Source organism: Schistocerca piceifrons, chromosome 8, assembly GCF_021461385.2.
Source record: "Schistocerca piceifrons isolate TAMUIC-IGC-003096 chromosome 8, iqSchPice1.1, whole genome shotgun sequence".
NCBI classification, from domain to species: domain Eukaryota; kingdom Metazoa; phylum Arthropoda; class Insecta; order Orthoptera; family Acrididae; genus Schistocerca; species Schistocerca piceifrons.
The window spans coordinates 209,866,847-209,929,441 of record NC_060145.1 but is presented as its reverse complement, the minus strand read 5'-3'; the positions used below and the strand labels follow the sequence as shown (position 1 = coordinate 209,929,441).

Here is a 62,595-nt window from a genome sequence, read left to right as displayed (position 1 = left end):
GCGTGTGCCCCAGGAGTGTGTTTGGACCCTTGCTGTTCATGTTGTATATTAATGACCTTGCAGGCAATATTAACATTAGAATCAAACTTTTTGCAGATGATGCTGTTATCTATATTGAAGTATTGTCTTAAAGAAGCTGTATTAACATTCAGTCAGATCTTGATAAGATTTCAAAGTGTTGCAAAGATTAGCAACTTGCTTTGAATGTTCAAAACTGCAAAAATGTACACTTCACAAAATGAAAAAAAAAACATGGCATCCTATGACTATAATATCAATGAGTCATTGTTGGAATCAGCCAAATCATTCAAATACCTGGGTGTAACACTTTGTAGGGATATGAAATGGAATTATCACATAGGTTCAGTCATTAATAAATAAGGTGGTAGACTTCAGTATATTGGTAGAGTACTGGGGAAGTGAAGTCAATCTACAATGGGGATTGTTTGGAAATCAGTCGTGCAACCAGTTCTAGAATATTGCTTAAGCTTGTGGGACCCATAACAATTAGGAGCAACAGTCGGTATTGAACGTATACAGAGGAGTGCAGCACCAACTGTCAAAGGTTCCTGTAATCCATGTGGGAGCATCACAGAGATAGTGAAGAAAGTGAACTGCAAGACCCTTGCAGACAGGTGTAAACCATTCTAAGAAAGCCTATAAACAAAGTTTCAAGAATCAGCTTTAAAGATTACTCTAGCAGTTGGATTCAAGACTTTCTTGCAGATAGAACTCAACACGCTGTTCTTAGTGGAACTAAATGGACATATGTAAAGATAATATCCGGAGTACCACAGGGAAGTGTGATAGGACCGTTGCTGTTAACAATATATATATATGTATATATATAAATGATCATGCAGAAAGCGTTGGATGCTCTTTATGGCTATTTGTAGACGATGCAGTTGTTTATACCAAAGTAGCAACGCCAGAAGATAGTACGAATTTGCATAACGACCTGCAGAGAATTGATGAATAGTGCAGACTCTGGCAGTTGGCCCTGAACATAGATAAATGTAACATATTGCGCATACATAGGAAGAAGGATCCTTTATTGTATGATTATATGATAGCGGAACAAACACTGGTAGCAGTTACTTCTGTAAAATATCTGGGAGTATGCGTGCGGAACGATTTGAAGTGGAATGATCATATAAAATTAATTGTTGGTAAGGCGGGTACCAGGTTGAGATTCATTGGGAGAGTCCTTAGAAAATGTAGTCCATCAACAAAGGAGGTGGCTTACAAAACACTCGTTCGACCTATACTTGAGTATTGCTCATCAGTGTGGGATCCGTACCAGATCGGGTTGACGGAGGAGATAGAGAAGATCCAAAGAAGAGCGGCGCGTTTCGTCACAGGGTTATTTGGTAACCGTGATAGCGTTACGGAGATGTTTAACAAACTCAAATGGCAGACTGCAAGAGAGGCGCTCTGCATCGCGGTGTAGCTTCGCCAGGTTTCGAGAGGGTGCATTTCTGGATGAGGTATCGAATATATTGCTTCCCCCTACTTATACCTCCTGAGGAGATCACGAATGTAAAATTAGAGAGATTAGAGCGCGCACAGAGGCTTTCAGACAGTCGTTCTTCCCGCGAACCATACGCGACTGGAACAGGAAAGGGAGGTAATGACAGTGGCACGTAAAGTGCCCTCCGCCACACACCGTTGGGTGGCTTGCGGAGTATAAATGTAGATGTAGAAAGAAATCCACTACTGTACAGCCACACTACTGATGAGAAACAGCTGCAGACAGCGTCTGCCATAAAATATCTAGGCATAATTATCCAGAGCGACCTGATGTGGAAGGGCCACATAAAACAGATAATGGGAAAAGCATACACCAGACTCAGATTCATTGGAAGAATCTCAAGGAAATGTTACTCATCCACAAAAAAGTGGCTTATAAGGCGCTTGTTCGCTCGATTCTTGAGTATTGTCCATCTATCTGGGATCCCTATCAGGTAGGACTGATAGAGGAGATAGAGAAGACACAACGAAGAGCAGCGCATTTCGTCACAGGATCGTTTAGCTGGCGAGAGAGAGTTACGGAGATGCTAAACAAACTCCACTGGCAGACATTACAAGAGAGACTTTGTGCATCATGGAGAGATTTACTATTGAAATTTCAGGACAGCACTTTTCAGGAGGAGTCAGACAACATATTACTTACCCCCACATACATCTCGCATATTTACCATGAGGAGAAAATTCAAGAAATTAGAGTCAATACAGTTGCTTACGACAATCATTTTTCCCAAGCACTATTTGCGAGTGGAACAGGGTTGGAGGGATAAATTAGTAATACCGAAAGTACGCTCCGCCACACACCATTAGTTAACTTGCGGAGTATGATATAGAAGTAAATACGATAACCTCCGACATATTGAAGATAAGAAAGAATGAAGCTGCGGGATATTCTCATATTTATCTAAAACATGATCTAATCTGCCATGACTTACTGCTTATGAAACTAGAATTTTATGGTATCTGGGGACTTGCCTTCAAATGGTTCAAGTCTTATCTCTCTGACAGACAACAGAAAGTACAAATATGTCATGAAGGCAAAAAGTATCTTCCAGATAATAATAATAATAATAATAATAATAATAATAATAAAACTAGCTATGGTGTGCCCCAGGGTTCTGTGTTAGGCCCTCTGTTGTTCATGGTGTACATAAACGATTTGCCAAACCATCTGACAGTTGTAGAAACGGTGATGTTCGCTAATAACACTAGCATTTTTATGAAAGTATACACGGAGGATAATCTACAGCAGAGTCTCTCTAGGACAATAAATGAGACACGAAAATGGTCTAGCGATAATGCTTTGATCATAAATAAGGATAAAACGGTATTGACGAATTTCAGTACTATTAAAAGTAAAGCTTGCAGAAGAGCAAAAGCTGACTTAGGGAACTATGTTATTGCACAAGCTCCATATAGAAAATTCCTAGGTATATGGGTGGGTGAGCACTTGAGATGGGAAAAGCATCTAGAAGTTTTGTGTAAAAAATAAAGTAAATGCTGCTATGTGCTAATAATGTTTCAGGAACGTTGCAACACTGAACCATTTCTGTGTGCCTATTCTGCTTATATGAAAAGTTTGCTTAGATGTGGTGTGATCTTTTGGGGAAATACAGATATGGCAGAACAAGCTTTCAAACTTCAAAAAAGTAATATTAGAATAATGAAAGGGATTCCTGCAGAGTGTCATGCAGGGAAATATTTAAAGAATTTAAAATAATGACTCTTCCTAGCTTATACATCTATGACTGTGTATCCTTTCTGAAAACTCACCAGGAATTTTCAACATTAAATAATCAGGTTCATAACCATGAAACAAGGAACAGAGATGATTTTCACAGACACACCCACAAAGGAGCACTCTACCAAAAAAGTGTAAACTACCAGCCCAAAATACTTTTTCGTGTATTGCAATCTACAATAAAGAAAATTAAAGAATTTCATAAATTCAACGTAGATCTTAAACAATTTTCACTAACACATAGTTTTTATAATATTGAAGAATATCTGAATATGTAAAAGTAATATTATTTATATATACTGATATAAAATATTTGTATTTATTATCCAAGTTTTTGAAACAAATTAAATATTAGAATATTGTAATTGACTACATCTATACAATGTATAGTGTTAACGGATGAATAAAGGGATTGAATTGAATTAGAATAATTACTGCGCGCACGGAGGCATTCAAACAATCATTCCTCACGAGCTCGATACGTCAATGGAAGAGAAAAAAAACAATGGGACGTACCATCTGTCATGCACCTCATGGTGGTTTACAGAATACAGATGCAGATGTAGAAATGTGTCGCGGGATACGGTACTACAAATTAGATAGCTAGCTGCAGCAAAGTCAAATAATGATTCTTTATCGGACGTGAAGATTAGATAAATGTGCAAAGGTAGCAATGTAATCATCCAGAGTTCTAGATACAATTTTTTATTACTTCTTAACGTAAAAATATTGTATGCTTTGCAAACTTAACTTTCCAAGCCAAAGATCTCTATCATGGTGTGTAGTTGTAACTTTGCCCTGCGACGTACGAATCATTTCATTTATATACAAACATGTTTTATATGTGAATGATGTTGGATATTAAGCGTAAAAAATGTCAAAACGGAAATCTGCGGTGACTCTAAGTAATGTTGTTGGTGTCGTAAAAGAGGTTCACTACCCGGGAAAAGCGATAGTAACGTTTCGGTTTGATGGGCAAGAAGAACGCGCGCTTCTTTACGGCGAGAAATTGCTTGTAGATGGCAAAAGTGAATCTGATAGGCAAACACTGTACGAATTCGTTGCGCAAGGGTCTGTGCTGAAGTTCACATGTCATTCGTTCAGTAATAATGGTGAAGATCGTTGTAACTGGTTTATAACGTGTGCTTGGCGCCTGCATACTTACGACCTGGGTAGTCCTGCTGGTACGACTTCAGTGAATGTGATATTCGGATTGAACAGTACATTGGGTACTGTTGTTGAAGTGACTGCGAGACATTGTGTACTTTCGTTCATCAATTATAAAGGTGAGTACTTTGACTGACAGCTCGCGTGGTTCTTGGTTGATATTGTATACATTATGAATGAAAACACTGGCGACATTGGTGTAATATTGAACGACATTTATCATTTGTTACATGAACCGGTTTTCCGCTGTTAGTCCAACGAAAGTACTGTGTTCTTTCATTCATAACGAAGGTGAGCTATCGTATATGCATCTAATGTAATATATTGTAATGCTGTACCACAGTAGTGTTGGTTATGGACTGTTGGATTATATCGTTGTTTGTAAAGCTTAATCTGTCGTCCACTAAGCAGTATTAAAATGATATTGAAATATTGCTTTAGTGGTGGATAAGTGTTGCACTGGATGTTTCAAAATGAATATCGATGTTTTAAGGCTTAGTAGCATTTATAATATCCAACTTAATATAATAAATAATAGCTGTATCAAATGAACGAGCAACTCAATTTTGTTTGTATACGTGTTACAAGTTCCGAAGCGTACAGACTACGATTTTCGTAATCGACATGTCACGTAAGGGGAAATATAAACGCACTTATTGGTGGCATCCGGGCGTCAGCAAAAACTCACGAGATGGTACTGTTGCGAAACACCCGTGAACTGAATGTTCTTTGTGCCATATGCGGGAGGAAAGTTTATGGGCCATTCTTTTTGCGAAGGTAACCTGGGTTGCCAGGTGTTCAGTTTCTTCCCAAACTTTTCCGTATTTCAGGCCCGCGTTCGATACCGACTTCCGTCAGGAATTATTTGTGGTCTGATGCTAAAAGCAAATTGGTGTCGATGGGGTAGAACCAGAATTATGCAGTCGTTGTAATTTAAAATTTGCTACATTCAGCGACTATTACCAAAAACTTAAAGGCAAAAGAAAAAGAAGAAAGAGATGATAATAACATTGCAGAAGCGTCCGATTCCACAGTCTGCCTTTTTTTTACCCATGACGCCATCAGTATGGCGGATCCGGTTACTTCCAGCGTATACAGTGTGGCGACAATGACACATTGGATTCACACACCAACAAAAGCGGCCAAAAATAAAAAGACACATAACGTCTCACTCCATAAATAAAGTGAAACTAACGGGACAGACATTAAAAGTTTAGGATTTACGACGGGGCAAGCTAAATATACAACAATAAAAACACACCGCACCGTCCCAAAACAAATAATATGAAAAAATTAAATTACTCTATTCTGTAGAATTATCGGAACACATGAGGCAATACTGACCCTACGACTTATCTTAGAAGCTAGATTAAGGGAAGGCAAACGTACGTTTCTAGCATTTGTAGACTTAGAGAAAGCTTTTGACAATGTTGACTTGAATACTCTCTTTCAAATTCTGAAGGTGGCAGGTGTGAAATACAGGGAGCGAAAGGCTATTTACAATTTGTACAGAAACCAGATGGCAGTTACTAGAGTCTAGGGACATGTAAGGGAAGCAGTGGTTGGGAAAGGAGTGAGACAGGGTTGTAGTCTCTCCCCGATGTTATTCAATCTGTATATTGAGCAAGCAGTAAAGGAAACAAAAGAAAAATTCGGAGTAAGTATTAAAATCCATGGAGAAGAAATAAAAACTTTTAGGTTCGCTGATTACATTGTAATTCTGTCAGAGACAGCGAAGGACGTGGAAGACCAGTTGAACGGAACGGGTACTGTCTTGAAAGGAGGATATAAGATGAACATCAACAAAAGCAAAATGAGGATAACGGAATGTAGTCGAATTAAGTCGGGTGATGCTGAGGGAATTAGATTAGGAAATGAGACACTTAAAGTAGTAAAAGCATTTTGCTGTTTGGGGAGCAAAATAACACATGATGGTCGAAGTAGAGAAGATATAAAATGTAGACCCAATGGGAAGGAAAGCGTTTCTGAAGAAAAGAATTTGTTAACATCGAGTATAGATTTAAGTGTCAGGAAGTCGTTTCTGAAAGTATTTGTATGGAGTGTAGCCATGTATGGAAGTGAAACATGCACGATAAATAGTTTGGACAAGAAGAGAATAGAAGCTTTCAAAATGTGGTGCTACAGTAGAATGCTGAAGATTAGATGGGTAGATCACATAACTAATGAGGAGGTATTGAACAGGATTGAGGAGAAGAGAAGTTTGTGGCACAATTTGACAAGAAGAAGGGATCGGTTCGTAGGACATGTTCTGAGGCATCAAGGGGTCACCAATTTAGTACTGAAGGGCAGGGTGGAGGGTAAAAATTGTGGTGGGAGACCAAGAGATGAATACACTAAGCAGATTCAGAAGGATGTAGGTTGCAGTAGGTACTGGGAGATGAAGAAGCTTGCACAGGATAGAGTAGCATGGAGAGCAGCATCAAATCAGTCACAGGACTGAAGACCACAACTGCACCACACCAACAAAACCAAAGGGATCGGACATTTCCTTTGATCTCATCCGCAGCTATCACCTACAGCTTGAAAATTGGAATTGGATATTTCCTTTGGCTGTAGCTCAGCCAAAGCCATCAATACCAAAAACAACAACATTCAAAAACACAACTGTCCCATCATGAATGTATAACAGATCAAATATCACAATTAGGGTGAAGGCTCTAGTTTTGGCCACTACCCCACTTATGGCCACCTTGATGTCGAAAGTTAATTTTGAAGCTTCTCTGGAATACCAGCCAGTTCTACTATAGATTATTATAAACTTTGTGAAAGGTTCTCTTCATTTGTCTACATAATCATTCTTTTGTCTGTTTTTGTTTGGAGACACCATTTTGTGAAATGATCAGTGTTGCAGAAGCTGGGTTTTGCAGAAGTTTTCTTTAAGCAACACATGATCTGTTTTTTTTTGTATTTTACTTGTTTAAATAAAACATCAGAAGAAACTTAATCTGTTCAGAGGTAAGATAAGACATTATATTTTCATTTCTTTTAAGTTTTATATCGCTCAGCCTAAAAACATGTTATCAAAAGTATGTGGCCATTAACAGATCCATATTTAGCCCTGGTTCCGTGTTATGGCCATGCATGTGGCCATAAGTGGAGACATATATGTATCCTGTTTTGGCCACTTCTAAAAACTGATACAAAAACATCAATATTAGTGTTCTGTCCTACATTACACTAGGCTAATTTTATTTAAATAGCTTTATTAAAATATTTTTGGTATTTTTATATCAATATATACCTCATTGTTAGTATAGTCTTGGCATATCATACTAATTTACGTATGCTTGTAAGATAAAAAATATGCAATAGGCACTATTCGGAAATACAGAAGCGTCCGATCTTACCCGTCGGCTTTGACCCATGACGTCACAAATATGGCGGAAACGACCATAAACGACAATTCCAATATGGCGGATATAAAAACATCGCATACGTATCATAAACACTGAAATAAACAGGTTTCACAAAAAGCCTAATGACTCTAACGGGACAAGCGTGGGAAATTGGGGGTTTTTGGGTGGGGAGATACTAAATATACACAAATGTAGCCACCGACCGCCATACAAAACCACGCAAAACGACGAAAAAAATCAACATCACGAAACAAACCAAATACCAAAAAACACATTCTTATCCAGAATCAGACACTTCCGTTGACCTACATAGATCTACAGTAACTCCCGATCCCATAAATTGGGATCGAACACTTCCGTTGACCTATATAGCTCAACAGCAACTCCCGATCCCATCTCCAATTACAAAAATCGACATACTCCACCAAACATTGAGATTAACACTTCCCTCCAGCTATATAGCTCAACACCAGTTACCAATCCCATATCGACCACTACCCATGACATATGATCTCAAACACATCTTCCAATACATATACCAATACCAACCTTCACAGCCACAAATCTCAATGAAACACTTCCCTATACCCAATACACAACACATACACCAAAAACAAAAAAAAAAATGGAACTTACCACAAAAAAGTTCCAGCCCCACAACCTAGATTGGCCACCACAATCACACACACACGCGCACACACACACACACACACACACACACACACACACACACACACACACACACACACACACACACACACACCAACGAAAAAATACTGAACTAAAATAAAAAAAACATCAACCCCCTCCCCCACAACCCCAAAATAAAAAACCCACAAACATAAACCAAATACAACATAAAAAACATCTCAATCACACACTACAACTCAACAAAAACTTCAACAAAATAGATCCTCCACAACAAAAAGAGAACACACACACACTCCCCCTCCCCCCCCCCCCACCTTAACAAACACTATACAACAAAATAAACCACCCACCCCACCCTGAACCACAGCCACCCACCCACCTACCCAGCCCACCCTAACTAACCACTTTCGGCCTATACATTTTACCCACAGCCCTTAAAAAAACACGAACAATGCAATAGCCCTCTGGGACACTCTTCCGCCAACAGTACTCATCTAAATGAGACTGAAGGTTGGAAGAGCACCTCTTCCCCCTCCCAAGAACTGACTTAACCGCCCCCCACATCCCCTCAATTGTGTTAGTGCAAGCCCCTGTATCATAATTCTTAAACTCTAAACTGTGGTTCACTACTAAATGATTAAATCCCCTCTCACCCAACCCCCTATAAGAAGAAAAAGCATCGGAAACTACTGTGGACCACGGCTCTACATACTCCTCAATTAACCCCACTACTTCAGCCTTCGACCTCCCCTCCACTACCCTAAAAACACATTCGGAACCCCCACCCCCCGGAACAACAGCCCCCCACACCCAAAGACCAGCCACAGACTTCCCCCTCCCATACTTCCTTTTCCCAAACTGCGACTCGTCCATCTCCACAACCACCCCATGTCCCCCCCAACTTACCCCTGTACTTAATAAATTCCGAACACACTTCACGACAAAAAGAATACCAGTCTAAAACAGTCCTCTCACTCACACCAGTCTCAAACGCGCAAAAACTCTGTGGCGATCTATAACAAAAATAATACGTAACGAGCACAATCTCACGCATGCCCAATCTAGACTTCTCGAACCAGGTACCGCGCCTTATGGAACGCCATACGCCATCTTTCCTGCAGCACCACATGTACCCGTCCCTGGTCCGAGAGGCCGGAACTTTAACCAATTTCATCGCCTCACGGCAAAGAGAGCACTTTACAACTTCGGCAATTAATCCGAATAGCTGTAGAAACTTGATGAGCTCTAACGGTGTCTCGCCCATCATCGCCCTCAACCGAACACTATTCATGCGGTCTTTCATATCCATTCCTGAACAAAAAACCACAACCAAATACACTCAATAACAAACTCACCCGACGTACAGCAATTACCATTACATTAACCATCACACAAAACCGTTAACTCACTAATACAAATTCCGCTTCAAAACCACGAACACAGCACTCACCACTGAGCAACATCAAACTGACTCCAACAAACCAAACAAACGTAAACCATGAACACACCACCAGAGGGCACGACAAACACCCCCACGACATCTACAAACACGCCACAATCACAAACCAAACTCCGCGCCGTAATGACGTCACACACCACAACACGCTTACGTCACGGGTCAAAGCCGACGAGTAAGATCGGAGGTTTCTGTTGACCCCACTATTCAAATATGCAACAGTCTTTAACTAAATCTTTGTGCATTATTTATAGGAAAAATGAGTCAACCAAAGAATAAGAAGTTTCAGTATTCTCCCAGCAAAGTTAAAGACGCTCTAAAGGCTATTGATGAGGGAATGAAGGTTGCTACTGCAAGCAAGTTGTACAAAGTTCCAAGGACAACATTAAGAAACAAAATTTCTGGTGTATCTCCAAAAGAATCTACAGGGCACTGTGGTCCACGTTCTGTCTTAGGAGAACAAATTGAAAAAAAAATTGGTGGACTGGGTTTTGGACTGTTCTAGCATGGGATTTCCAGTTACTAAAGAAAATCTCTGTGAATCTGTGCAAAAACTTATTGAGAATGCAGATATGGAAAGTTGTAAGGCTACATTTACTAACAATCGACCTGGAAAAAAAGTGGTATTATGGATTTCTTAAGAGACACAAGGTTCTGTCACAAAAACATGCAGAATATGTCAATAGGGCTAGAGCTTCTGTTACAGAAGAGAAAATAAGAAACTGGTTTCACAAAGTATCCATCACTTTAAATGATATGGATGTGTTAAATGACCCAAATAGAATTTTTAATGTGGATGAAACTTCTTTTTTTCGGCTCCTAAAGGGGAATTAATCATAGGTCCTCGTGGCCATCATGTTTATGATGAGTCATGTAACTCTGACAAAGATAACGTTACTACATTGTTTGCAGTGAATGCTGCTGGAAAATTTGCTCCTCCCTTAACACTGTTCAAATATGCAAAAATTCCAGCAACATTGGTGAAAGCAGCTCCTCCAAACTGGGGCATTGGAAAAACAGAAAATGGGTGGATGACAGGTGAAAGTTTTTTTGAGTACATAACAAATGTACTTGATCTGTTCTTGAAGGAAGCTGAAATTCCCTGGCCTGTAGTAATATTTTTAGATGGGCACTGCTCTCATTTGACGCTTCATTCGAGCAGATATTGTAGGGAAAATCAGATCATTCTAGTTGCTCTCCATCCCAATTCTACACACATCTTGCAACCATTAGATGTAGCTGTTTTTGGACCTATGAAAAAAATGTGGAAGAAGATTGTTCAGAAACGGCATTTTGAAAATAATGGCACTGAAATTTCAAAATCTGATGTACCTTCTGTTCTGTCACAAATTATTACAGAACCTAAAATGGTGGCAAATATTCATGCTGGTTTCAGGGCCACTGGTCTGTTTCCATTTAATGTGAACAATGTAGATTACAGCAAGATAGTTGTTCGTAGTATACCAGCCTCAACCACAGTTCAGACAAATGAGGAACTTCTGAGACATTTCTCATACATAGAAAAGCAAATTGATCCTGTCCTTCTAGATGAGTTCTGAGCAACCAAGAGAAGCAATCATGAGTGGGAAGGAAATCAAGAAGCATTATTACTTTTCAAGTTCTGGAGAAAAATAGCTGATGAGGTTGAAATGCATGGTGCTAGTGGTAATACTGATTACATTCTGACAGATAGCATAGCGCCTCCCTCTGAAGATAATCAAACAGAGAATGTTTCACAAAACACAGACAGACTTAATCAAAATGTTGATAATATTGACATATTTTCAACATGCAATTAAGATATTCCTTCAACACCCACCAACAGTCCTGCAGATATATCAACAACCCCCAACAGTATTTCACATAATTCAGGTACTCCAATATCCAACCATAGTCCATCTTCAGTGCGTATCCAAGTGACACCACCAAAATCATTAGCAACCGTTTTTGAAAGTGTCATCACTTGGCCAGAACCCAAACAATGAGGCACAAAGAGAAAGCATGAACATACACCCACTGTTGTGACTAGTAACAAGTGGGTGGAATATCATGAACTGAAGGAAAAAGAGAAGCAGGAGAAAGGAAAAAGAGAAGCAGGAAAAAAGGAAGAGAAAAGCTATGAAGGAGTTAAAGTCCAAAGAGCAGCACTTGGCATTATTTCATGTAAAAAAGGGGAAAACAAGAAACCGACAAGAGTTAAGTGATAGGCCAACAAGTTCTTCTGAGGAACGAGAATGGACAGACAATGGAAGCGGTTTTGATGACTACATAGAAGGAGATGAAGATGAAATACAGAAAATGTGAAACTATCTTCGAGTGAGAATTTGAAAGTAGGGGACTTTATTTTGGTAAAATTTAGTTTAACAGGAAATAGAAGAACAAGACCTGTAATTTTTAAGTATGTATCTGTAATTTTGAAAGTGCTTTCTGACTCTGGTTCCATTGATACTCGTGAGAAATAAACTTGTGTGGAAGTTGATTTAAGTAATTACTGGGGCAATACTTTGCCTAACGATTTTTTTTTTTCTGTTCATTCAGTTTCTGTACCTTTTACCTATTTGATGTATGTTTGTTGTCTGTTGTCTTATATACTTGTATAAAGCACAAATTACTTTCTGGCACATGGATTGACAATTATTTTAGCCATAGTTTTATTATAATATGAAGTGGCCATAAGTGGGGAAACAACTGGCCATAGGTAGGGTTAACATGGCCAAAATTGGGGAAATGCGCCATTTATTTTTCAATATTTTTTTCTGCTTTTGTTAAATAACTTACAATATTTGTTTTTACGTGGTTGTAATGTGTAGACTTTGAAGCAATTGATACGATTTTTCAAAGTAATTTGTATACTTTCTTCCTATACTAAAAATGTGGTGTATCTCGAATTGCCCTTAATGTGGCCATAACTGGGGCCTCGACCCTACTGTAGAATAAAAATTCCTACAACACCCACAACTTGCAACTCACAAACCAACCCCAATTCACTCAATATTACCCCTGAAAAAAGACCACCAACAAAGAAAAGCCACAAGGTAGACCAAACCAATCATTCCTTACTTTGTTAGTGATTTATTGTAGTGTCAGTAATTATTGTCTATGGATTTCTTATGATCTCTGGAATTGTTAGTTTAGTGTGTTGGTAATGCTTGGAAATTTAATTTTTGCTTTGCATATCTGATGGATATGAAGAGAAAATTGACTAATAGGTTGTTGCATGCCCAGAGGGTGATGGTGTGATCACAACAATAAGTTCCTTCAGTGTTTTGATGTTTCTTTTATTGTAAGAAGTATGGTATGTGTGTTTAATTTATCACAACAACAAGTTCCTTCAGTGTTTTTATGTTTCTTTTATTGTAAGAAGTATGGTATGTGTGTTTAATTTATGACTGTAATAAACCTCTATATATACAATGTCTTAATCTTTACGAAGAAGAACCTACAAGATGTGAAACGTAGAGAAAATGTACATTGTTACAACACAAGAAGCATCAAACACATATACACGCCTTACCACAGACTATCAAAATCAATAAATAGCTATGAAGTCACAGGGCACAAGCTATTTAATAAGCTGCCACATGCCATACAGGATCTTCCTGAACATACATTCAAAGAAAGACTGCATGAATGGTTTATTGCCCACCCATTCTATGATATCAATGAATTCTTCAACTGTAAAATGCAGTAATCTGACAGATGACCCACTGTACATTGATTGTAATATAAGCTAAAATATTTCAGTAGTCAATACCTTATCACACTGTATTATAAATTGTAACTTCATTTGACGTTGTCAATTGCTGTAATGGCCTAAAGACAATAAAATTATTATTATTATTATTATTATTATTATTATTATTATTATTATCATGATTGATTGCATTTTAATTGTGTACTGAAATTGGTATTAAATTTTTTTAATGAATTTGTGGGTTGTTTTATTAGTTGCAGTTAATAATGATTCAGTTAAGATTGGTGGATCATGGTGTTTGTTCTGTCTATTTTGTCCGGGTTAAGTTTTCGATAATAGTTACATTAGCGAGGTTTGGTTTCATAGAATTTGTTCTGGCTGGTTTGCTTAAGTGAGATCTTCGATAATACTGCAATGAGGGAAATACGGAAGCGTCTGATCCCGCCCGCCTGCTTTGACCCATGACGTCACAAATATGGCGGAAACAAAAACAAACAGACACACTTTCCACAACAAGCCTAATGACACTAACGAGACAAGTGCGGGAAATGGGGTGTTTTGGGTGGGGGGCAAACTAAATATAAACAAATTTAGACGCCTTGCGTAGCTACAACGTGTAAGTGAAGACAGCCATGCATGAATACCCACCCACCTCCCCAGAGGTCGTAACCCCTGCAACCCATTGAAGATAAAGATGCTTCAGTTGCTGATTAGTGTTTTTTGTCTTTTTAAAAAAAAAAATCTCACGGGATAGAACGAACAGATCAGAAAGATAAATATAATAAACTAAAACAGAAATTGGAGGAAACAGATAATTAAAATAAGTAATAAGTGTTTTTAAATTAAAAAAAAAAAAATCTCACGAGATAGAATGAACAGATCAGAAAAGTTAATAAAATAAGATAAAACAGAACTGGAGACAGCCACACTCAAACCAAACTCCGCGCCGTCATGACGTCACACACGACAACACCCTTACGTCACGGGTCAAAGCCGACGCGTTGGATCGGACGCTTCTGTCGACCCACAATGAGTTGTGGCTTTATCATATTGTGGTGTTTGTTCTAGTTAAGTGATGTTGTCAGCTCAAGTTCTTGGATGAGTTGTGGTTTTGTGGTATTTTCAATAACAGCATTTGGAGTGAGTTGAGGTTTTGTGGTATCGTGGACTTCATTTTAACTATATAGATCGAGTGAAGTTTCTGGATCAATCTGTGTGTACAACACCACTAGACAACTTTGACTAATGACGTTGTCTGCACCACAAGACACAATGCACACTTTTTTAAAATGACGAGCAATACTTGTAAACATTTCCATGCTGCCCAAATATAATCATAAAGTATGCAAATTCTTAATAATAAATAATGAAAGTAATGGAACAACCACAGGAAAGTTGGGGTTTGGGCAGGAGGACGCTGCCATCTAATATAACAACTGCAGAATCATTTTACTACCAAAATAACAAAATGCAACAATAGAAACATGATAAACCAATAATTAAATAGAAAAACACTATAAGAGGAAAAAACCAATAAATCATATAGAAAACATCAGTTCAACTATATAGTTGATGTTCGAAGACCAATACTAATAAAGAAATCCTGAAAGAAATCACACTACACACATAGTGCAAAACCACAAAAATAACAAAACTTGATATCGAGAAAATGAGTTGAGCTATATAGTTCAATTTGAATCCCCGATACCAATAAACGAAACCTAAAAGAAATTTCACAAAACAAATATCGATAACCATGAAAATTAACAGGGTGTGGAATCAGCAACATGAGTTGAACTATGGGGTATAACTTAAAACAGGAATCCCTGTGAATAGAATGCCATATTGTCCCACTGATGCTGTCACATATACTGGTCTCTGGTCCAAGGTACAGCAACTTTAGTCGATCTCATATCTTCTTTACAGTGCCTGGCAGTTAAACCAAAGAACAAGAGGAATGTAATCGTACTCTTGATTTCACCCCCATCGTAACATGAAGGGACTTACTTGTGCAATTTTTTGTCACTCACAGAAGTAACGAAAAATAAATCTCTACTACCAATAAACAAAACACCACACTAATCATTCCAGTCCTGAAATTGAAATATTTCCCATAAGTGTCAGCATCAAATTAACTCGCTAACAAGCTGCCACAAACTCTTCCAGTGTTATCACAAACAGCCCTCACGGAGTCCAATATTACTAAAAACACTCACAAATAATTTACAGGCATAAACATCCCACTCTAAGGTGAACCTCTGCATACTCCAACATGCTCTCTGCAAACACAATACATTTCAAATATGTTGTCCACCATGACGTCACTCAACACTGTACAGTTATGGCACAGGTTAGAGAAGACGAGCAATATCGAGCACTTAAGTTGACCCAAATTTCTGGTATCACTTTCTTGTAGATTTATTTACATGTTGGTTTAGTAGAGTTTTGTTTATGTATTTAGATTGTTTGATGTTAGTGACAAACATTTTGTGGATTTTGTGTAATGTTGGCATACTGGAATTTTGCAAAACTTTTTGTGTGGATATACATTTTGTATTAGGAGTGGTAGTGTGGCTTCAGCTGCCAGGGACTGTGGTCATGTGTGTGAAAGTTGCGACCTTTTTTTTTTTTTTTCTTTACAAAGGCCTGCGGCCCAGCATCTCTGCTGTATGGTGACTAGCAACTATCATTTTCATAATATTGTTATATTAGGAATATTGTTTATTTTATATGCCCCCTTCCCAAAAGTTCATAATTTCCATGGCTGCCCCATTAGTGTCATGTTGTTATTCGAATTATTTTGATTATGTTTTGTATAATGGGATTATTTTTGTTTGTTCTCATCTGGGATGTTTGTCTTGATGGCTGCCATATTGCCTAAGGGTGAAATGATGTTATGGATCAGAGCTGACAGCCATATCTGCATGTTTTGTTATTTCCAAAAATCTCTTTTTTTCTACTTTGGTATGATAGTTTCAAGTTTTTAATATGTTTCAAATTGTTAAAAACAAAACAGCCCTGTTACCTTTTGTTTTTTGCTTTGCTAAAGTTTTCAAGTAGTTATTGATGTCATCTATTTATCATTTCTTGAGATTCATATCTCTGCCATGTTAAGGAGGTCATCTGTCTGTTGCTACAGCATCATGTTATTTATTAATCCAAGTCAACAAATGTAATACACACTCAAAAAGTAAGAGAGACTTCTCTTTTTTTCCAGGCGAAGAGGAAAATGTCCTTGCATTGGCAAGCAGAATTTTTGTGGGAGGTCATCGAGTGAGCTCCAAGCAAAGCCTGCAGTCTGTTTTGCATGTGGATGATGCAGTCACATTTGATGCAACTCCCTGTGAACCAGAAGAAATTCCAAGCAATTGCAAGTGGTTTGCAACAGTGATGTGGCGTGGGCGTAGGCCTTTGCAGGACTATGACAGTGCTTTGGAAATACCTCAGCACTTGAATCTAAGTAATCTACTTGGCTTTATAAAGCAGGTACCAGTATATCTATTGTGATGGTAATGTAGCTGGAAATCTCTCTCTCTCTCTCTCTCTCTCTCTCTCTCTCTCTCTCTCTCTCTCTCTCTCTCTCTCTCTCTCTTTTTCCCCCCCTCAACCCCCATTGCAGGCTTCCTCCTCTCCTACTCTGTTTTTCTCCTATTTATGATCTCCATCCCTCCCTTGCCTCACCTCCCCACTCCTGTCCATATCTTTCAAATGAATAATGTTCCTGACAAGCAAAGACACTAAAAACTTTCTCCTGGCAATTAATAGTCTATGTTTGTGGTCCCCACATTCAGCTCTTTGCTTTAAGAATATCTTAGGCTTCATTGCTGTAATTGAAAGCACTAATTATGATGAGGGGCCCTGTTCTTCAGCTTAAATCAGCCAAGCGAATATGCGAGGGTAAGTCCATTACTATCCACAAAGTAGTTATAAAATTTTATCCTAACCAAATAGGAAACTTACAAGAACATCATTTTTCGACGTAGTCTTTTTGCGTTTCAATGCACTTGGTCCATTGATGTGCAAGCTTCCTGATGCCCTCATAAAAGAAGGTTCTCTGTTGAGCTGCAAGCCAGGAATGCACCGCTTCTTTCACTGCTTCATCCGAGGCCCCCTTTATGCCTGTTTCAGTGGACCAAACAAGTGATAGGCAGAAGGTCAGTATGTGGACAGGCATTGTCGTGCAACAATACAACACCTTTTGACAGCAATCCTCGGTGTTTGCTTCGAATTGAAGGCTTTAGCCTGGCAGTAAGCATCTCACTGTAACATACACTGTTTATTGTTGTGCCCCTTTCCCCCTAATGTTCCGGTACTGGACCTTGTGCATCACAAAAAACTGAAAGCATGTTTTCCTGTGGACAGTTGGGTTTTGAACTTTTTCTTGCATGGCGAATTTGGGTGTTTCCATTCCCTACTCTGCCATTTACTCTCTGGCTCGTAATGATGGATCCATGTTTCATCACCAGTAATGATCATGTCTAAGAAGTTGTCCCCTTTGTTACCATAGTGATCCAAATTTTTTTTGCATATGTCCAAGTGCATTTGTTTATGCAACTGTGTGAGTTGTTTTGGGACCCATCTTGCACAAACTGTGTGAAACCCACGTCTGTTGTGGATGATTTCGTAGGCAGAACCATGAATAATTTGCAGATGATGTGCCACTTCATCAATAGTTAATCGTCTGTCTATGAGAATCATTTCATGTCAACACTCAATGGTTTCTTCTTTTGTCGCGGTAAACAGTCATCTGGCTCCTTCATCGTGCGTAACACTTGTGCGACCATACCAGAATTTTTCAATCCATTTGTAGACAGTCCATTGTGGCAAAACACTGTTCCCGTACTGTACTGAAAGTCTTTGATGAATTTTGGCCTGTGATACGCTTTCCAACCACAAAAAACGGATCATTGAACGATGCTCTCCTTTGGTTCAAATAGACAGCGGAGCAGCCATGATTAACAGCATGGCAGTGATAACGAAACTAACCTAGCAGCTTGAAAATTGCAAAGATATAACAATAAATGAACAAAGCATGTGTCATCAATGAAAAACGACAGTACTACCAAAATAAACAAAAATATAACTAGATTGCGGATAATAATTGACTTACCCTCATATTTACTTGTAATGTAACAACACAGGCCTTTCTCTGGAAAAACACACACACAAAAAGATTCTTACGTTCCATCATTCCTATATATATATTGTGTTGTTGGCTTTATTGATTGTGATAATGTCGTGTCATTGTTGATGTGTTATGCTTATGTGATGAATCAGTGTGATTTGGTGTTTGCTAATTAAAAAGGTGGGTCATTCCTTGTCAATAACACCAATTTGAGAAAATGTTCCAGCTGATACTCTCAGATTTTAGCACACCAATGCTACCAAGTGTGGAACACTCATTCACAAAATTTTAAGTTCCCCTGCCAATTAGTTCCAGAATTATGGCTTGTGAAAGAAGGTGTCATGACCCGGAAATTGCAACCCGCATCTGGCAATCTATCTTCAGACCCACCTTCAGTTCTTAATAACTTTGGAACTATTCCGCACAGTCCAGTGAAATTTTTACAACCCAGTAACATCCATTTAGAGAACACACTCTATGAATCAAAACACCAACAACATATTTCTGAGGGAAAATAAAAAAATTCCAAAATATGATTTAAAAAATGTAATATGTTAAAAGGTACATATTGTAGGTTCCCTCTATGCTAAATATAATTCACTCAAAAAGGGTACAAATTTTTTGTGTGGTAAGCTTAATGTGGCCTAAACACACACAGAACTCATCTTGCCCATATTAGTCACGAAAACTGAGTTACAGGCACACGAAAATACAAAAATTTGAAAAATTACCTGAAAAACATGGATTTTTTAAGTGTGGTACAACACAAAAGAGACAAGTGATATCCAAGCCAAATTTCAAACAGTGCATAAGTAGACCATAATATAATATGTGACAAAATTTCAACTTGTTATTGCAAGGAATTTGTGTACCAGGCAGCTTGTTTTAGATAAAGCTGCAGCAATTGTTGGAAACGATTAGGCAACAGAAAGTTAAACATTGGTAGTTTTCAGGGACAGAGTGAGTCATAATTAGGCAGGAACAACAAAGGAAACAAGCAACAATTACAGGTTACACATGTTTTTAAGAATCCAGTTCAGACTGGTCAGTACTGTTGTGGAAAGTCAGTATCGAGGCAGAAGAGTGTGCTAGTGGTGCTTTTGTTCAAACAAGTTGCAGTGTTGGTAGAGCACAAGTGTCTGATTGTCATAAAACAACATATGGAACAAAATGTGGCATTCGCTTTGTATTGTATGATCTGGATGAATCGGACCAAGATTTGTCACTGTGGAGGTCCTGGATACACCCTGTGTGCACAAGAAGTACAGTTCCAGGAAACTTTAGTGTTTGTTATCATCATATGAAAGTGTTTCTGCATAAGTATTCTTTCCTACAAAGAAGTTGTTTTGATTCATTTCGGATTCATAAGAAGACGGTGAAGTGTAGCCTCAGAGAAATTGAAATAAAATCAGGATTGAAAGTGAATCAGTGCATGGGACTTAACATGAAACCAGGACAAAAGTTATGTTCCAGGTGTGTTACACTGCTAAAAAATGAAGAATATTCTGATAATTTGCATGACAGTGACGAAGAGTACAGCCACCTACAACCACAGCGGATGAGCAATTAAATACTTCAGTGACTGCTCTTGGTTAGTCTTCCATGAAGACACACAAAGTTGGGAAGAGACAGGCCCAGCTATCGTAGAAGAAAACTACAAGAAGCTCAAATGGAATTAAAACACAAAATAGCTGACACACTAATGGTGGAAGAGGAAGAACTATCTGCTCCAAAGTGACAGAAACCATGCCAGAAATGCTCTGATTTGGACAAAATTGTGCATGATTTGAAAGAAAAATGTGCCATATCCACACACCAGAAAAAAGTAGCTATTCTTACCCTTGCACCTTCCAGCTGGTCTATTGCCTACACTGCAAAGGAATTCAAAGTTTCTACATATATGGTAAAGCAAGCTAGGAAAATAAAAGCAACCCAAGGAGTGCTTCCACAACTTCAGCAGGCTCAAGGTAAGCAATTGAGTTCAGAAATAAAGATGCTAGTGTCGGAGTTTTATGAAAATAATGACTACAGCCGAATAATGCCTGGAAAAAAGACTATGTAACGGTGAAAATGGGAAATGTGCATGTACAGATACAAGAAAGACTGTTGCTATGAAACATATCAGAACTATATGTAGAATTCAAGGAAAAGTATCCCAATACCAAAGTAGGTTTATCATCTTTTTTCAATCTTCGGCCAAAATGGGTTGTGCCTGTAAGTGCAAGGGGCACACACAATGTTTGTGTATGTGAGACCCATCAAAATGCTAAGCTGATGTTTGCTGCTATAAAGGATTCTGGTCTGGATTACAAAGGTGCAATGAAGCTGCTAGTGTGTGATATCAGTTCTTACCAGTGCATGATACACAGGTGTGAAAAGTGTCCTGGTCAGGTAAATCTTGCAAAACACATGAATAACAAACTGTATGGTGAACTCCTTATGGATGACGATGATCTTGTTTCTTATAAACAATGGACACACATGGTTCGCACAAGTCTTGAAGCAAAGCAAAGTACAGTGGAAGATTTTGTTGAAATGTGTTGTCAAAAAATGGACAAACTGACCACACACAGCTTCACAGCAACAGCACAATCGGCTTATCTCCAGTTTTGTAAGGATAATTTGAAACAAGATGAAATTATAGTAATACAAGACTTTTCTGAAAATTATGCATTTATAGTTCAAGATGCCATCCAAGAATATCATTGGGACAACAGTCAAGCAATTCCCCAGCCATTTGCGATTTACTATAGAGGTGAATCACGTGATTTGTCTGTCGTGAACCTGTGTGTTTTTAGTGACTGTTTAATTCATGATGCCATTGCAGTTCATGCCCACGTTTGCACTGTCATGGCATATGTGAAAAACAAGCTGCCTCACATACGTTTTGCGAAATACTTCAGTGATGGGGCAGTGAGTCAGTACAAAAACTGTAAAAATCTCAAAAATTTATGCTTGCATTACCATGATTTTCAGATTCCCGCAGAATGGAATTTTTTCACAGCAAGTCATGGTAAAAATGTATGTGATGGTATTGGTGGTACCATTAAGCTTATGGCATCACGAGCTAGTCTGCAGCACCCTACAGAAGGTTACATTCTAACACCTCTTCAATTATTACCTGGGTACAGAAAAATATCTCTGGCATACAATCATTCTATGTTTCGAAAGATGAGGTGAAATCAGTCGAAGAGTTGCTAAAAAGCAGACTAGAACACGTTAAAACAGTTGCAGGCACAAGGAGCCATCATCACTTCTCTCCAGTGGACTCTGACAATGTGCAGATGAGCAGACTGTCCGGTTACAACTATAGGTTCATGCACAACATGTGTCTTCACAGTGTGTCTGACTCAGGATTCAGAAGCAAAAGCAGCAACTTACAACCAGGTTGCTATGTTATTGCTGTTTATGATGACAAATGGTACTTAGGATGTGTTGCAGAGTGCTGTGAAGAAGAAGGTGGTGTATTTGTGAACTTCATGGCACCAGCAGGACCAGCAAGACATTTTATTGGCCACGTTTGGCAGACAGGTGTTGGATTCCTTTTGAACACATCTTATGACAGTTCCAGTTCCTACCACAGTGTGAAGAAGACAGGACAATTTGCCACTCAATGTACAGAATACAGTAGCTAAAGTGTGGGAGAACTTCCATTCGAAGCACAATCGACTGGTTTTTAGCAGTTAATGTGCAGTAAACATTAATGATAGGTTGTGTTAATCTGTCTATATGTTGTTGCTTGTGATTAAACAGTTGTGAGAGAGGATAAGAAGAGGCAGAACAGTTTACGATATGTTTTTACAAAATTGTGTTGTGGCACAATGACCACATCACCAAATACATATGTCAACTTCCATTGTACACAAATGTCTTGCAATAACATGCTGAAGTTTTGAGATATTTATCATTATGGTCTACTTATGCAGTGTGTGAAATTTGGATTGGATACCACTTGTCCCTTTTGTGCTACCACACTTTGAAAATCCATGTTTTTCAGGTAATTTTTCAAATTTTTGTATTTTCGTGTGCATGTAACTCAGTTTTTGTGACTGATATGGGCATGATGAGTTGCGTGTGTGTTTAGGCCACATTAAGTTTACGACAAAAAAATTATACCCTTTTTGAGTGAATTATATTTGGCATAGAGGGCACCTACAATATGTACCTTTTAACGTATTACATTTTTTAAATCACATTTTGGAATTTTTTATTTTCCCTCAGAAATATGTTGTTGGTGTTTTGATTCATAGAGTGTGTTCTCTAAATGGATGTTACTGGGTTATCAAAATTTCACTGGACTGTGCAGAATAGTTCCAAAGTTATTAAGACCTGAAGGTGGGTCTGAAGATAGATTGCCAGATGCGGGTTGCAATTTCCGGGTCACGCCACCTTCTTTCACAAGTCATAATTCTGGAACTAATTGGCAGGGGAAACTAATACTTTGTACACAACTGTTCCATGCATGGTAGAATTAGTGTACTGAATTTCAGTTAAATATGAGACTGAGCTGGAGCCCCTGGTTGAACTGACATGGAATGACTCAGGTGTCAGGTATATCAGCCAAGAGATGGAATAAAATTTTTACTCTACAGCGGAGTGTGTGCCGATATGAAACTTCCTGGCAGATTAAAACTGTGTGTTGGACTGAGATTTGAAATCGGAACCTTTGCCTTTTGCAGGCAAGTGCTTAACTGACTGAGCTATCCAAGCATGACTCATAACCTGTCGTCAGATTTATTTCCGCCAGTACTGCATCTCCTATCTTCCAAATGTCATGAAAGTTTTCCTGCTAATCTTGCAGGCTAGCACTCATGGAAAAAGGATATTGCAGAGAGATGGCTTAGCCACAGCATGAAGTGTTTCTAGAATGAAATTTTCTCTCTGCAGTAGTGTGTGCACTGATGTGAACTTGCTTGTAGATTAAAACTGTACATACAATATGCCTTCACAGCTTTACTTCCACCAGTTGTGCAGGAGAATTTCTGTGAAGTTCGGAAGGTAGGAGCTGAGGTACCAGCTGAAGTAAAGCTGTGAGGAGGCATGTTGAGTTGTGCTTGGGTAGCTCAGCTGGTAGAGCACGTGGCTGTGAAAGGCAAAGGCCCCGAGTTCAAGCCTCAGTCTGGCACACAGTTTTAGTCTGTCAGTAAGTTTCAACCATGAGATAATTACTATCAATTATTTTTTTAATTTGGTTTAATTTCCAAGTTTGTTAAGAGCATGTAGTAACATTGTTCCAAAATTGCAAGTGTACGTTTGCGATGAATTGATATTTCCACCGTGAAACTGTAAGTAAACAACTCTTTGAATTCAGTGACTTAAATTTATGTATTTTTTGCATATATTTTGTTCTTCTGTATTTCAGCCTGTGGGCATGTAATTAATGCAGTGCAAGTTCTGTGGATTTGTTGATTTAAATTCTACATATTATCTGTGTAACTGAGTATGAATTTTTAAGTAAGTATTTGTACATATGTATGTGGACATCTGCAAGAAATTTGCAGAATGGGTTGGAAGGACAGAATTTTGAAACATTGCTCTTCCTTTCCACAGCGCTATGCAGCTCTGTCTCCGAGTGTTTTAGTCATAGTAGACAGGTTACTATTATTGTTCTAAGTTTCATGTTTTCCAAGTATGCATTAAGCTTCCTGCACACCAACTTGTACATTGTGCGCTACAGTTAATCCCGGAACAGAGCATTCACTGTGGCACCATAACCATAGTACCAGACATGTAACTTACTATAATAATACCTATCAGACTCTTATGTTATATGTTACGTTTTTTAAACGTGGTAATAAATATTCCCTCCATCTGATCAGCGTAGTACTTGGATCATGTTTTGCAGTCCTCTCTATACGTGCTGGAATTGAAAGGTGGTGTAGCTATAATAGGTTTATGTTAAAAGTTCCTATTTTAAGATTTTATTAGGTTGGAAACTAATCCCTATTTTAGTTACCTTAAAAATGTTCAAAATTGTATTTGACTTAATCCCAAGGTATGGCACAATCGCAAATATCAGTTGTAGGTTGTTTACTGCTTCTGTCCAAATCATGATGCTGTATTGATTGACGCATGTTGGAATGTACCACTCTCAGAATTTTAACTGTAAAGTACACCTTGCTACATAATGCCTCTCTTGTAACACCTGCTACTGGAGGTGGAGAAGCATTTCCATGACAATTTCACAATTATTAAAAAAAACCTGTGATGGAACATGCTGTGCCCGTCTCTATTTCCACTATTAATCCTGCTACATAATGGTTCCAGACCGAGGAGCAATAGTAAAGTATTGGTCATATGAGGGTTTTGTAAGTTAACTCCTTTGGGATTGGACAACACTTCACGAAGATTCCTCCAGTAAATCTCAGTTTGGAATCTGCCATTCTTATGATTGGTTTTACCTGCTTGATTCACTTTAAATTGCTTGGTATGCATACTCCCAGGTATCTAATGGCTATGAATGCCTCCAATGATGGTTCCGGAATTTGTTTAATCATACAGTTAGCGTCTTTTGCATATTTATGTGCATTATGTCTTATGCTCCAATTGTGTTTCTGTTTGAACATATTCATCACCATTCCCAATTTAAACCAGTTTTTAATAGCTGTATTTTGTAGAAGTTTAAACCAGTTTTTAATAGCTGTATTTTATAGAAGACTTATCTCCTCATTGATCTCTTAATTCTTTAGTGAAGGGTCCAAGATGTGATGAAAGATTGCATGAAATTGTGCTTTTTTTTCTACCTTTCAGAATGACATTATTGGTTATCTACATAAATAAAAATGTAAATGTTCGTTTGTTCAAAATCTTAAATCTTCGAAAGGTCTTCACCAATCTTTTGAAATTTTGACACAGCGTTGTATTCCAATATATGCATGTTTTTCTGTGCCTACTGCACCATAATACCCATCTCCATACTAATATTATAAATTAGAAAGTGATTCTGTGTGTTATGCTTTCAAGACTAAACTGCTGAACCAATTTGGACGTAATTTGGTATGGAGATAGCTAGAAGTATGAGGAAGAACATAAGCTACTTTAAGAAAGTGTGTAGTACAAGATTTTATTGATTTGAAGAATACGGTGTGAAACATGGAACAATAATTACTCTTTGAAAAAAATTACTTAGTCTTTGATTTTTGAACTTTATCGTATATGTGAAAATGCTTTTATTATTTGATATATTCTACATTATATGATTCAATGTAATTAATACAATGCTTATACAATCCTCAGCATGTTTAATCCATTCTTCCATACTAATATTATTCACAAGATCGCCACATGCATCTCTTACAGTTTCTGAGACGTTTAAAAGCCCACAATGATGTCATTTCAATGCTGTACTACAAACAGAGAGACATCATGCTTTTATGTAGAATGTGGGAGGTTGCATTTGATTATGATAAGTGAACACAGCAAGCACTAACAGGCAGAGATGTTGGGCAGCCAATGTTATTACAAGTACAAATATCATAAAATTTGTGCTGCACTGAACTGCAAATTATTTATTTTCTTTCTTCACAAGTTTAATACTATATAATAATTTTAGAAAGTATTGCATTTTATTTTAGTACTGTCGCCATCACTCATGATAACAAAACTACCAATATGCTCAAACAGCTTGTGGACTAGTGCTTAGCATTGCTCACTATTGATCACAAGGTTACAAGTTCGATTTCTGGCTGCCTTGAATTTTCTCTGCTAAAGACTATGTATGTGTGTTGTCTTTATCATCATTATATTGTTGTCAACACACAAGTCGTCAAAGTGACATCAAATTAAGACTTGTACCATGCAACCTGGCCAATAAAGTCATACACACATTACAGTTCATTTTACTGTTATGGGCTCTCAGCCATGGTTAGCAGCTGGTTGTATATAAATACATACATAGTGTAAAAAGGGAAATGTTGTTACCAAAAATTTGAAAATTACTTGGTCAGTTTACTTTATGTTTTTACAGTACACTCTAATAAACATTCATATATTTTTTAAACAACAATGTACCAGTTTTATGTAAAAACTGGCTACAAGAAAGGAAATTCTGTGCTTTGCCCTGATGTGAATATGTTTGTTTTGTTTTCTTACTTGCAGTTAGTTTTAACTATGATAGTATGCCATTTAAACTATTATAAAAATTGTTTTCCCCACACACAATCTTTCTCAGTATATATATTTTTAAACAAAAATTGTGTACACAAGAATGTGCTGTTTTGTTTTCTTTCTCGCAACAGGTTTTTGTAGAAAACAGCGAAGTTGTATAAATAGCTTGTCAGCTTATGATTAACAACAAAATAAGGAATGGCCAAATTCCTACTCATCGTAAAGATGGTCCATTGAATTGCACACTGACACAATGAGAAGACTGTTACACATGCAGCTATTGGCCGAAGCCCCCCTCAGAAAAGAAAACATACACACATTCACACAAGCAAGCATGCTTCACATACACTTGGACACCACCAGCGGCTCTGACCGGATTCCTGTCGGAGCTGCCAGTAGTGGTGGTCGAGTGTGCTTGAGGTGGGCTTGCTTGTGTGAATGTGTGTTTGTTTTCTTTTCTGAGGAGGGCCTTGGCCTATAGCTTTATGTGCAACAGTCTTTTTGTTGAACCTGTCTGCAACTCAGTGGATCATTTTTACAGTGAGAGTAGCAATCTATCCTATTCGTTATATTGTTGTTATTCCAACCTGAAATTTCCATTGTTTGTCAGCTTATGATTAGAATACTACTACATAATCTGAATTTGCAATAAGAATAAACAAGACCCAACACCAGAGAGAGGGGGAGGAGTAGATAGACAGAGAGGGGGAGGAGTAGATGGACAGAGAAGGGGGGTTGGGAGGAAATGGATGTTGAGAGGGGCAAGGAGGTGATGGACAGAGAGGAGGGGGGAAGGGGGTTAAGAGATACGTGTAATTTCAATACATATGTAGCAATTGCAAATCATTGCTGGATTAGCTAGTGTATTATTATACTTTTTGTGTCTTCTCAGAAAGAGAATTGTTTCTAATGAATGTATGCTATCCTCATGTCTAGGAAATTGGCAGGCTGTTCTCCTAAATTAGTTTTGTGGATTTAGTTTTGCAAGTCCTCATTTTGATTAATTTTAACATAAAATAAAACAAAAATATAATCTACACACCCATAATAATAGGCAATTCTAGCTTTGATTTTTTGAGTTTTTATGTTTCTAATTTATTCATAAATATATCTGCCCTGGCGGGTAGGTAGATAGTTTTTTGTTTGTTGATGGCACATTCAGTCAGAGTGAAGGCCTGTGTGAGGCACTGAATTACTTAAAATGCAAAATTAAATTAATGAGAAAAATAACAAGATTGTAGCAGTGTTGGTAACAGGATCTCTACTGGAAAATATGTTTGTCGTTGGTTTAGAAAATGTGATTCTTTTTTCTTTTATTTTTTTCTGAAATTAATTTCCAAACAAAAAATCAACATATCTATTATCACAAGTACATAGATGACACACTTTTATTTGATGGCACAGTAAACCAAATTGAAGACATACACGACGATATGAGAAGACATACACGACGATATGAGAAGACATACACGACGATATGAGAAGACATACACGACGATATGAGAAGACACACACGACGATATGAGAAGACACACACGACGATATGAGAAGACACACACGACGATATGAGAAGACACACACGACGATATGAGAAGACACACACGACGATATGAGAAGACATACACGACGATATGAGAAGACATACACGACGATATGATATGACACACTTTTATTTGATGGCACAGTAAACCAAATTGAAGACATACACGACAATATGATCTTGGGATGGTAGTACTCTGTGTGTTTACAGAGCTTTGGTTGTCACATATCATACCTGGTACACTTATAAAAGTGAACAATATGCAATATTTCCACTGGTTTTGATAGTAATTATTATAGTAAGTAATGTGAATGTAATATGTTGAGTGGAATCAGGGCCATGTACTTTGTGCCTCAGCTAGTCACTCCCATTTCTGTTCCACTCTCAAGTGGTGCAAGGGAAAATTACTGTCTGTATGCCTCTATATAAACTCTGATTTCTCTTATCCTATCTTTGCAGTACTTGTGTGAGCCATACGTTGGTGGCGGTAGAATCGTTATGCGGTCACACACAAATACTGATCCTGTAAATTTTCTCATTAACATTTTGCAAACTGAAGATGGTCTTCACTCTAGAGATTTCCATTTTTCATGTAACTTTTATGTAATAATTGCACGTTGGTCATACCAGTCCATAACAAATCTAGCAGCTCATCTCTCAATTGCTTCAATGTCTTCCTTTAATCCAACTTTGTGGGGATCCCACATGTTTGAGCAGTACTCAAGTATGGGTCGCACAAGTGTTCTATATGTGGTCTCCTTTATATATATGAGCTACACTTCTCTAGGACACCCCAAATAAACTGAAGCGAATCGCTTGTCTTCCCTACAACCGACCTTAAGTACTCACTCCATTTCATATAACTTTGCAAAATTACGTTTAGATATTTAATTGATTCGAGTGTGTCAAGTGCCACACCACTATTTTTGTATTCAGACATTACTGTATTGTTTTTGCCGCTCAACTGCTTTAGCTTGCATTGTTCTAGATTTAGAAGAATCTGCCATCCATCATGCTAAAGATAAGTTCTGTCTGTCATTCTGTATCCAGCAATCACTGAATGACGGCACCTTCTTGTACACTACAGTATTTTTAGCATATGGTCAAATGATAATATGTCTGTACAATCTTCCTATGTGAATGATTTTAGTAAACACGAGATTTAAATTTTCAGATTTCCTTTTGCTGTCTTTTATTGCCACACCCAGCTGGTCGGTGAGTGCCTGAATAGAAGCTTTTGACCCATTTATCTACTTTACCTAGGACCAGAATGTATGGTTCTCAGCAAGATCTTGCACAATGTTTGATGGTGGAAGTTGTTGTTGTGCTTTATGCATCAATCTTTTTGTAGGTGCACAAATTTCTACTAACCTCTGCCTATTGACACTTCTATGTTTTGTTTTGATCAAGAGTGCAACTCTCTGTGTTTCTTCAGCACTTCCAGAATTTTATTACTAAACCAGGGTAGGTCTATTATGTCTTTAATCCACTTACTCGAACTTACTTCTCGAGAATGTGATTACCAGTCAGTTTAAAATTTGCCTATAATTCCTATATGTCCATCATATTAGAACTAAATTACATCCATTCAGTGTTTAAGTAGGATACTAACTACTGCTTGTCTGGTCTTTTCACATAAAAACTATTGCAGCCTTCTCAGTGAACGGATTAACAATATTAACCATCACTATGATAACATCAAAACCCCTGTTCCCTGTCTCTGTACTGACACTGTCAATAAGATCAGACCTTTTCATATGCACTAGGTCTAAAATATTTCTATTGCACATTGGTTACCAAACTAGCTACTCAAGTCAGATTCTAGAGAATGCCTTCAGAATTACTTCACAAGACTGTCTGTCTCCATTACTGCAGTGAATCCACAGACATCCCAGTCTGTAATCGGTAGCTGATGTTGCCTCCAACTAATATTGTATGAAGACACAAAGGAATCAATAACATTTGCTGCTATTGGGCATTGATTTAAATCAATGGGAAAAATTGAAAATTTGTGGAGTACTGGGATCCAAACCCAGGTCTCCTGCTTACTGCTTAGGTGCACTAACCACTGCTCCATCTAGACTCTGGTCATTGCAACAGCACATACTACTCTAGCATGCCTCTTGTCTATCCACACTCTACTGATGTAGTGCCCCTTGGCCTATTATCCTCATTACTCACGGCATTTCACCACTTCCTCTGTAGCAGCTAATGTCATTAATTCCATTATGTTTTACTTCATAGTAACTGCAGGATCAAAATGATGTTTGTTCATATGGACATGTCTGAAAGAACATAACCACATATATAATACTGCGTGATGAGTATACTTCTGCACTACTGCGCATAGATTTTCTTTGATGGTTCTACAACTGTTACAACAAAATTGGTTGGCCACTGACATAGGCTGGTTACTTGAATCCATATAACTTCGCAGTCAACCTCAATTTCAGTGTTGATGACAAATTGTGTGGCCCTGCTGTAAACTGATGCCTCCAAATGCTATGTGAAAATGAAACAAATGTTATCAACATTCTACATCTTTATTCTTCATGTCTACATATTTGCATCCCTCTGCCACTAGAGTGCTCTGAACTGTGGCATGTAAAATGCCAGTGTGTAACTATTTCAGTGTGTGAGAAACAGCTTAGTGTAATTGAGCTTTGAGTTTGAAGAGTTTGTCCACACAAGGAGCCCCCTCTCCTTCAATATGACAATGCTAGACCACACATGAGCACCGGAACAAGCTTAGAGAATACCTTCGAGGACTTCACTTTGATGTGATGAAGCGGTGCAAGCAGAGGTGATGTGGCTCCATCAACAAAGTCAAACATCGTACACTGACTGTGTCAACAAACTGGTCTCTCATTGGGAAAAATGTGTTCATTGCCAGGGCGACTATGTTGAGAAATAAATATGTAGACATGAAAAATAAACACTCCCTTTCCCTGGTATGTGTTTCATCTCGTTAAATATTTCAGAGCTTTATATTTAATGTTTCATCCATAGCTTGGTTCCAATTTTAATATGAGTGTGATAGCTATCCTGGACCCTAATGAATTCAGAACATTTTCTATGAATACTTCGACAATTTACTGTTAATATCTTGTCATTCGAAGTGTCTTTAATTTGTACACAATCTGATTCACCCTCTTCATATTGAATGGCAAGCATTCATCAGAGCATCTCAAAATGTTGCATAAGCCCAGAAAAATCTGTATAATCTCTGCAAATAATCTGCCACCCGAGTAGTAGCTGCTTCGTGTGTGTAGTGCTCCCCTGACCTACCAATGCAAATCTTACAATTCTCCATCCCAAAGCTCAGATCTAGAAATCTGCAGCCACCAACGACTTTAATCTTGCTGCAATTAAGAGTTCTTTTAACCCATACAGACACAGACTTTGACTCATTTATTTTGCAATGATTCCTCGTCCTAAGAACCAAAGGCATTGTGGACATATAATAAAATGTACTCCTATCTCTGTTGTACACCTCACAAATCTGAAATGTCTGATAAGCAATAATTTCTCGACTGTTAAAAGTTTCCAGGCCTGCTGCAGTCTCTACTTAACCCCCACGTACTACAGTCACGGTAACTCAACGCTTACCATGTCCACTAGCATCTGCGTTAGTAAGTGTAAAATTCAGTACACATCCACAAAACACTGAAGGCCCGTGCAAAATCACTTGCACACCTACAGTTTTTCAATTGACAAAACCTCTGGTTGAGCCCCTCCACTTGGTTCCCAACCAAAGGACCCTGATCACTTCTGGGTGCTGCAAACAGTAAGCTCTGCTTGCATCCTGCAAGGTAGGTCAGCAATCTTCACCACACCAATCAAGCACCTGTACAAACTGAGGACAGCTTCAGAACCCAAGTGACAACTGACAACTGACATTGTTGCTGGTATGAGACTCAGCTTGCAGATAACGGTACCCGGCACCCTTTGTAGCTGCAGACAGGCCTCCTCCACATCTTGGCAAACATACTGAGTGCACGTTGGACTTTTTTCCATCCCTGGATGCCATTTTCTAGAGACTCCATAACAAGTCCAACATTTAAGTTCTCAATAACTAGCGAAACCCTGCCCCCGTTTGCCTGCTCAGATGCTGCTGAAGAAACAGCTACTTGTCCACTCATAGGGTGAACTGGTGAGGCTACATGGACAGTCACCATATTCACTCTCTGTAAGGGATTATCCATGTTCTGATCTCAAAGTGTATGTTAAGCCTGTCACTAGCTGATTTGTATTGCCTATGATGTATCAACACTCTTAACCTACTATGTGCTAGTGTGATAAAACTGAATTTTCAGAGAAAAACGCTTCATTACAGATGCAAATACATACATATAAAGCTAACAAGCTAACATAGATCTACTGCTATCTTTTGTATGTAGCTTCATCAACTCTCATTTGCATTTTACCTTCCAACCTTATCTAGACCTCAGGCTATGCAGTTCATCAGTCTCTCACTAAGATCTAGATTCTGCCTTGAGATAAGACATTAGAGATCTTTCAACACAGGCAGTGAAGAAGTTTCTGTATTTATCAATAAAAGAAACTCCTGTAAGCAGACATTTTACCATGGATGAACCTGATACGCTACAGTTATCACAGAAAAACCATGGGGGCCCATGGAATACCACGATATGGCTGCCCAGTCATCACTGACCCCTGCCATGTCTCACTCTTGTGGCATAAACTCGACCAGAATATGGAAACTGTGTGCAATATCACTCTTCCTACCAAGTGACTTTCTTCCATTGCTCCATAATCCAGGTTTTATAGCTTCAGCATCATGTTTTCCTGTTAAGGGTATTTGCATCACTGACAAGTGGTTATGGGATTCCAACTAGCTCTGCAATTTCTTGCGTTTGGAACTCTCTTCATGTTGTTTTGGTGCTGAAAGGGTTCATGAGTGCAACCTTCAGTTCTGCAGAGACTTAGCAGCTGGTGTTCTCCTAATTTTCATCACAGTCACTCTTCAGTGACCATCTGTCATGATCACTCAACAAACAAATTTGTATGCCTTGTGACTTAGTGGATTATGTTTTTCCATTTTCTCTGTAAACAGTATAAATCTTTGACATGGTGCATTTTGAAACATCAAACACTTCAGCTACTTTGGCTATGGAAGCACTGACCATGCAAGCACCAACAATTTGTATCTTTCAAATTCCCTTAGCTCCCACATAGTGCACTCGCAACTAAAAATAGCGCTGTTCTCACCCTGACGCTTGCATTGTTTAGACGACATTGAACATGTGTCATTTGTGTTCAAATACAACAACCAACATGAAGGTGTATGTGCAACTGTTTGACAGCTGTTAATTGACTACCACATATTATCTTACCATTGGCTGTCTCCAACATAATATGGAAACATGTTGCCAACATCTCATTTGTACATCTCAAGTGCAGTCCATGAACATCCCTTTGTAAGGCTTCGCTCTCATTTGTAGAAAAATGTTACACCCCCATTTTATATGGGTAGCAACAAAAAAGTGTTTGATTGTATACAGATGATGTGAAGTGGGTTAATATGGTTGGACATGAGGACAATGTCCTCTTTAACATATAAGATTTGTATCAACTCACTTTATGTTGAAATGTCGCTTGGAAATGGCATACACTATGAAGTCATGATTCCAAGATAAATAATTGCAATAGAAATCCTGGCAGAACATGTTGCCCTATGTGAAATTTCACAGTTCAAATTTAAAAACTGCACTATTTAAATGTGTGTGTGTGTGTTTTTTTTTTATTAAGGCCAGTGTACATAATTTCAGTTTCATTTCAAGTCAATTGTAGAACTAAATAAAACAACAAGTTTACTGTTACCAATCACTGTTTATTTATCTTCACAATACGTTTCAAAGGTTTAAACCTCCATCATCAGGTGGATTTACATTTGTTAGTATGACATTTTTGTGTGAGCTGTGTTACAATTTTTTGGAGGAATTTGTGACACTGTCTACAGTGGCCACAGGTTCCTTTCACTATTGTAACACATCACATATATACTGTCATATTTTGTATTTAAGGATATTTTGCTAGGAGAACTTGATCTTTTACATTTAATGAATTTATGACTCAAACAAGTATTCCATTTAATTGATTCTTGCAATATCTGTTTATGAGTTTCACATTTATTTATACTAAGATATTATTTGTTGCCAGTATAACTGACTGCAATGTAAACTTCTACTTAACTACTCTTTAATCAGTTCAGCAGTTCCATTAGAACTATATCATGGATTGGTCTTAAAATTACAGTCTTACTTAGTAGAAAGGGTTTTGCTTTCCAGCCAAGTGACAGTTCTACTTTTTGTACAGTATTTCAACAAATATCTCACCCGTCTTTTCCGTATGCTCCAATCAGTGGCCAGACTTTGATGTTTGGCTAGTGTAGCTTCTTATAGCAGAGTTTTACCCTCAGTGGTTGCTACACCCTTTGATGCATATTTGATTACATGAATTTCCACATCTTTAACAGATGACATCATGATGTCTTATTGAAATGAATGCATGACCCCATGCCTTACTTAAATACAAATTCCTGAGCCATCCTATAATGTCTGCTGCCATAGACTCCTTACTTTCACTGTTCCAGAAATTTGGAGGCAACATCACAGTACTGGTCTTATTGCATATCTTTTGTAATTATATTCCAGCTATTGCTTGCCAGCTTGTGATTTGCTTGACTGTTTCAGTCTTGTGTGTGACTGATGTTCAATACGAACACTGGAAAGTCCACGTTGGCATCTCCTTGACTGTTGCACCTGTTGTGATTGGCCGTTCAACATATGCTATGTCACATTTGCACAGAATGTGGCATATGCCAGCTTTTGGATTCCTAGAGTGTCTATGAGATTAGAAAGCATACATTTAATTGTGACTACATAGATTTTTCCATTGTACTAATATATGGGTATTCTTTTCACATTTGCTGCCAAATGCTGAAAAAACGTAGCATCATCTGGCCACTATTTTCAGAGGAGATGCTCTTGCTGTGTCTCATATGAAGATAGCAGCAAGGAGAGCTGTTAAAATATTAGGTTAAGTTGATTTTATGTTCTAACCGCATGCAACGGGATAATATCACAGATTTTGTTGCTGTTAGTGGAAATGAAATGCATTAGATGACACACTTTGTAGGAGTCTGCTGATTTCTCAGCAATTTAGTTTGCTTATGACAGATTAGTGACCCTCTGGGAGAGCACAGAAGCAGCATCCCCAGTGACTGTATAAATTACACCATGAAATAGCAGTATAGTTGAGTGCACCATGGACAGTGTTGTTTATTAGCAGTGGTCGATTCCTCCACCAACAGTCAACAAAGAAGCAGTAATCTCCCTAAAGGGTCATTTTCAATGCCACTTTTTATGGTCTTGATAAACATCAAGGGATTTGGTGTGTCAAGGAGGCCTTATTGGCTGATTTGTGTAAGGAATGTAAATGTGACAAACATCCTGGTAGTTCAAAAGGCTCACCGAGTCTGCAACAGTCATCAGCCAAAAACACAGGTACAGAGTTGGTTCTGGGGAGGTTCCATGATTAATATGGCAGTGCCATCATCACGAAAGCAAACCTGACATTCTCATCAACCTCACTGACTGAAGGAGATAACTTCAAGATTCTTTCGGTGTATATTCCGAAGCTTCTATATACAAGCCTCCAAGTGTCAACTTCATGTTTGAAGAACCCATCAACTTCAATTAATAGGGCATACACTTAATTGTCAGTGATTACAACTGTCAAAGTACATCTTGGGGATACACAGATTAAGATACCAGTGTCGAAAAACTTGAAAGCTGGACAGAGATTCATGATCTGCAGCTAAGTAATTTCCTAAAGCTGAGAGCATCCTTCAGCAGTGATTGAGTGAAGTGCTTCATCCGCTCCTTACACTGCAGTCGCATTCATGAAGAGCATGCTTCCATCCCCTTACACTGGAATCACTTTCACTAAGAGCATGATTCAAATCCCTGTCTGGTGGTCATCCTAGTTTACATTCTCTGTTGACCACTGTATCGCTCAAGGGAAACACTTGAATGATTTCTTTTCACAAGACAGGTCTGCTTTCCTTCCCTAACTGTGTTAAAAACCAATTATGTGCTCAACATAACTGACCTCTTTGTCAGTGGGGCCTTAAACCCTAACCTTTTCTCTTAGCCAATATATTAACAAAATGTAGGTGGTACATTGTCACAAACGCTGGTGTGATCGATAGAGTTTAGGTGTTCTAAGAGGTTGTGAATTTTGTCAGTTACATTAATATATTCTTACTAAGAGTATCTTGTCAAACAATAAATGTCGTGATGTCATAGTCTGCTAGAAGAGTTTAGTGTAGGATTCAACAAACTTTTTAGCAGTTAGCTCCAAGGATACCAAAGGTATTTCGTGCATAACTGAGGACATTAAAACAAAGTGTAATGTACGAATCTCAGAGCTGCAATTGACTGATGTGGTGTTAAAATTCAGCAGGGATACAAATATTGTGTTTGCTGTTGTATACATATTGTGTATGAATGAGCATCTGCTGGTAGAGGAGTGAATTAATGTTACTAACTACAACATGTGTAAAACTATTACTGTGTGGTGGACACTAGGAAGTATTGCTCTAATACTAGTAGTTAGTAACGTTGGTGCACCCACGTACAAATTGGCAATAATGCACACATCAAGAAGAGTTTTGCATCACCCCGGTTCCCAGAGCTTTTGAAGATAAACGTTGACTGTGGATATAGTACTACAGACACAGTCCCTTTGACTGTTCAGTGATGTTACTAAACCTGTCCAAAGATGTAAACAACTATGCATGAGCAGGGCCTATTAGATAGAGGAGATCCGACAGCCAATCAGTTCCAGTCATTCTACCAGGAACGAGGTACATGGCTCATGTTGTGTGTAGTTAAACCATGCCTAGAAGGTCAATACCGTGGTTTGATCACATCCACATTGTTACTTTGTGCCAGGAAGGGCTCTCAACTGGGGAAGTGTCCAGGCATCTCGGAGTGAACCAAAGCGATGTTGTGTGGACATGGAGGAGATACAGAGAGACAGAAAGTTGATAACATGCCTCGCTCAGGTCGCCCAAGGACTACTACTCCTGTGGATGACCGCTACCTATGGATTATGGCTCAGAGGAACTATGGCAGCAACACCACCATGTTGAATAATGATTTTCGTGCAGCCACAGGACGTCATGTTACGATTCAAACTATGCGCAATAGGCTGCATGATGCGCAATTTCACTCGCGACGTCCATGGCGAGGTCCATCTTTGCAACAACGACACCATGCAGTGCGGTACAGATGGGCTCAACAACATGCCGAATGGACCGCTCAGGATTAGCATCATGTTCTATTCACCGATGAGTGTCGCATATGCCTTCAACCAGACAATTGTCGGAGACGTGTTTGGAGGCAACCCAGTCAGGCTGTGAACACCTTAGACATACTGTCCAGCGAGTGCAGCAAAGTGGAGGTTCCCTGCTGTTTTGGGGTGGCATTATGTGGGACCAACATACGCCGCTGTTGGTCATGGAAGGCGCCGTAACGGCTGTATGATACATGAATGCCATCCTCCGACCGATAGTGCAACCATATCAGCAACATATTGGTGAGGCATTCGTCTTCATGTACGACAATTCACGCCCCATCATGCACATCTTGTGAATGACTTCCTTTAGAATAAAGACGTTGCTCGACTAGAGTGGCCAGCATGTTCTCCAGACCTGAACCCTATTGAACATTCCTGGGATGGACTGAAAAGGGCTCTTTATGGATTATGTGACCCACCAACCACTCTGAGGGATCTATGGTGAATCGCCGTTGAGGAGTGGGACAATCTGGACCGACAGTGCCACCATGAACTTGTGGATAGTATGCCACAATGAATACAGGCATTGAGACGCCCTGCTAATCCAGCAGGACAGGACAGATAGTATAAATTGTGGAAAGGGGCCAAAATAAGGGCTGTCAGTTACACTCGAACGTACAACTTTATTATTTGATCAAACATTACAAGATTCCAATTTTTTTTTTTTTTTAACACAAGGCTTTAATCCTTGGGACTTAATTACCGGCTGAAAACCACTTTAATTTAAAAATGGCTGAAGGCCAATAACTTAAAATGCAAGCATAATCAGAAATTTAACAGGCAAGTGTTATCTGAAAACAGTCCTTTAGTTAGGCTGAAGTAAACAAATTAAATTCAAATCGGCCGAAGGCCTAACATTTAAAACCCCATAACATTAAACTTTTTTAAATAGCAAAGGCCTTATGTGAAACAGTTCTTTAATTTAGGCTGAAGGCCTTACGAGCAAAAGAGCTCAAACTCAAAATCGGCTGAAGGCCAAAGGCTTAAAATTCAACAACATTAAAAGTTTTAAAATGCCAAAGGGCTTACACGAAACAGTACTTTAAACGAGGCTGAAGACCTTTAAAAAAAAAAATAAATAAATAATAATAATAATAATAATAATAATAATAATAATAATAATAATAATAATAATAATATCGGCTAGAAGCCGTACAAGTACAAACAACAAGAACCCAAGGGTGCTCAGATGTTCGAAAGTCGGCCTGTATTTCAAACACTAACGCTCGCTTAGGTGAGACAGGCAGTCGGGCCAACCATTCATGATCCGACGACAACCCAACCAACCGACAGTCAACGAACCCACCGACAAGATAACTTCCACTTCACCCAACCAGGGCACAACAGGGATTTCAACAGAACAACGTAGAAGATTCTGGCATCCACAACCAATCATACATGAAGCTGTCAAACTACACACTGTGCTGGGCAACAACAACATGATGAGGAAACTACACTGCCTGAAATTTACGTCAACGGCCAGGCCAGGTAACCGGAACGTTAACAGCCACAAGGCAGAAAATTCCGCTGGTGCACTTCAATTCAAATAACCGAATGCAGTGAAACTCCACCAGAGGGTGGCTAGAATTTTCCAACTTGAAAACCACACTGTTGCTCGCGAGCATATCCCAACAGCCGACAATGCACTCCAAACGACACAGTGTGAACAGTCTTGACTTGCTGGTAGGCCAAATCAAAACTCCAGGGTTGGTGAGCCACGGACCTTGTAGCAATGGGAACAGCACCACACACTCTGCATAGAGACCGCCAGTGGGCCCAGCCAAACTATGCCCTGCCGAGAATTCCTCGCTGTTCCACGCCAACCGACTGACTCCGCCAACCCATAAGCGATCGGCGAGTAAATACACGTTATCCGGTAAGATGACCAACCGACGATCAACTAAGACCGTCCCCACTCGAGCCATGTGTGCTGGCAAAGGTTGGGTGAATCATGGCTATCCGAACCTCACTCCCGTTCCAACCCGACCAAACTTCTGCCACGTCCGAACTGTCCGACTGCCAGGTCCGAACCCAACTGCTGGCACGTTCCAACTCACAGCAAGACACATGACAACCGGGAAGTAATATTAGTGCCGCAAAGATAATACGGCAGAGCTTATATTGATAGCGCTGCTGTCGCCGCTCATGGACAAGCAAAGCAGCAACTCGGTGACACAAGTAATTGAAACTAACCTAATGAGGTGGCAGTACGCCAAAAACAGGATGTTAAATAAGAGATGGCATGAACATGAGCCACGCACAGCTCAGGCATGCATCAGTGCAAGAGGGCGTGTTACTGAGTATTAAAGGTATCGGTGTGAACAGGAATCTGGACCACCACTTCTGAAGGTCTCGTTGTATGGTGGTACAACATGCAATGTGCGATTTTCATGAGCAATAAAAAGGTCAGAAATATTGTTTATATTGATCTCTATGCCCGTTTCTGTACAGCTTCCATAACTCTCGGAACTGAGGTGTTGCGAAACTTTTTTTGATGTGTGTATAACTTGAGTGCCTTAACATCTACACCCTAAAACTTGATTGATTAGTTAGGAGGAACAGTTTGATCCCTTCATCACTATGTAGAGAAAATCCATTCACCTCATCCTCTCTCTCCATGCTGCAAAACATCATCGTTTGTCAGAAATAAATGCAATGCTGAGGACTCCGGACTGTAGAGCACTGTTGGATTAAGAGACCCTTGCTGAATTAGAGATCCATTCAAATAGTGTTCCAAAGGAGTGGGTTATTAGGTTAACAAATCAAGCAGGTGGTGCATCTAAAATAAACAGTGCCTTTAGAAGAAATCAAATCTGAAAAGGAATTAGAAAACTAAACCCAGAATTATGGTACAGGCTCCTAGTCTCTGATACATTATAATTGTGTCTATCATAGATTGTTAAAGTCTTGTAAATAGAGACAGGGTTTTCAGTTGGGGCAAGGTGTAAATTCAGTTCTCATAGTGTTAAGATCTTGCTCATTATCTCACGTCTCAGAGCTGGGAAATCTTAGTGAATCAAACCTGGTTGTAAAGCTAGGTGTAACATCATTCACATTAAGGCTGGAGTCCAAGGCAGCAAGCACACAGCAGACTAGTGCTTGGAGCAGCTGAAGAAGATAGCTAAGTCAGTTTTTGGAATATTTTGAACAAAATGGGTTCTCCAAATCGTCTAGACATCTGATAAGTACCTTCAGTTAGTTGCACATAGAAAGTTTCAGAATTATCATTAGAATTCATTTAAAGATCCTTTTGATGTCCCACTGTTGTGTTATGGACATACTTCCTTGAAAACATTTGCTGTGCCTACTTGTAATGTTTCCTCGACCAACCATCTTGTGGAATTTGGTGGTAACCAACCAAATGTGGTTTGTGGTGAGTACCACATGCTGCTTGCTCCATGATCAGTTTACAGTGAGGACAATAAAAACAAAAAATGTAGAATATATGTTAAAAATCGGCAACAATCCATTGATCGACAATGTATTTTCTGGCATATGCATATGATTTGATTGTAGTGTGCTATATTATTTTAGTTTTTTTATTTTGTTGTTGGTGTTAACTCTTTCAGGCTGCCTTCAACCCTAAATCACCTTTTATCAAAGGGTATGGTCGCATCATTGAAATACTTAATGAAGAATATGGATTGGCACTGATATCTCTGCGTCATAATCATTGGGAGAGTATGCTTTTTCATCGTAGTGTTGCTTTCCTTTTTGGCTTGAAACTAACAACACACAACCTTCAAGAAATCTTCAAAGAAGGTGAGACATTTAATACTTAGTCAGTGAGTTAAACACATCGCTGTTTATGTGATTTATGTAATACTGCAGTAGAAAGAGAACATGTGTAAACTTTACTTTCTTTCTCAAGTTTACCGATAGACAGCCAGTACACAAAAACTGAAAATATGAGTAAGCTATAATGCAGCAACAACAACAATGCTCATTTAACATCTCTTAGAATTAAATCAACTATAACAGAGCTGCAAATACAGTGAACATGTACAAAATTCAACTCTCTCCGTTTAAAAATCTGTGTTTTGGCTGTTCGCTTCATCTGTTGAAGGTAACCAAGCATTTTAACGTTTTTTTTAACTATGTAAGGTGAAATGACTAGAGTGTTCAAAGACTAACATTCTAACTGCAAGTTACTTGCTCACATGAAAATAAAAGTCTGTAATGCAGAATGGAAATATACAGTTGAACCAAAGTAATTTACAGCGCAGGGTGTATACGACCTGTGACAACCGGGAGATCCGGGAAAAATCCAGGAATTTTTTCATCCGGGAGAAAGCCAGAAAACCCAGGAATTTTTCATTGTTTCAGTTAAATTTTTGTAATTTTGACTGGAAAGAACCAATACTCTGACAAAGGACCTCGCTCCTGCAGAATAATACTGCAGCAATAAAACATGAACGACAGAAAAAAAAAAAAAACGAAAATAAAACTTATGTTATAAAGGAAATGCGCCATATACAACAACAAAACACAGTGCTCATATAAGCGTCTGCCAATAGCAAAATGTGTCGAAGGCTTTAGGAAGACTATGCAGTGCTTCATAACAACAAATTGCCTCAGATGAGCACGATGTCACAACTGCTTACGTTAGATGCGGAAAATGCATTGTACAATGCGTCTAACCGGAGAATAAGCATGGAATAACTAAACTGGTGATCGTAACAGGGTTAGTGAAGTTAACCAGAGAAAAAGTTTTGACACTGGCAGGAATAGTTACAGAATTAGTGATGACAAGATTGTTTGTTAGAACGAGGAATGAGAAGAAACGAGGATGTCACACAAATTGTGGAAGAATATGATGATTCCAAATTTATATAAAAGTACTTCAGAAGTTAGAGCGTATGAATTAAATGTGAAACTATTTCCTAACATAAAACTTTTTGCTTGTAATAAGGCTAATAGGCATTTGATATTGGTACTTTCGGAATTACATTCTGTCGTGTTATAAAAATGACCATTTGTGCCGAAACAGTCTCGTTCATTTGGTGTGTGTTGAAATTGCTGCAATATTAGGCAGACCTATATCGTTTTATCTAGCAGATAGTGACAAAAGACATGTAATTAGATCAAGAAGCTGCACCAGTGTTGTGTACTAGTTTTTTCAGTATTACATAATGACATTTTGAGTTTTCATGTAGCAAAACGTTTGACGATCTTTTATGAGGTAATAGATTCTTTCCCAGGAAGGAAAGCACACCATGTAAAGCTGTAGCAAGATTGGAGAGAAAAAAAATGCTAGGTCTTAATGAGTGAAGAAATGTGTACTGTCTTCCTTGTCTCTTGTCTTTACTGGTTTTATGTATCCTATATTTAATTTTATGTCACACAAAACAAGAAGTTATGAAGAGTTCTTGTGCTCCCGGTTACAAATAATCCCATCCAGTATTAATTGTGAGTTTATTTTTTTCAGAGGGGCAGGATGTCAAACTGGCTGACTGGAAGCAGGAGAGGCACCACAGGACATTTTAATTTCCACTGTCCTGAATATAGTTTGACGGCATCCATTACAAAATATTACACGTTTGAACTTCACAGAGTGAAATACAGTGACGTGCAATAAAAGAATGCTGTGTGAAGAGGCATGGCACTGCACTTAGGCACACTTACAACCAAATAACATGTCTTACATTTCCTCTAACACATATGTTTTAAGTTTATCGGACTCTCCAGAAAGATGCACACTACAAAATGAACATATTTTTGAAAAGTCGATTGTTTTAAAGTCTTGGTGTCCTACATCAACACTCGAGGGAGGGGGTGGGGGGCACTATCATCTAGTGTTGCTCGGTTCGGGAATATCGTAAATCCAGGGCTGATACACAGAGCAGTCTGAGTTGTAGTGGGGAGGTGGGTAGTGTCCACGTGACCCTTGTTTACATTTAGTGAGTTTGCTGTTTCCTCTTTTGTTTATTGCTTTCATGTCAAATGAAAACAAAACATATTTCTGTGACCGGGAGCTATCATGTGAATTACAATACATTCACATAATTACGGAAGGCTAAAATATGTTATTACTTTCAGATTGTATTTTATTTTATTTCCGCCTTTCTGACAGTCAAGCATTAATTGCCTTGCAGAACAAAGAAGTTATTTTTGTTGGTTTGCTAAAGAAATTCGGCTTTTATTAATCTGTTCTGCTGAGGTAGTCAATTTATTTGAAACGAAATGTTTAATTCCACACTATTGGCTAGTTTCATGTGTTCATTGCATTTTAAATGCACATTTCTATCTTCTAGCGCATGTGGCATTATGCCATAATAAAGAACCAAACATGCGGTGATACAGTACTGGTATCCAAGAAAATTTACATCTGTATCTGGACATATGAGTGTGTACTTTATGCGTATTAGTATTGTTCACAAAATTCCGATGCTCTTGAAGTATCCTTTAATGTCTTGTTTCTTTTATGACATAATGTGAGCTCTTTTAATGTTGTACACACACGAACATAAGAGTTTCCTGCGTAGTCATAGCAATGCAAGCATGGTGATGCCTGTTATCTGGCACTCTCTGGAATGTGCTGAAACAAATCTATTTCTAATGGGTTGCGGGAAAATATTGTGAATGGTTGTTTGAAAAGCGTTACTTTCAGAATAAATTTCCTTTTACACAAGATGAACTATGCGCGAGAATGTGTGATGAATGTGTTAAATCACAGAGTGCTTGTCTCTCATTTAAAAATCATCTCTTTGAGGATGACCATCTAGAATAATTTGGAGCCCAGAAGATCAGATATTTATGTTATTGTTAAAAAATTTTACTAGCACATGTATGTGATATCTTAACGTGCAACACACGCAAAAAAGATCAACATTATATGTGAAAGCTTAGCTTCTCTTGCAGCTTGTTAATCTAAGAGACCAATATTATATGTGAAAGCTTTGCTTTTCTTGTAGCAACAGTATGTATAATAATTTAAACCATTAACTTTTCCTATTTGTTTGTTCGCACTACTTAACAGTGATGTTGCTATTGGCCGACTACATCACATGTCCTATGCTCTGAATATCCCCCGTCATCAGATGGCGAGCTCACATGACATGAGCTATGACTGGCTAACAAAAACACATCACAATCTCGATTTCAATGCTTCGGAAAGTAACATGTGGTGTTTGGTGAAATTAGAATTTATACTTTCGTAATATGAAAATATGCAGTGTCCATGTTGCTAGACATCAGAAATCTTTCCAAAACATGTTTTTTCCGTGAATTTCGTTTTCTAAAGTGCCGGGAATTTCTATGCCAGTGTATAAAACCATAACCATTTGAAGGATTGATAAGTTTTACAGTTCCAAGGAAAAGTATACTGTCAGTTAACACGGAAAAAGTATATTTTTATCCAGGAGAGGGCGTATTTTTAACCGGGAAAAATCTGGGATTTTTTTTTTTCCTCGTCTCTGTATAGGCCCTGCAGCAGACAGCGTCAAACATTCTTCTGGAGTCTTTCACCTGTGATAGGCAATCTGTAGCTCAGATTGCAAAGATTTGACTCAGAGAGACAGTTAGAACAATTTTTATTCTCACGTTTCCCTCCAGTACTAAATTGGTGATCCCTTGCCTCAGAATGTGTCCTACCAACCGATCCCTTCTTGTAGTTAAGTTTTGCCACAAATTTCTCTTGTCCCCAGTTCTATTCAGTAACTCCTCATTAGTTGCATGATCTACCCATCTAAACTTCAGCATTCTTGTGAGCACCACATTTCAAAAGCTCCTTTTCTCTCCTTGTCTAAAATGTTTATCGTCCTCATGTTTCACTTCCATACCGGGCTACACTCCATATAAATACTTTCAGAAAGGACTTCCTGACACTTAACTCTATAGTCGATGTTAGCAAATTTCTCTTCTTCAGAAACACATTTCTTGCCATTGCCAGTCTACTTTGACAATCATCAGTTATTTTACTTCCCAAATAACAAAACTCATTTAGCACTTTAAATAAGTGTCGGATTTCCTAATTTAATTCCCCCAGCATCTCCTGATTTAATTCAATTACATTCCATTATCCTTGTTTTGCTAAATCCTTATTCAGTCATTATTTCATTAAACCATTTTACCCACTATATTATTTAACAGTTGCCAGTGACAATAGACATTTGGTTATTTTGCAAACATTTTATTTAAATAAATATTCATGATTTACTATGCCTTCATGTCAAGTGAAGTGAGGATGCCAAAAGTCGTTTTTTTTCTAGGTTGTTATAATTTGAAAGCTCCTATTCTCCTCTTTACAACAAAAATTTTACTTTTTCTGAAAAGTAATATCTCAAAAGTTATTCATATTCAAAATTTTTGTGTTCCAAAGCATTAAACTCTTAAAATGCACTTTTTTCCAAAATGCAGCAGCATAAATTTTGTTGCCCTGGTTTTGCAGTTTCTGAAGATGTGTACTATCTCTAAAATAACCGCTTAGTCTGTTAATTATTCCAATTACAAAATTTGACTTTCAAGGAACTTTATTGCGCACTTTGGAAACCACCGCACACGCTCTCCCATAAGATAGTACCAATAATTTGGCTGTTTTGTAATCACAAAATTACGAGTTAAGCAAATTTATTTCACTGTATTTTGTATCTTGGCCCCTTTTAATTTTTCTGTCTTACGTTAATATGTAAAATGAAGTAGCTTAATATTTTGCCAATTTGTAATTTTCTGTAATATGCACGTCTATAAATTAGCATAGTGCACAAAACTTCAGTCAATCTGATACTCTGTGAAGCCACTCGTGGAATATGTAAAGTGCTGACCTTTGAGATAACAGTTACTAATTACAAGTCAATTGTGATTGGTTTAAAGCAATAAATGCAAATAAAGAAACAAGTGAATTTGACTTTGTTGTGATACTATATCATTATTTTCTTTGAACAAACCTATTAATTAGGTACTTACGATTTTTGTAGTTGAGTGTCAATGAGACTTATGAGGCAAATTACGGGTCGGTAACAAATTTATCCACTCATAAGTATAAAACATAAGTATAAAACAGCCTCTGCACTGTGTGGCACTCATGACTGAACACCATCACAGGTTCATTACAGTATGTTGTGGCACCTTACAGTCGAGGCTAAAAGTTACTACGTAATTTTATTTGGGAGACAGGACATTTCCATTTAGTTAAAACATAGTACATGTCAAGTAGAGCAACTGATGGCAACTGAATTATTACAGTAACTTTTGTTACAAACTTGGTGACAGGTAGCTCTGCAGCTGTTGATTTGTAAATGTTCTGTAACAAAGAACAACTGGATATCTTTGTAAAAAATGTGCGCCACACAGTAATAAAAGGCATTTTAAGGCACCATCGTAATACCTGTCTTGATACTAGGGAAAGACTGATTAATTATGGTAGCCGCATAGGGAAGATCTGGCAAGAGAACCCACTAATCCATGGTGTATGCATGTGTCTTACAGCACATTTTATTTTTTGACATGAGTGACAATGAAAGTTGAAGTCAGGTTAGGAGACATGCTTTATTAGTGTAATTCTTGAGTCAACTGCTTGAGAAAAGCAAGAATTTGGGTTTTCTTTTGTAGTCTGGCACAAATTTTAAATTGTCACGATACTTTCATATTCATAAAACTTTGTAGATTTTAATGTCCGTGTGTGAGTGCACATTTCATAGGTGGACTGTGTTAGTAAATCTTCCTGTCTGTTTGATAATTGTGTTGTTCAGGCTCTAGTATCAAGGAGAACTGTCAGGAATGTGCTGATATTACTAAATGTTTTCAATTGTATGTTTGTTTGAAGCATTGAAATTGACATTTTTCCTGTAGGCTGGTATGTCGACAACAGCTTATCCAATAACTGTGAAGAAATCATTGAAAAAATTTTATACTTGATCAAGATTTACATTAATACCATTTTTAAACTTAGTTTGCAGAATCTTTAATTTTAATCTTGTATTCAATTCTATTTCAACAACGGGTTACACTGCCCTTGTCATGTTTCTGTGTTTGGTTATGAACATACAATTGCACTGTTATTTTGTTGTCATAACTTTAGTTATATGGTGTTTAACATGGATCACAAAATCAGTATTCTTGTTACATTTTATCTCGTCTTGTAGCTTTATGATTGTGGAATTGAAGACTTTATCCCTACAACCATTCTGTCCCATTTACTTTCTTCTTTCTTTTGCCAAGTTTGCGTTTTATAATACTGTCTCCAGTTCAAAGAGTTATTGGGGTATGTAATTACCCCCCATGTATGCTGTCAAAATTGTCAAGAACCAAATGCTAATTTTACATGTAAGAAACAGTGGTATTACATGTTCAAAATATAAACAACCTTTTTCATTTGACTGTAAGATACGCAAGAACATTTTTTATTGTTCAGAAACTATGCAAAAAATCAGATCTTCTCAAGTGAAGCCTATAATAGCCTTGAGTACATGTTTAAACATCATTTTTGTTCCAGGTGACCAGATTCGTTTTATTGCTGTGCCAGCACCAACTAAAAAACTTATGACCCTCTGGCTGGCAACACAGATTAGTGTAGCAGTTGGTTCCACACTGTTGGAGGGTGATCTCCCTCCAATTAAATGATAAATTCATACTGAATTATTTGTACATGATGCTTTCTGTCGTTTTAAAAGCTATTACTTGTATGGTTACTGTTTAAAGAAGATTATTAATATAATGCTCAAGGAAGTTGAGACAGAGAGGTACAATTTTGAATTCAGTTTCTTGTAGTTTTTTTATATGTAAGATTGTGTAGAATAATTGTAATGAGGAGGTGAATTAATGACTCTGTATCTGTCAAATTTCATATTTCTTTGATAAAAAAATGTGTAATGTTGAGATGAATATCTTCGGGTTTGTAAATTGATTATATGAAGTAAAGGGACGTAATGTATAACAATAAAACAAAGAGAAGAGGAATTAACCAATTAATCAGAAACAACCATTCCCAAGAACATACAAGAATTATAAAATTAACAGATGATTCTTGAAGTATTGATACCAGTAGGCAAACAACAGGCTGAAAAATTGAGTCCCATATGAAATTGATGTAAAAAACACAAAAAATTCTGCCAACCTTATAAAAATCAGAAAATAATTCAGCCAAATTATCAGCAAATCTAATCAGCTCAGCAGGAGAATGTTACAAGACCTTTGGGAGACAACTTCTGTCGTAATGCAGAGAAGTGAGTACAGAGAAATGCTGTATGCTAACCAGGTAGTGCCAAAATCATGGAAGAAGCATTCAGTATACTTTCGAAACCTGCAAAACTTTGAGATATTACAAACACCCCAACAAAGATGAAACAACAAGACGTAAACCATCCCCTTCCCCTGTCCAAGAAGCAGCACTCAAGAAACTGAAAATTTAGAAGGCATGCAGAGAAGACAAAAGTTTTCACAGAAATGTGGAAACATGCCAGTGACATAGTTTGGACACACTCCCTAGCCTCCTACACATGGCTGTATAAAAATTTGAATAACATAAAAATTCTGCAAACGTTGGACCGACATATAATCCTCCTACTCCAGCAACAAGGAGACAAGAAAAATCCAGGTAACTACAGGGGTGTATCTCTATGGGACTTTTTTTACTTTGTACTTAATTATTAAATTTGTAATATCAACTTTTAATAATTCAGCTAAGAACAGTGCATCATGCAAGCTTTCTGGGGTAAATGCTGTGAGAGAATCAAATTTTCTTTTACAAATCATTATTCTCTGAAAAAGCCTCTTTCTTTTGCCATGGAAGCTTAGGGCAGTACTCACGTATGACTTGAAGTGCATTCTACTTCTGCTTCTTGATTTTTGTTAATAGTGTATTGTAGTCCTCCATGAGCTTGACCTCTTTTTCGACAGGATTATTTACAACTTTGACTAGATAGAGTATTGATAAAGTCTTTCGTACCACTGTGAAGAATCCATCTTAAGGAACTTTACCCTCAAGCCAAAGCGGATGAAAATAGTTTTGTTTTATTAGAAAGAAACTATTAAATCCCGTTATTGATAATTCTGAGAATGAATATTTCTAAATGAACCCTGGTAATATATTCATCTGATAGTTGCAGCTCATTAGTCAGTGTGTTGATTGCTTAATTTTTTATTCAGGAGACAAATTAAGATCAAAGGTGAAAAATTCAGAAGACAGGTACCACGAATGTTTTTTCAGTTTCTGTAAAGCCATACGAGAGATCATGACCAACAACGTGATATTTTTAAGGCTTTGAAAGAATGCTGAAATCCAAATACAGTGCTCTGACTGAGAAGAGGCACCAAACCACACTTCAGTGTAAGCCTTGACAAGGACAACAGAAATATCAAAAACTGCATTCTCTGCTTCTGATCACTTTTGCCCTCCAACTTTGCACGATGTGGCCCTTGTAGCATGGAAAAATATTCCATGAGATGATGCTTCCCCTAGAAAGATCACATTCAACTCTAAAAATTCTCAATAACTTTCTGTAGGTTGCTGTTCTCTGAAATTGTCTAAAAAAGTGTAATATATCAATGGGAAGTCAAGCCAGAATAACAACAATATGAAAAAGGATAGATTGCTACTCACCACATTAGAGAAGGCTTGAGCCCTAGGCAGACAATCTTTTCATTATCTGTGTCTGCGACCCAATGCCTCCTCTATCTAGTGAGCAGCAATCTATCCCTCTCATACTGTTAAAATTAAATATATTGACTTGATTCTCAAGTCAATATATTTAATTTTAACAGTATATTGACTTGATTCTCAAGTCTCCCATAAGTCCAACCCCTCGTCCAAGTCGTGGGAGATGGGCAACGGCACAAAGTAGGGGATTGCCTTTAGGGGCGATGTACAGCGGGGCCTTCGTGTGCCCCAGGACCGCTACGGTAGCTGAGAAGGCCCTATGGGAACCCTGAAACGTGACGGCTAACGGGGCTCTGGTGAAGCTGCGATAGGCCTAGCAAGCCAGTAGTGGATAAATCAACTGCTTTCAAAAAGGGAACATGCCTCGGATCACGGAACGGATTTAAAGGAAACGGACCAAGCAATGGAAAAGGATTACGAGATGGTTTACGGCTGGGCACCTTAACTGGGAAGTTAGAAGAAATTGTAGAAATGATGGAAAGGAGGAAATTGGACATCTTGGGACTTGCTGAGACTAGGTGGAGAGGAGTTGGTGAAAAACCACTAAGTAAAGGATGTAAACTGTACTGGATAGGGAATGAGAGGGGAAGAAATGGAGTGGCAATAGTGGTCAGAGAGGGTCTGCAGGAGGAGGTGGAAGGTATCAATGATCGAATGATAAAAGCCAGAGTACGGGTGAAAGGAAAAAGCATTGAAATCATCCAAGCATATGCCCCACAGGTGGGGTGTACAAAAAAGGAGAAGGAGGAATTTGAAGATGACATGCAAAAGCAGCTAAATGGAGGAAATCAGATTATAATAGGGGACCTCAATGCACATGTTGGCACAGACAGGAAAGGATTCGAGGAGATAATGGGACCAGAGGGCTGGGGGAACCGAAATAGAGAAGGAAAATTGTTGCTGGAATTCTGCAAGAGGAATGGGCTGGCGATCGCAAATTCGTGGTACAAGAAGAGGAGTAGTCACAAAATAACTTGGTACAGTGGGGACTGGTCCCAAACTTCAGTAGTAGACTATGTACTAGTGGATAGGCAGATGATGAGCAGCCTCACAGATGTTAAGGTCATACCATCTGAGGCCTTAGACAGCGACCATCGGCTGTTGGTAGCCACCCTAAGAGAGAAAAAAGATAGGAGGGCAACAGATATACAGGAGAAAAGGTTGAAGACATGGATGCTGAAAGAGGATGAACGGAGGACCCGGTACCAGACACTGATCAGGAAGAAGCTGCCAAAGGAAGATCAGAGAACAGTGGAAGAAGAATGGGGCGATTTTAAGAGGGCTCTAGTTGAGGCAGCTGAGACTGTGTGCGGAAGAACTAGCACAAAGAGGAGAAGTAGGGAAACCCCATGGTGGAACAACATATGTAAAGAGGCAGTACTTCGAAAGAACAAAGCCTTCAGAGAATGGTTCCAGACCCGAACAGAGGAAGCTAGGGTAAAATATAAGGAAAGCAAGAAAGCGGCACAGACCATAGTAAGGGCGGAGAAGAAGAAGTGGATGGAAAAATGGACAAGAATGTTAGAAGAGGACAGTGAAGGGAACAAAAAAGTACTTTACACCATGGTAAGAAATAAGAGGAATGACAGAAGCGAGTGCCTGAGGATCATGGATAATAATGGAAGAGTTGTGGAGGAAATGCATGAGCTCAAAAAGATTTGGAAGGAGTACTTTGAAGATCTGTTGAATGCTGCCAAGCAGGTAACTAACAGCGATGGAGAGCCTAAGGCAGCAGACGATTATAATAGTGGGGAAATTGATGATCTAACTTGGAATGAAATGGAAGAAGCCATAAAGAGGATGAAAGGGGGCAAGGCACCAGGTTGGGACGAAGTAACAGTGGATATGATACGAGCAGCAGGAGAAGTAGGAACCCAGTGGCTATACAGAGTGCTGAGGGTGGTGTGGAAGGAGAACAGAATTCCTGAGGATTGGAAGAAAGGAATTATAGTCCCGATCTTCAAGAAAGGGGATAAAAGGAGATGTGAGAACTACAGAGGAATCACCCTGCTATGCCACTGTGGAAAAATCTATGAAAAGATGCTGGAGAAGAGAATAAGAAGCAGTATTGAAAGTAGACTGCAAGAGGAGCAGTACGGTTTCAGACCGGGAAGATCAACAACGGACCTCATATTTGCGGTAAGGCAACTGCAGGAAAGGCACTATGAGTACGGGAAGGACTTAATCATGGCCTTTTTGGATATTGAGAAGGCGTATGACAGTATCTGTAGGGACAAGCTCTGGGATGTGCTGAACGCAAAAGGGATGGATGAAGAGATTACACGAAAAGTCAGAAAAATGTATGAGGGAAGTGAGAGTTGTGTGAAAGTGGGGAGGGAACGTACTGCATGGTTCAAGCTGGAAAATGGGCTGCGACAGGGAAGTGCACTTTCGCCTTTATTGTTTATTATTGTTATGGATGAAATCCTACAGCAAGTATCAGATGCAATTGGAGATCATAAAATGAAAGCAGTGCTTTTTGCCGATGACCTGATGTTATGGGGAAATTGCGTGAAGGAGGTGCAAGAGCAGTTAGATGCATGGGAGGCAACGGCAGCACAATATGGAATGCATTTCTCTGCAAAGAAAAGTGAAATAATTGTCACAACAAGGAAGAAGAATAGGCCAAATGTGGATATAACTTGTGGAGGGGAAAAACTACAAGTGGTAGAGAACTTCAAGTACCTGGGAAGCGTGATTGAAAGTAAGGGGGGAAACGCAATGGAAATAAATGAAAGATGCAGAAAAGCAGGGCAGTTCTACAAATGCATTAGGGGCCTTATTTGGAGCAAGGAGGTGCCACAGAAATCCAAGGGAATTATATACCGAACCTACTTTGTCCCCATATTGACATACGGAAGTGAGACATGGGTAATGCACAAAAGCGACAAAAGTAGAATACAGGCTAGTGAAATGAAGTTCCAGAGGAGCAGGTTGGGTGTAACAAGACGAGACAGATTGCGAAATTTGTATGTGAGGGAAAGACTAAAGGAGGAACCAGTACAGGACAGGATAGAAAAATCAAGACTGCAGTGGTATGGACACATGAAGAGAATGGATGAGGGAAGAATTCCAAAGAGGATGTTTGATCTGCAACTGGAGGGGAAGAGGCCCAGAGGAAGACCAAGAGATAGATGGGTGAAGGGAGTGAAGGAATGTGTGATGAGAAGAGGAGAGAACTGGACGAAGGTGGAAGAGGGGGAATGGTGGAAAGACAGAACACGGTGGAGAGGCTTGTGTTCCCGACAGACCCAGCCAGTGGTTGGAAACTGTCCAAGATGATGATGACTTGATTCTCAAGTGTTCCATGACTATCCTTGATGAATTCCAATGTGGAATTTATCATCATCAATTCCATACCAAGCATTTTGAATCTTTTTAAGGATTGTTAGATTCCTACACTTACACCACCCATCTTTTCCTGAAAAATGTTTTTGGTACTTATGAATCTTTCCCTCTCCTTCCCTCTTTCCTGATGAAGCAACCGTTGGTTGCAAAAGCTTGAAATTTTGTGTCTGTGTTTGTGTGTTTTTTATTGTGCCTATCTACCAGCGCTTTCCTGTTTGGTAAGTCATGGAATCTTTGTTTTTAATATAAATATTAACTTTAGCTTGACATCAACAATTCAGCATATTGCTATGAGAAAAAATAAGAAAGCTATAGCACTAGCAATTCCAATCACCTAAATATAGTATCCTCCCAATTATTCGGGGTAATTTGGGGGAGAAGATGCACAAATAATCGAACAACACGGATACTCAAGACTTTATAGAACAGCTTTGTTTGAAAGTTTATGCAAGTTCTGTGCATGGACACTGTTAGATGTGTTATTTTTTAAAACAGTTCTTTGTTTGTTTTTTTTTGTTCATTATTTGTGCAGTTATTTTTTCTTTACTATTGAAACCTTGAAAACCACTTTCTTCTGTATATGGAAGAATTTTCCTCCATGATTGAACTAGTGTATGTGGCTTGACTTCCTGCCAGGTATCAGAAATGCTTTGAATGGCATATAGAATTGTGAACTTCTAGAATGCCGCCAAATCATCCTCGTCAACTAGCATTCTCAGTAGACTAGCCCAGCAGTGCTGTTTTACGAATGCAATTATGTCTTGGTCCATTGGCTGTAAAATGGCAGTCATGTTAGGAGCTAAAAATGGAGGTATGATGAGACCATCATCAGGTATGATAATCATCTCACTGGAATGTGAAGGGGTGTTAATGAACAATGGGACAGCCTTCTATGGCAATCCTTTCTGTTCTAGAAATTGCTGAACTTGTGGTACAAAATGTCTGTGGAACCAGTTTTTGAAAATTGCACTATCCATTTATGCTTCTTTATGGTTGTGATAATGGACATTGAGGTCCTTAGCTGTGATGTCCTTGAATGCTCTTTTTTTCCTCAATCATTAGTAATTTCACTTCTTGGTTCCCAGAAACATTAAAGTGTACAAAATTGTAATGTGTTATGTAGATGACTTATATCCAAGAGTACGAACTTCACTCTGGAAAGCAAGGGCTCTGGTTGGGAGACATTTCCAATACAGACCACATTATAAATTTAGTCTGGATGGAAATTCTCTTCTTCCACAAATTTTTGGTGCTCTTACCAGAAGGAATCAGCCACCACAACATTTGAAATAAGTGCTCTCCTTGTACATTAAGTATGCAAATCCTGTGAATTTTAAATCTGCTTAATCATGCGGATATGGCGTTAAATTCTCGATCTAACCCTACAGCTTCAAGGAAAAAAAAAATTTTTTTTTGGCACAAACAGTACCTTAAACAGTGACAACTTCTGCTCATTTTCGGCTAAACCATTGCAAAAGAATAGAATCTAATTCGTCAAGTGTAGTCCCTTCATGCTTTTTTGTGCATCCGATCCAGAACTGGTATTACATTTCCTGATAAAATCCTGTATTTTGTTCTTATTGTTTCAAACAGTCTACATTCTGGTATGATAAGTAGCACTTAGTTTTGCAGCAGTTTTCTCTTCCTCAAATCTTTTAGTTAATTCTAATTTTTATTTTAATGACAACAAATGTCTTTATTTTTTTTTCTATCATCTCTTTTGCAGATTTCTTTTAACTTGTTTCATTGACACTTCCAATTAACATCAGAAAACAGTTCATTTTCAATTTTTATGCAAAAGGCTGGCCAATAACACGAAGAACAATCTGTGTTATCACATAGCAGTTGTTCAAACAATGGAAATGGCATGTATTGTCGTGTGGCGGGTTGTTTATTTCTGTTAGTTAGAGAAAAACATTGCACTTTTATTTTTTTTTTTAAACCACCTAGGTAATTGGGAGCACACTGTAAATGTAAAGTTATCATCATTGAATGAACAATGGACTTTTATTTTATTTGCAAATACATAAATAAATTACTTACAAAATTCATGAATTTTGTATTTGCCATAATCTTGCCTCTTTCTAGATAATTGTACTACATTCTTCTCTCTTTCTGAAGTAACTGGTAATGATTTCACACTTGAACCCTGGCCATTCTTTCAACTGTTGGTTTATCGTGTTTATAATAATAATAATAATATTTAAAGCACTAACATGTGGATGTCAAAGTATCATCAGTTTTTTGAACGATATCTGTTTCTTATGTCTGACAATCTTCCAGCATGTTTTCGTAGTTATCTTCAGCATTGATACAGATCTTCTCATTTTTGTATGCTCTTTCTCAACTCGCATGTCAGAATCTGCAATTTTTCCAATACATCAAGACTTCCTACGCAGATGGTGTGACACTTTAGTGCAGCATTAGTTTAAACACCTAAACACCTACAAATTGTAAAAGCAAATCTCTAGATCTCATAACTTTCTTTCTTTGTTCCTTTCCTCCTTTTTTTGGGTGGGGGGAGGAGGAGGGGGCAGAGAGAGAGAGAGAGAGAGAGAGAGAGAGAGAGAGAGAGAGAGAGAGAGGAGGGGGCACTTTGCTTCCAGTTCTTTCATGAAAGTAATATTCAAGTAAATAAAATTATGAAGACATTGTCCTTGCTATGATTGCTACCTTCCCTTGACAGTGGAAAGTCCATGTTAGTCATAAAAGGCAATGAGGTGGCTCTCTCCGCGTCGCTTTGGGTGGGTCACTGACCATTTATGTCATCCCTTCAAAGCAATCTGTGGCATGAGAACTCATTCAGTTAAGAAGGCTGAAGTGAACAATTTGGTTACATTACTTAATGAAAGAATTTGTCATGAAGAAGTAATTTTTATAAGGGTGATAATTTTATTTTTATGAATTTTCTGACTTTGAAGGTCCAGGGGTACTCATTATCCAGCTGAGCAGGGCCATCCATTATCTAAATGAGCCCAAATTTTACAAAGCTCATTCTCACACAGGATGAAACCAGGTGAAAATGTAGCACAAGAAAAATGCCAGATAAGAGCCACCCCATTGTACGCCCATGTAACATTAGTCAGCTATCTGTGATAACAACATTAATATACACCAATATAAGTAGTCATTCATGTCAAGTGTGTTAATATCAGATGTACAAGTCTCATGTTCTTGTGAATGTGTGCAAAGTAAATACACAGTGTGATGCCTTGTAACTAAGGTGCAACGCATCCGGGTGCACAAGATAAATTAAAAAAAAAAACTTAATATGCAGCATCTAAAAGGCATTTTTTTTTTTGTTGAACAACTGTAATTTACAAACATCTGCTGTGAAAATGGCTACACAAGAAACTTATTAGTAGATGGTATGTGTACCAAGTTTGGTTGAAATCAATCCAGTGCTTTAAGAGATGTGGAACCATTTTTATAATTTGTCAGGATTTCCATCATGGAGAAGACACTGTCGCCACAATAATGCAATATCCAGAATAGGAGCCAATATCTGTTATGGGAGGAAACGCAAATTGGGATTAGTGAACTTCTTTGTGGCCTTATTTGGCATAAATAAAAATAATTCCTCTATAAAAAAATTTACTGTCTGGGAAGAATCACTGAGGGCTAGTAACCACCCACCTATCAAAGTGGTAGAGGTAGTGGTAGGGATGGGGGTGAAAGGCAGTGTAGCACATGATATGAGAATACCCATACTTAAGTCATCCAGTATTTGAGAATGAAAGCATTTAGAAACTTGCAACAAACTTAACAAATAATTTTGAACCTTTATGAAACTTTTCCTTACTGATGGCCCCACAAAGTGCTGAAAGGAAAAAATCAATCGCATACTACAATTTCACTGTTCAGGCCATAAAACTGCTGCATGACACATGAAATTTTAATTTATTACATCTTTACTATAACTTTTTATTTCATGACACATTTTGCAGATGGTATTCACATATGCCACTGAATGTAGCACACAAATTGCATTGTACAGCACTTAGTTCAGGAGATATGACATCACAAACACTGAGTTGCCTGTGAAACTACCACATCGTGCAAAACATTTAAATTTATTACTTTGTTGCTACCAACTCTTATTTGCAACACCTTTTCCAGGCAGTATCCACATATGCTGTTGAATGTACCTAGAAAAGTATATCATCGTACAACACATACAAGTAGTCAGGAGATATGACGTCATAAACACTGTAATGCATGGGAAACTGCCAAGTCACACATGACATTTTAACCAATACTTATTTACTAATACCTCTATTCACAGCACAATCCACCAGATGTACCTGCAAAATTACATCATTGTACAGCACATAGTTCGGGAGATTTGTTGTCGTAAGCATTGAGCTATGTGAAAATGAAACTGCATATAGACAGGTGAAATGAAATACATGTAATAATACACATGAAGTTTGTTACATATTTGTGAAATATATTTGACGTATGCATATGCGGGCAAAGGTAAGTGTAAAACACCCATCCTAAACCCTGGAAACTATTTTAATCAGATTTGGCGCACATATGTGGAAGGAAATCTACAGGTACGAGAACCACAGGTGTGTGTGATAATGTGGAGAGAGAGAAGAGAGAGCAAGGAGATGGAAAGGCAGCAAGGGAGGGGGAGGAGGAGAAGAGAGAGGCACAGGTAAGAGAAGATGCAGACAGAAAGAGAAAAGGAGGAGAAGGAAATGTACAGACAGGAGAGGAAGAGAGAGTCAGAGAGATGAGGGAGGAGGAGATGAACAAACAGAAGAGGATGAAGAAATGGACAGAGAAAGCAAAGTTGAGGAGATGGACACAGATAGGAAAGGGGAGGAGATAAGCAGGCAGAGGGGGAGAAGAAAGTGGACACAGAGAGAGAGAGAGAGAGAGAGAGAGAGAGAGAGAGAGAGAGAGAGAGAGAGAGAGAGAGAGAGAGGGGGGGGGGGATGAGATGGGCAGAAGGAGGGGAGATGAGATGGGCAGAAGGAGGGGATGAGGAGGAGGAGGAGGAGGAGGAGGAGGAGATGGACAGAGGGTGGGGGGGAGGTGCATATGGACAGATGGGTAAGGAGTAAATTGACAGATAGAGGGAGAGGAGGAGATGGACAGAGTGTGGGGGTGGAGGAGGTGAACAAAGAGACAGAGATGGGAAAGAAGGAGATGGACTGGTAGAAGGTTGGAATAAATACATACCCAGCAAAGCTGAGTACTCATCTAGTTATGGTATCAAGTAAGATCAACAGGCCTGCTAACACAAAATTTCAAATGTGTGTATTTATGAAATTCTTATGTTGTTTGAAGCATACTTGGCCTTCAGTTAGTACATTTCAATGGAAAGAAGTTATTTTGGAATAAAAATATTTCTTCTGTATCAGTGTTAAACTCAGTAATAATGGGTATTCATTGATATGGTTATTAATGGAGGTGAGTAGTACATACAGGCTGCCCAGTGACAAGTCTAGATGTCTCCCATTGTAATCTGTTCTTTTGGTCCATTTCTGATCACCTCGTTGTTGACCATTAAAGCCCAATCGCCATATCTTGCCTTCCCAAAGCCTAATCTTGCTTCATTTTTCCCAATACTTGGGAGGCAGAGTAACCATTTCAGTAGAGTTGATTAACAAGTAAGTATACAGAATAAAAGTACAGAAGTCAAGCATGCATATGGCAGATTACCGGAATGACATCAGTGGGCCATCTACACCAGCAGACCGGTTAGAAAAGTTGAAACACAAATGTATGTTGTGTTATCGTGGATAAATATAAAATGTAGTGATAGTCTTATTTCTCAAAATAGCAGTCACTCTTGTGTGTATTCTACTTGATGTTTTGAATGAACTGCTCCTGTTTGTTTCGTACTCCTCTTTGTACATTTGTACCCACTTCCTTACTACATGCTGGTTTGTGAGCTTTAGCACAAAGCTGAATGTAGTCCTCACCCTGGTTGGAATTTCCGGTATGACCCCCTTGAGTTGTAGAAATGCTCGCAGTTTGTATACTGCTTATAAGTATTATCCCTTTAAGTACTACTTTTTTGGGCTCAAATTTTAAGCCCACAGTGATTGTCATGAGACCGAAATATTTTACCACTTAATGGACATCTTGTGACTAGGTAGCTTTATCATCACCCTTTTCTCATTCATCCTTTTCAAAATTTCAATCAGCGTATTATAATGTTCTATACATATCTTTCAACTTCTCAAAAATATTATCGATATACAGAACTAACTTTCCATTTAAGATGGTTCATATAGATGTTTCTAAGGTTCCCTCGAAAATAGAGACCAATAATAGAATCTGAATGGGAATATATGGAATTGACAACATCAATCTTGAAATAAGCAAATACTGAAATGATGCAGTTTTATTTTTAGTACCTTGCAGTAATATTCGTCGTACTACCATGTTTTACTCTAGTAAACAGTGTTGGTAACTCTCAACAAGACTATATGTGTAGAGATCCTAAGTGAATGCTCCTAATGAATATTGAATTAGTGAAAACTTAATTATATTTTCATTTAAAAATCAATAATAAGTTCATATCACACAATGTAAATGAGCAATACATTGAGGTGTATGTGATAATTTTTAGACTACTATAGCCACACATAATCAAACAGGAAATTAGTTGACAAATTCTTTATGTTGATTGCGTTATTGTGCTGAAGATACGTGGAAGTCAAATTTTATGTAGCACTTATGTTATTTGATATTGTTAACACACACACACACACACACACACACACACACACACACACACACATTGAGTCTTTTACCTGGAATATCATTGACTCGAGTAGAACTGTTTTCAATGATGAGACCTGCTGGGAACTGAGCACTTACAACTAGTGCGATGATATTCTGTGCCCCATTTTGTTGCCCTTCAAGGCAAGCCATCCTGGGCTTACATTTCAGCAAGATAATGCCCATCCACACATGGCAAGAGTTTCTATCAGTGTGGTCACCAGACATATTCCCAATTGAGCATAATGGCAGGGCCCTCCAACTAGCTTGGGATTTTGATGATCTATCATGTGACTTGGACAGAATGTGGTGCAGTATCTGTCAGAAGGACATCCAACAACTCTATCAATTCAGCCAGACAACTGCGTGCACAAGGGCCTGAGATGGATCAACACATTACTGACCTGCTCAATTTCTGAAGCTCTTCCTCCTGAATAAATCATCCAGTTTTTCCGAAATTGGAATCATATCTTCTTCAGATGCTGCTAGTTTTCTTCTTATTTGTATGTGCTGCCAGGACTCCAACTGACTGTGTTCTATTGTTGGGCTTGAGCCACTGTTTATAGCAGAGAGAGTTCGATTGCTGGTGCCCATTATGCCCTTTGATGCGTCAAAGGGCATCTTATGATCCCTGTACGTCGGTGCATGAGGTCTGTCTGATCTTGGTTTAGTTGTGATTGTTCTTTCACTTTTCCACTTCCCAGTCACATCACTAAGAGTCAACTTTTGCTGCTTTAGAGGGTTTGAAATGTCCCTGATGGATTGGTTATTGAGGTCACATCCAGTGATTAGTCCTTGGTCAAAGTCACTGAGCCCTCCTTACCGACCCATTCTGAGTGGTAGCTTTCTTTTCAGTGTACCTAAATTCATTTGCATTAACATTTTCCTCTTTGAATTTATTATAAATTTTCATTCCCATGTATTGAGGTGCCTGGGTATAGAGTTTGAGTTGTTAGGTGGGAAGTATAAATTTTCCTTGTTATCTTATATCATGTTTGTGAACAGAATTTATCCCTCAGATATTTCTGTGTCTTCTTCTTCTTCTTCTTCTTCCTCCTCCTCCTCCTCCTCCTCCTCTTCCTTTTGAAACTTTCATCCACATAGCCTTTTCTAAGCTTCTCCTCCTGTTGCAGTCCTCCTTGGTTTGCATAATCTTTTACCTGGTCTCTTCATGTTGTTCGTGACCTTACAATTGGTCTTCGTTCAGATTCTGTCCATTCTAGTGCTCTTCTCGGAAGCCTTTCTCATCCCATTCTTTTAATGTAGCCAAACCATTTAAGTCTGTTACTACCCACAGTTTCTTTTAAGGACATGATCTGCAGGGTGTTTCGTAATGTTTCATTCCTTATCCTGTCCCTTCTCGTGTTACCCAGGATCCCCCATTGAAAGAGCATTTCTGTTGTTTGTATTCTGCTGAGATCTTTCTTTGTCCAAGTCCAACACTCTGATCCATAGGCCAGAATTGGCAGATAATATGATTTCTACATCATGATCTATGCTTTGGCAGGTATTTTCCAGTTTCTCGTTATGTCCATACACAATAATAAAATAACAAGCAATTTTCTGTTATCTCTGAAATTGCATCCTTGATGTTTCCTTTCTTGGTTCATTTACTTCCTAGATATTTGAGTGCATCTACTCCTTTAATAATTTTCCAATTGCAAGTTACATCCTTCATTTTTCCTGACGATTTTCATTACTTCACTTTCTGTTTAGCTTATTTCTATTCTTTCTTCTTCAGTTACTCTCTGCCAAGTATTTAGTTGGTCTTCCAACTTCTGCTCATTTTCTTCCCAAATCTTAACATTGTGTACTTACCCCCACATACACATTTAATATGAGCAGTGCACTATTGTTTAACTTTCGATAAGTCTCATTAAGAGTTTGCAGGTGAACATCCGCATTCTGCTACAATAGTTTACTATTGAACATATGTGAGCAGTAAAAACCTAACACACAGTTCTTGAAGAATAACAAGGTACATATGGAACAGACACTGTCATTGTTTTAACATATGGCCTAATTGTGTTACATTTATTTCACGGATGCATTGTTGTTGATCTAACCAATATAGGTTCCTCGTCTGAAACTTGGCTGTGGAATGACTGTCTCATGACCAAAAACTGGGCTTTTGTAT

The 62,595-nt window shown here is 38.4% G+C and overlaps 1 protein-coding gene across 1 annotated transcript; it reads left to right on the top strand.

The window, feature by feature from the left end:
• Positions 1 to 3,827: 3,827 nt before the first annotated feature.
• On the top strand, positions 3,828 to 48,667 carry LOC124711763. The gene is made up of 4 exons (XM_047241978.1): positions 3,828 to 4,554; positions 16,831 to 17,099; positions 41,341 to 41,533; positions 48,204 to 48,667. Exons 1-4 carry the CDS (start codon positions 4,143 to 4,145, stop codon positions 48,329 to 48,331), a joined length of 1,002 nt encoding a protein of 333 aa, XP_047097934.1. The 5' UTR covers positions 3,828 to 4,142; the 3' UTR covers positions 48,332 to 48,667.
• The last annotated feature ends 13,928 nt before the right edge of the window (positions 48,668 to 62,595 follow it).

Coding starts and splice junctions, on each gene's coding strand:
- LOC124711763 (XM_047241978.1), top strand. CDS start 4,143: ATGTCAAAACGGAAATCTGCGGTGACTCTAAGTAATGTTGTTGGTGTC. Junction 4,555..16,830: donor TTCGTTCATCAATTATAAAG/GTGAGTACTTTG, acceptor CTTTTTTTCCAG/GCGAAGAGGAAAATGTCCTT. Junction 41,534..48,203: donor TCAAGAAATCTTCAAAGAAG/GTGAGACATTTA, acceptor TTTTTGTTCCAG/GTGACCAGATTCGTTTTATT.